A 72089-nucleotide genomic window follows, 5' to 3' on the forward strand; every position below is an offset into this window, starting at 1 on the left:
ATATATATATATATATATATATATATATATATATATATATCAATAGGATTGGCATCTTCTGGATCAACAAGCACTTGGAGTGCTCAAATTATTAATGGTGAAGGATGTGTATACACCTTGCTAGTGTGGAGACAACCCACAAATTGATACGGGCATTGTCCAAAATGTATGAAACATCCTCTAATGTAAACAGGGTCCACTTGATTTATTGGCTATGGAATGTGAATGTGAAAGGGTAGCTCTATGACGATTCATGTGAATAAAAACAACTCAATCACCTCAATGCTAGCCTCATTTGACATTGGGTTACAAGATGTAGTCCTGTTATTGCTACTATTATCATTTACCTGATAGTTTTCCCAGTAACAGGCTAATAGTTAGCAGCTCCATTAGTGTTCGATGGCTAATTTTTGAAAGTATTCATCACTGGATCAATGATAAGGACATGTATAGATAAAGTGACAAGGGAAATATCCAAGTTGGGGAGTAGATGTTAATTGAAGAATAGGAAAGACATCTCAGGGTGAAACTCCAAGGGTAACGAGTCCCAAAAGTGTACGAATAAGAGTAGGAAAGAGGTGAATGTTACAAAAGATTCTAATAATGATCCTAATTAAAAGGAAATGGGGTGTCGCTTTTTTCTAGACATTTCATAAGTTCCATAAAGAATCCAAAGAACTACAATGGAATAGTTTGAGTAGAACATAATATGAGCTGCAATATCGTTGTCGTTAGGGATGCAGTCCCCAAAGCAACCTTTGGTACAAATTTAGAACTTATGGAAAGTCAAGTTCTTTCTAGTCCTGAAGGGAATTTCGATATAAGTAGACCAACTTGATTGTAAGGTCCACCAAGCTATTCATGGTGGTTAGCTATGTAAAGCAACTTAATGAAACTTAGTGGCTTCTAGAGATCATAAAAAAAAATGCTCTATATGGAGGAAGTTTCTAGTTCTGAAGTACGTGTTCATGACAAAGTTGATCGTAATGGCTAGAGTATGAATACTTTACTATGTAGTGATAATGAATCGTAAAGGAATGATAAGGATGCAAGAACACCAATGGAAGTAAACACTCCCATTTTGACACGAGCGGTGCTAGAAATTTCATAAGGAAACTAATTAATTTGTTGTTAAAATCAAAAAGTGAGTATTTTGAAAATGATTTTTTCTTATCACAAAGAAAATTGCATTGAGGGAAAGAGATAATAGTCTTGGGTAAAGAAGTTAAGTGTACAATGTCCAAAAATCCATGCTCATTGTTTATAATTTAAAATTGACTTATAAAAATACTCAAAAAAAAAAAGGAGATAACATACACTTGACGTGTCAATTATAAATAGTTAAGAACATAATGGTAGTAATTTGATGGAAAATATTAAAGTTTTAAAATTTTCTAATATTGGAAACTTTCATGATTTATAATACCAAACGTGGCATAAAAGAGTAAAATAAGAGATGCTTTGAAATAAACGTCCTGGTAATGTAATATAAACATATTAGGACCAAAAGGTTTTGAAATGACATTCTCAAACTCGAAAATTCATATTTAGGAAAAGTGGAATATATAAATGAGAAAATTGTCAAAAATGTCAAATATGATTATTATTCCCTTATGAAGCATACATGAATAATGAAATGGGAATCCAATGCTAATGGAATGACCGGGAATGAAGCCAGGGATACAGTTTCGGATAGTAAATATGCATTAGCATTGCCTGAATTCTCAATCATATCCATAGGAAGAGTCTGCTGATTCACTCAAGTCTGCTGGCTTTTATTGAGGTATTCTTCCTTAACATGCTACTCATTGCCTCTGCATCATGTTGAAGACCTTTCTGATTGGTGACCATATTGCATCTAAATTTTAAGGGTGAAACCACCGCTTCTAAATCTAGGTTGTGAGTGGTATAGTTCTACTCATGTACTTATAATTTTCACGATGCATGTGGAATAACATGGCCCTTTAGCATCAATATGCAACCCAATCCTTGGTGTGATGTGTCATAGTACACTGTGGAATTTTCTATACCCTCCGATGGAGTTAGGACCGATACGTCACACACCTCACGTTTTAGCAGTCAGGGTGCATCTTCTTCTTGTATTTTTTCCCTCAAATGAACTTCCTATCTTTTTGGGTCAATACATTTACCGGTTGGGCGGTTTTAGGCAAGTATCAGGCATCTTGAGTCTATTCATATAATTTGTTAATTTAGGGAAGAGGGTATTTATTTTTGATCGTTAACTTGTTCAGTTCTTTAAAATCGATGTACATTCGATCAATCTATCTTTCCTCTTTACCAGATAGGGCCAGAGTGCCCCATCATGAAGAAATTGGACCAGTGCACCCCTTTTTTTTAGGTGTTCCCAGAGTTGACCAAATAACTCTTGTATATTAGAAGGGTGCTGAGTAGTACAATGCTTTAGCTACCTTTCCTTTCTTTTTTGGTTTTCTTTTGATCAGCTGGTTGATCAGACTTGAGAATCCAACATAGAGTTCCTCTCTTGTAATCGCACCCAAGACACAAATAAACACCAGATATGAAAGTACCACCGAGAACCAACAAGAAACTATCTCATATCCATGAATTTGATCATCACCACGACGTGGTATAAGAGGTGTCACGACATGGTATCGAGACTTCGGGTTTTTCTCAAGGGTTCCGAACTTTTGTAGTAGAAAGGTATTTTTCTCACACACCAAAACCGGATTTGGAGCCCTCTTTATATAGGGAGGTGATTTGAAACCCTAAATATAATTACCAAATTTAATTATGAATATCTACAAAATTCAAATCATTCTAGAATATTCCTAATTCCCTCATTTACTATTAATTAATTAAATTATTAATTAATCAACAAAATAAATCCCTCATGTAAATATATTTTCAGTTCTGCTATATTTTGTTCTTGCATGTAACCTAAAAACACTGTTATTTATAGTAATATTACCAGTTTGTTATGACCATGGACACTATTCTCCATTAGCCTTATTGTCGTCACAAAGCCCCGCTGTCGGCAAAGTTCTGGCGAGTTCTCCGACAGTCCCGACAGCTGTGAATAATATTTTTTTTACTTGTCTCGACTCGATCTACAACCCTCCAGTGTCGTTTTGCTCCAAAAGTGTGTAAGTTGAAAAGTTAGAAATCGTGAAACGGTTCCCGAACTCGACAACGGTAACTCTACACGCTTCAAAACTGACTTTTATATCCCTTTTTAATCTTTTAACGCTTTCGAGGGAGAATACATGTTTTGTCTATATTTGATTTTTATTTTATTTATAAATGTTAAATGTGATTTTTATAACAATAAATAATAGATAGTTATTATAGTTATAATGTTAGAAAAAAAAAAGTTGTTTTATAGTCATTGGTTAAATTAACATGATACATACATTTATTTTGAACTTGTACAAATATTAGAAATTGTTGGTTTCACATTTGGGTAAAACCTAGTTTTGGTCAATATACAGTCATTACGCTGCCCAATTTACATTAGAAATTTATTACAAATTTTATACAACGAATGAATAATAAGTCTAGAAACTTTATAACTTAAAGTTTAGGCTATACAATCACACTTTTAGAATTGTTTGAACTTAACGAATGAACGATAAGTCTAGTAACTTTATAACTTAAAGATTAAGACACGAAGTCACACACTTTTAGAACTATTTAAACTCGGGAATACTATAAGAGTTGATCCTTCATCAACTAAGAATAAAAGCTTAGTAAATCCCTCTATGCTATAATCGTTAATCCTGAGCGAACGAGAAAGTCGTGTATAGATCTATATGGGCTGACATGCCCGCTTGTGGTTTCTAGCTACAACATTTGCCTTACGGGTCAAAACGTGTAAATACTGTCCCTAGTCATTTTTTTCATGGCGTCGATGAAGTGTTGAGGTGATGTTGTTCGACACACCCCCTTACAGCGTCAACAGAGGCTTGATCCAGTCATATAGATCTATTATAGGCTCATCATAGACCTGAAGTACATTCTAAAAAGCACTCATATAAGTTGAAATAGGATTATATGCCGCATGAACATATACTTAGAACAATAGGTAAGTATCTATATATTATACAAGTAAACTAAATACTTATATATTTTTACGAATCTCGTGAACTTTTGTTGTTAATAAACTTATAATTTTTATAAGTAAATCAATATTACAACACACTTACTTGTATGGGATTACAAGTATAAGTTCACATAAGTCATCAAGAACTTATACACAGCACACACACTTGTACGGATTACAAGCACATATCCACATAAGTAAGGTAAGTATGTATACACCATGAACTTATACTTTTTTCATATAAGTTGATAAACAAGTCATAATTATATAAATCCACTTTTGGTTATAAAAAATATTTAGAGTCAAAACATGTGGAACTCGCCAACATTATTGTTGACGTATCTTTAAAACACATGTATTCTCGGGAACCTAAGACTTGGAAGTGCACAGACACCGAATAACATGGAATCTTTGTTATCAATTGTAACACCCGTGAACCAAGAAGGTTGGGAAATACTTAAGAAATCAGAATAAGGATTTGGAGGAAATGCTCAACCACGATGTGGGGCATGGTGCCCATGGCGTGGCATGGAATTTAATGAACGTATGTCTTGGGAGGTTCTACGACGTGGCATCAAAAGGCCACGCCGTGGCAGCCATTGCAGCTTAAATCTAGGATTTTAGGGTTTCCTTTTTATATAAACTCCTTAACTCCCTCTATAGGTTATCTCCTTCAGCCTCCACCTCCCCATCTCGAAACCTTATCCTCCATTACTCTTGAAAGTTCATTTTTGGTGTTGTGTTAGTCTTCTTTGAAGAAGAAGGAAGTCATTAGTGTGGCTTCTCACCTTGTAAGAAGCACATACATCTTCTAGCACATCTTTTGGACTTGGGTGAGTGTTCAAGACTTAATATTTTCCTTGCTAATTTGGATCTGAAGTAGAATTCAGTTTTGAGGCCATACATGGAATCTTGGCCCTTTTTGCCCTTGTTTTGACCTAATACGAGTTCAAGGCATGCATTAGACATGCATGCTTGAAAAAGCACGGATTTTTATGATGGAAATGGTGCTAGAAACCCTTTTGGATTTGTTGGTCAATAGATCTTCTAGGTTAATTGCTTATTGATTAAGCCATGTCATGTTTTTGCCCTATTTAGACCTTGGAGTGAGATCTCTATCTCTTGGAGGGTCTAAAGGGATCAAGTTGGAAACTTTATCCACTTGGACCTTAGAAAGGACCAGATCTGAGTTTTGGAACCCTTGAAGTTGGAAAGGAAAGTGACTTAATGGTCTAAGCTGCCAGACTAGTCCCTACGACGTGGCGATTGGGCAAGGCCCGTTTGTTTTGTCGTTTAGTGGCCATGACATGACGACCAGCTGTAGTTGACTTTGACTCTTGATCGATGACTTTGACCAAGTTTGACCTAAGGGTATTTTCGGGTATGTTGAGTTGTATTTGAGATGGTTCACTATTTGATGAATAGGTGACGACTAGAGTTGGGATTCATAGCAGAGACCTATTCAACTATATGTTTGGTCTGAGAGGTAATTTTTCCTCATTGTACTTGTGGGTCGAATGCACCAATTCTAACCACTAGGTTATGTATCTTAGTATACATGATGTTGCTTTGTTGTAATGATCTGTTAAATCTATGTCTTGGTATATAAGATGTTGCTATGTGGTAGTGATCTGTAGATCTACCTGTTTGTCTGACTGGATATATGATTATTTGTTTGTTGGATACATGTTATCTGTTATATATATATATATATATATATATATATATATATATATATATATATATATATATATATATATATGTCAACATGGTATGGTTGGGTTGAGGAAATCATGCTCTGTGCGGAAGCCAACAAACCTTGTAGCAAGCCAAAAATAAGTTGTGGGCCAGTAAGGCAATTCAAACGTATGATGCGGGCTCGGGAGCAATCCATACATAAGTTGTGGTCGAGTAAGGCAGGTCAGACTTAAGTTGTGGGCTCGGGAGCAAGCCAGACATGATTTGTGAGCCGGAAGACAAGCCAGACTAATGTTGTTGGCTCAGGGGTAATCCAATCTATTAGTTGTGTACCAGTATGCATGTTGTTATATGTTTGTGTGGTGGTACTTCGGGGGAACTCACTAAGCTTCGTGCTTACAAATTTAGTTTATTTTTTCTGGTACTTCAGATGATCGTGGCAAGGCTAAGGCGTGATCGTGCACATCCTTCGGATTTTATGTTATTGGATTCTAGGATACTATGCTTTATGAATTATACTTTTGAAACAATGTTTTTGTAAACAATTATTGTTTTGGTGTTGTTTTGGAAAAATGAAAATTTTACTCTGGTTTTTAGGATGTTACCTATCAATCACTATTCCTTGTTTTTGTTATGGCTTATTTTTCCAGACAGATAAGTTTTAATATTATGTTTTGACGAACTTGAAATGTTTTGATGTATCTTTTGAACACAACAATGTAATCTCCACTTTAAGTTGACAGAATCATGTAATTTGTATTATGCTTTTGTATTGTTTAATGTATGCTTTGACTGTGATCCGTCACTATGTCATGTACCCCAACGTTTCCGCCGCCGGTCGGGGGTGTGACATATACCAATGTTGTAAAAATTATGATTAGGCTCTAATTAATCCCTAGACGGTACCCGACTGACTAGAGGGCGCTTAGTGATTAATCAGTTCCTACACAATGAGTGGAGCAGTAGAAAACGATGAAATTTTAACCATTTGAATAAGTTCTATCACAATAAAAACTATTTGAGGAATGATTAGTGTTGTATTATACATATTAACCTATTTGTTATGATATTAGTGATATTTATGAATTTTGTTATGATATTATTCATATTTATTTTTTAAAAAACCAACGAATTAGCCATTTATGGTCCCTGATTAATCCCCGCCTAGCTGAATAATCCCTTAACCCCAGTCCACTGAATAGGTAACGTCGAACATTTTTTACAACATTGATATATATATATATATATATATATATATATATATATGTGTGTGTGTGTGTGTGTGTGTGATGATAATTGCTTAGATAAGAGTTTTATGATGATTTACATGCTTCGTGTAGTGATTTATAATGAAAATAGGATTTATATGCTAGTTGTTATTCTATGATGTGTGTATGATGTCATTATGGTGTGTTTATGATGGTTATGATGATTGTATTAAATGATGTAAGGAGTTATGTGTAGGGTTTAAAGGGTAAAAGACTTGTGTGGTATAGACACATTAAGAGTTTAAGGAGTTAAAGAGTAAAGAAGAGTTGGCAGTTCTATATAGTCTTCACAAAGATATAGTCTTTGAGTTAGCTATCCTTAGGCTAGTACATGTGACACGTTGGTAAAAAGGGTCGTGTAAGATAATATTGTATCGGGTGTCATGATGGTATCATGTTCACGAGGGGGATGAAAAGGCCCAGGGTTTATGCATGTACCATTATACGTATCTCCCCTTATATTTGAGTAACACATATAGTAGGAACCCATGAAACCATATTGTCACAAGGAGTAAAGGTGGTAAGTGACTAAGAGGACTTGGGGTGAGTTTTGCTTAAAAAATATTCTTCTTGATTTTATCCACCTATTTTATAAAGCCCAAAACCTCATCTTTAATAGCGTCAGTCTCATCTTTTATATTAGGTTTCACGATCACTGGTTGCGGACCAATTCATTCCAATAAAATCAGTTTTTATTTGGATTCTTCAGTATCAACAAAACAACACAAAAGAACTTAACAAGTTTTAGAAGTTTGACACCCAAAATCGAAAAATACCATTGAAGTAGAGCAGAATCTAAACCTTCTTCTGAGGTTTTTTTTTCTGTCTTAGACATGTGTATTCAAATTGGGAGGCGCCAATCACACATAATTTAAATTCCCATTTCTTATATGGAGAAGGTTAAAGCAGTCAACATCATTGTTCTTAGAGAAGCTTCAAGCAAGGGAAAGTTTGTATACCTCCAACGCTATGTGAAGGACATTGGTTTTAGTAGTAAATATGTCACATATAATTCATCTCACTAAACCCTACACTAACCGGTTATAAGGATGTTTTATGAATAATTTAAACAAGTTCAATGGTATATGTATAAAAAAATATAAGAGATTAAATGTGTATACAAACAAAAGTATGTTATATTTATAAATCACTAACCCGTTTAACAAATTACATCGAATAGAATTAGAGTTGGAGACCAAATCCACACAAGGACTCTTGGTGTATTTGACAAAACTAGTTGGTAGCTGGAAGCTAGAAGTAATGTTGGTAGCTAAAACCTGTAACTTTTATTTTTTATATAAATGTTTGGCAAAAATAATTTGAAGTTTTTGAAATATGTAAAATTACATAAAAGAACAATTATTTAAAAAGATAAATATATATAAATATTTTTAAAAGTAATTCTAGAAATTAATTAAAAAAACTCAATAGTTTTTCTTAAACACTATATAAATTAGTTTTAGATTTAGTTTTTTGTTTAAACTAAAAGTTTAAGATTTATATTTTCAAATTAAATTTATATTTAAATCAGATTTTATATAAAAAGTAGAAACTTCAAAATCATTCACTTCCAAACACATCCTTTATTTTTTCGAGACAAAATTGCAAAAATGGTCCCTATGGTTGGCAAATATATGTGGTTTTTGTCCAAAAAGCTTTGGTGGTGTACCAATGGTCCAAAATTGGATCTTTTTATTGGTTTTTGTCCCTATACATTTAAAAAGACGATTATGCCCTTATAATTTTATTTTTCATTTTCTTTAAAAGATCAAATACATAAATTAATTTAATCTTAAAATAATAATAATAATAATAATAATAATAATAATAATAATAATAATAATGGTCAATCCACCTCTACCACTTGTTCTTTCCTTACATTCATCATCCCCTCCACCGTCATCCCCAACTTCTTGATCTCCTTCATCAACATTAATCACCACTAGTCGAAATAAGCCTTCCGAAGACCGAAAATGATGAAGCTTCTCCAAAATCCCTCATAGTTAAAGACACCATCAACATCATCCACCATCATAGCTTCTTCTATGTAACATCCCAAAATTCAAACCCAAAAATTTCATTTTTGATTAATTAATTCATAAACATTCTTTAGAAAATATTGTATAAACACGTCATCTCAAAACCAAGTATCATATTTGAAACCCACAACCATGAACAAATGTCATATCAGAGTACAATCCCAGAAAACACAGTGCGGAAATCATATGTGAGTGTGTGTGATGCCATGCTACGCCGCCGGCTCCTTCCCCTTGGATGAAGAGGTACCTGAAACCAAAAACTGAAACCATAAGCACAAAGCTTAGTGAGTTCCTCCTTCATACCCCATACCATACGATACCATCGGTATCTTTCAATCGGTAATCATCATCGGTATCTTTCAAATGGTAATCGTCATCGGTATCTTTCAACCGGTAATCGTCATCGGTATCTTTCAACCGGTAACTAGGGACTATTCCACCCCCTACCACTAGCATACAATAGCAAGATATAAGCACACATTCAGACATATCCGGATACTGACCTACCCCTTGGTCCTACGGACCACTATCAAGGAAACTATCCCTATCATGAAACATATCATACAGATATAACTCATAACCAAATGCATACCAGGCCAAGATAAAATATCACAAAGACAATTATCTTCTAAATACTCCTCAATGGTGGGCCGGCATTGTGGCCTTAGACCCACCCCTACTGGAAGGTAACTCACCTCGTAGCTGCTGAACAGTGCGGGAATCCTCTGACTGCTGCCACCGCTGCTCCGGAAATCCTCCGACTAAAATTCCCACAAAACACTTAGTCAGAAACTGACATCTACCCTTAGGTTAAAATGACCATTTTACCCCTTGACCAAGTCAAAGTCAAAGTCAACTTCCAGTTGACCTGACTCGCCGAGTTGACTCGTCAACTCGCCGAGTCCCTATCCTTCCATCAGACCTCATACATGTCTCTACTCGTCGAGTTAGGCGATCACTCGACGAGTTTTCCTTCCAAATGAACACCGACTGAATCCTCATCCCACTCGCCGATTTATATGAACAACTCGTCGAGTTCATCATCAACTGATACTCATGTCCTGCCCTGACTCGCCGAGTTGTATGAACAACTCGTCGAGTTACTCTTCATCCTAAGAATACGTTCTGACCTCGACTCGCCGAGTTGATGAACAACTCGCCAAGTTCTTTGAAGATTGCCTTGGACTCGCCGAGTCCGTTCATGCACTCGCCGAGTACCATGAACTCCCAAAACACCTTGCTTAGTCCAGAACGTGGGGTCACTCCCCGGGACTCTCTAAAACCCTTCCACACTCAACTGGTCCTTATGACATTCACTGATATGGGACCAAAACCCTTGGACTCGCCGAGTCTATCACATTCCTTACTGAGAACTTCGATATCTGATGTACAACACTTAACCAAATGATAGATCCAGGCCCCTAAACTCTATCTAGCACGTAAAGTTACAAACTTTACATGCATGCATGGGACATTTGAGCTAAAAAGGCTCTAAAATGGTTCTTTTGTTGCATGGGGCCTTCCTTGGTGCAAAAAGCAACCTAGATCTGACTTGTGGCTCATAAAATGACATGATACAGAAGCCCAAACCCCCAACCATGTTTGCAAACATGGTTAGCCACCAAAAATGGCTTATAAAAGCCCTAAATCACCTCAAAGAGGGGTCTAACAAATGAATGAGCAAGGTTCAGACTTTATACCTTCCAAAGATTGCAAATGATGAACCAAACTCGAATCCTTCAGTCCCCTCTTGATCCTTCTATGCTTTTCCTTCTTCCTTGAGATCAAAACTCAAAAGAATCACTCAAAAGGCCTTAGATCCTCTAAAAAACGGCTAGAGTTTGCTATGAGGAGTGTTTGGGAGCATAAAGAGGGAAAGGAGGCTGCATAAGGTTGTTTAAATAGGGTGCAGATCCCTGGATTAGGGTTTTTGTCCAAACAGCGGCTACTCACCGAGTCCGCAACTTAAACCCCGCTCCTCATCCCCCTTCTACTCGGCGAGTCAGTCCTTCGACTCGCCGAGTCCAAGGCCAAAAATGCAAAAATAAAGGAAGATTTAATAACAGAATACATACCAAGAGCCAGGTGCTACAAATCTCCCCCACTTATTTTAGACTTCGTCCTCAAAGTCTGCCGCTCGATCCTGAAACAACTCGGGGTAGTGCTCCATCATCCCATCCACCGGCTCCCAAGTCCACTCTGACCCCTTTCGGTGCTGCCACTACACCTTCACGAGTTCTACTCTTTTGTTCCTCGGGTCCTTTGACTTCCGGTCAAGGATCGCCAAAGGCTGCTCGATGTAATTCAGGCTGCCATCAACCTGAATGTCCTCCAAGGGTACCACCGCCGTATCGTCCACTAGGCACTTCCGCAGCTGAGAGACATGAAAAGTGTTGTGGATCTGAATAAGATCCGCTGGTAGATCCAGTCGGTACGCCACCTTGCCCACCCGACCTACAACCCTGAACGGTCCGATATACCTTGGTCCCAACTTGCCCCGCTTCCTGAATCGGATGACGCCCTTCCATGGCGACACCTTCAGGAGAACCATATCCCCGACTTGGAATTCCAGGTCTGATCGGCGCTTGTCGGCATAACTTTTCTGCCGACTCTGAGCAGTCTGAAGCCTGCTCCGGACCTGCTGAATTTTCTCCGTCGTCTTGAGCACTACTTCGGTGCTCCCTATGACTCTCTGGCCAACCTCCCCCCAACATATCGGGGTTCTGCACCTCCTCCCATACAACATCTCGAAGAGAGGATGGTCGATGCTCACATGATAGCTTTTATTATACGAGAATTCCGCCAACGGGAGGTAGGTATCCCAACTATCCTCGAAATCTAAAACACATGCCCGCAGCATATCCTCCAGAGTCTGGATGGTCCGCTCGCTCTGGCCATCCGTCTGCGGGTGAAAGGCGGTGCTAAAATGTAGAAAAGTACCCAGCTCATCATGAAACCTCTTCCAAAACCTGGAAGTAAACGGCATGTCTCTGTCCAAAATTACCGAAACCGGCACCCCGTGGCGTGCCACCACCTCCCTGAGATAGATATCGGCCAATTTCTCGGCCGAGATGCTCTCCTGAGTCGGAATAAAGTGGGCGCTCTTGGTCAATCGATCCATGATGACCCATATCGATCCATTCCCCGCGCGGTCCTGGGAAGCTTCGTGATAAAATCCATCGTAATATCCTCCCATTTCCACAGCGGGATATCTAATGGCTGCATCTTGCCGTGAGGTCTCTGATGCTCGGCCTTGACCTTCCTGCAGGTCAAGCACCGCTCCACGTACCATGCCACATCCCGCTTCATGCAGGGACACCAATAGTCCAGAAGAAGATCCCTATACATCTTCGTCGCCCCGGGACGAATGGAGAATCGGGATTTGTGTGCCTCCTCCATCAGGACCTAGCGCACACCTCCATGATAAGGGACCCACACCCTACGGTGAAGAGTCAATAACCCTCGGCTGTCATAGTCGAAGGAGGAAACCTGCCCCACAATCCACTCACTCTTCTGATGTTCCTCCTTCATAGCCTCCTGCTAAGCCTCCCAGATCCGCTCCAGAAGCGGAGTCACCACTATCATCCTTAGACAGATATCCCTGATCAGTGCTGCCTTGCGGCTAAGCGCATCGGCCACGACATTGGCCTTCCCTGGATGGTAGAGGATCTCACAATCATAATCCTTCACCACGTCAAGCCACCAACATTGCCTCATATTCAGATTTGGCTGGTCCATGAGATACCTCAGACTCTTGTGGTCCGTGTAAATCGTACAATGAACCCCATAGAGGTAATGACGCCAAATCTTGAGGGCGAACACAACAGCCCCCAACTCCAAATCATGCGTCAGGTAGTTCGCCTCGTGAGGCTTCAGCTGCCTCGACGCGTAGGCGATGACATGCCCTCTCTACATCAATACCGCGCCCAATCCTGCGATGGATGCATCGCAGTACACAACAAAATCATCCATGCCCTCTGGCAGGGCTAAAATTGGCGCCTCGCACAATCTCTGTCTCAGCGTCTCAAATGCGGCCTGCTGCTCAGGCCCCCAGCGATACACCACCGACTTCTTAGTCAGTCTGGTGAGCAGAACTGCTATCTTGGAGAAGTCCTGAATGAATATTTGATAATAGCCTGGCAAACCTAGAAAGCTTCGAATCTTGTATGGAGATCTCGGAACCTCCCAACTCATCACGGCCTCCACTTTAGCCGGATCTACCGAAATCCCATTCTGGTTGACAAGGTGCCCAAGAAACTGCACCTCGCGCAACCAGAACTCACACTTGGAGAACTTAGAATACAAGTTCTCCCTCCTCAAAGTCTCAAGAACCTCCCGCAGATGCTCCTCATGCTGCTCTCGCGTCTTGGAGTAAACCAAGATGTCGTCAATAAATACTATCACAGACCGATACAACATCGGTCTACACACGCGGTTCATGAGATCCATGAATGCAGCAGGAGCATTGGTGAGCCTGAAAGGAGTCACCACAAACTCATAGTGGCCATAACGCATCCGAAACGCAGTCATCTGCACATCCTCCTCTCTGACCCTCATCTGATGATACCCTGAATGCAAATCAATCTTGGAGAACCAAGATGCTCCCTGAAGCTGGTCAAAGAGGTCATCAATCCTCGGAAGTGGGTAGCTGTTCTTCATCGTTACCTTGTTCAGCTCCTGATAATCTATACACATCCGATGCGACCCGTCCTTCTTCCTCACAAACAGAATCGGGGCTCCCCAGGGAGAACTGCTCGGTCTAATGAAACCCTTTTTCTAACAACTCCTGCAGCTGCGTAGACAACGCCTTCATCTCAGGAGGAGCCAACCGATACGGTGCCTTGGCTATCGGAGCCGCACCAGGAACTAGGTCGATCCTGAATTCCACCTGTCGCTCCTGAGGTATCCCAGGTAACTCCTCGGGGAATACGTCCGCAAACTCTCGTACCACAGGTACATCGTCCACCGTCACCCTACCCGTTTCCCGGGTATCCATAACATACGCGACATAACCTGCGCAACCCTGCTGAAGGTAACGCCTAGCTCTCGTTGCTGAACATAAAGTTGGTCCTCGCTGTGTCCTCTCGCCCTGAATCACCAGCTCTCCCCCACTTGGGGTCCTGACCCGCACCAATTGTTGCGCGCAGTCGATCACTACCCCATTAGGGTTAAGCCAATCCATGCCTAAAATCACCTTGTTCCCACGCAATGGAATGGGAACCAAGTCTACCAAGTAGCGCTCCTCAAATAACCTCAGCACACAATCTCGAAATACCGTCGATGCCCGCACCGAACGGTCGTCGGCAATCTCTACCTCTAGAGGGCAATCCAACATGCCCGAAGACTTGGAAAATCTCTTGCTAAGCGCAAGAGACACAAACGATCGGGTAGCGCACGAGTCAAACAAAACTAGAACCGGGATGTCGTTCACATGGAACGATCCTAAACAGAGCACATATCAATAACACAATCACAACAAGAAAAATATCGGAGGGAAAGAATCATACCCGTCACCACATCGGGTGCAGCGCGTGCCTCCTCGGCTGTCAGCTGAAATGCTCGGCTCCGCACCACTGGAACCACTGCCTTGACCTTCCGGCCATCTGTAACCCGCACCGTCGCTGAGACCGGTGCTGCTGCTGGCACTGCTGTTGACGCTGCTGTCAATCTCGGGCAATTGGCCCTTTTGTGGCCCCTCTGATTGCAATGGAAGCAAATCAGGTTTGTCATCTGTACCGCAGGGGCGGGGGCAGTACAATCCCTGCCAAAATTCCCCACCTTGCCACACTTATAGCAGCCCAAACCCGGCCCAGTGCGACAAGCTCCCTCGTGTCACCGACCGCATTTCCTACAGCGGTCTCGTCCTGCCTGGCCTTTCGGCCTACCATCAGATCCTTTGGGCTTCTTCCCCGAAGCCCCAGTCGTCAGTTCCTCCACTGCCTTCCTCTTCTAGACGTGCTCCAGATCGATCTCCCTCTCCCTAGCCTTGGCAATCATGTAATCCAAGGTAGGGCAAGCCGAAAAACTAACATGCTCCCGAATGTCAGCTCGTAGCATGTCGTGGTAGCGGGTCCTCCTTATATCCTAATCACCTGCGTACTAGGGCACCAGCAATGCCCTCTCCTGGAACTTGGCAGTGATCTCCACCACAGTCTCCGTAGTCTGCCTCATATCCAAAAACTCCATGGCCAGCCGCTGAAGCTCCATAGCTGGCGCAAACTCCGCCCTGAATCTGGTCACAAAATCCGACCAAGTCATAGCCTCCACAGCCGAGGCTCCCAATGAGTCGCCAACAGACTCCCACCAATCCCTAGCCCTGTCTTGCAAGCATCCTGCTGCATATCTCACCTTCGATCCCTCTGGGAAGAAGCTCGTCAGCTGCACAGACTCAATGTCTGCGATCCATCTCCTAGCAACAATGGGGTCTTTCGCCCCATGGAAATCCGGCGCACCACTCCCACGAAAGTCCTTAAAGGACAGTGTGCACGTACCTATCTGGATAGATGCCATATCACTCCTAAATGATCGAAGACGATCCTCCATCAGCTCAACAATCCCCTCCTTGATCGACTCGGAGATGATAGGGGTCGACTGAAGGATGCCTCTCGTGATCTTAGACGCGATGAACTCACGTAGCCTGTCATCAACCTGATCGGATCCCGATCCTGATCTTGATCCGGAACCTCCTGCTCCAAGTTGTGTGGTCACCATACTGAAAACACACGCATAAACGTCAGGATCATACATATACTCGAGAGATCTAACACACTCCCCAAGGTTCCCGATTTCATCTAGGCCTTCCTCGATTCGAGTACGGGCCCATACTACCTTCCACATCTACTCGTGATTTCCTTAAGGATTGCTTCGACTTCACCAGGTCCCTTACCGATACCCCTTTCCACTAACCTCATCCTAGGCTTCCCTAGGGCACTCTCTGACTTACTCTCCGCCATCAGCTGCACAGGAGCCCCTACCATTTCCCCCTAACTAACTTGCAGGTGCTGTTACATATACGCTCCTTAGTTAGTTGGAAATAGCTAGAACCCCTATAGCACAAAGCAAGCAGCATTCGTGAATCGAGTAACCAAATCAGGCATAACCTATACAGGTCATCCTACTGCTGACTAAACAGCCCTAGCATACAGCTCATACAATAGGCATATAAGGCATCCTCCTAGATCCTTAGCCCTAACTAGCATGCAATTATCAGAGTCATATATCAAGCACACAAGGCATCTTCCTAGATCCTTAGTCCTATTCTAGCATGCAATTCTGAATCAAGCCATATAGCATAACATAACATGTATGGGTATCTTGGGGAAAACTTGCTTGAGCCCGGCCGGTCGCATGCATCACACACCTTGTCTTTCGTAAAATCCTTTCGCTTAGATTTTTAGAAAACCATTTTATTGTAAAAATCCTTTAGCCCCTTAGTTTGAGTCCAGACACCCCCGAGGGCGTGTCTGAATCCCTCAAACCAGGGCTCTGATACCAACTTGTAACATCCCTAAATTCAAGCCTAAAAATTTCATTTTTGATTAATTAATTCATAAACATTCTTTAGAAAATATTGTATAAACACGTCATCTCAAAACCAAGTATCATATTTGAAACCCACAACCATGAACAAATGTCATATCAGAGTACAATCCCAGAAAACACCGTGCGGAAATCATATGTGAGTGTGTGTGATGCCATGCTATGCCGTCGGCTCCTTCCCCTTGGATGAAGAGGTATCTGAAACCAAAAACTGAAACCGTAAGCACAAAGCTTAATGAGTTCCTCCATCATACCCCATACCATACAATACCATCGGTATCTTTTAACCGGTAATCATCATCGGTATCTTTCAACCGGTAATCATCATCGGTATCTTTCAACCGATAATCGTCATCGGTATCTTTCAACCGGTAACTGGGGACTATTCCACCCCTACCACTAGCATACAATAGCAAGATATAAGCACACATTCAGACATATCCGGATACTGACCTACCCCTTGGTCCTACGAACCACTATCAGGGAAACTATCCCTATCATGCAACATATCATACAGATATAACTCATAACCAAACGCATACCAGGCCAAGATAAATTATCACAAAGACAATTATCTTCTAAATACTCCTCAATGGTGGGCCGACATTGTGGCCTTAGACCCACCCCTACTGGAAGGTAACTCACCTCGTAGCTGCTCAACTGTGTGGGAATCCTCTGACTGCTGCCACCGCTGCTCCGGAAATCCTCCGGCTAAAATTCCCACAAAACACTTAGTCAGAAACTAACATCTACCCTTAGGGTAAAATGACCATTTTACCCCTTGACCAAGTCAAAGTCAAAGTCAACTTCCAGTTGACTCGTCAACTCGCCGAGTCCCTATCCTTCCATCAGAGCTCATACCCGTCTCTACTCGTCAAATTAGGCGATGACTCGACGAGTTTTCCTTCCAAATGAACACCGACTGAATCCTCATCCGTCTCGCCGAGTTATATGAACAACTCATCGAGTTCATCATCAACTGATACTCATGTCCTGCCCTGACTCGCCGAGTTGTATGAACAACTCGTCGATTACTCTTCATCCTAATAACACGTTCTGACCTCGACTCGCCGAGTTGATGAACTCCCAAAACACCTTGCTTAGTCCAGAATGTGGGGTCACTCCCCGGGACTCTCTAAAACCCTTCCACACTCAACTGGTCCTTATGACATTCACTGATATGGGACCAAAACCCTTGGACTCGCCGAGTCTATCACATTCCTTACTAAGAACTTCGATTTCTGATGTACAACACTTAACCAAATGATAGATCCAGACCCCTAAACTCTATCTAGCACGTAAAGTTACAAACTTTACGTGCATGCATGGGACATTTGAGCTAAAAAGGCTCTAAAATGGTTCTTTTGTTGCATGGGGCCTTCCTTGGTACAAAAAGCAACCTAGATCTGACTTGTGGCTCATAAAATGACATGATACAGAAGCCCAATCCCCCAACCATGTTTGCAAACATGCTTGGCCACCAAAAATGGCTTATAAAAGCCCTAAATCACCTCAAAGAGGGGTCTAACAAATGAATGAGCAAGGTTCAGACTTTATACCTTCCAAAGACTGCAGATGATGAACCAAACTTGAATCCTTCAGTCCCCTCTTGATCCTTCTATGCTCTTCCTGCTTCCTTGAGATCAAAACTCACAAGAATCACTCAAAAGGCCTTAGATCCTCTCAAAAATGGCTAGGGTTTTCTATGAGGAGTGTTTGGGAGCATAAAGGGGGAAAGGAGGTTGCATAAGCTTATTTAATGTTACAACCCGAAATTTCCATTCTGTACAAACAATATCACTTCATTAGAAGTTATAGTAGTTACAGTCAATTTTCAGACTTTTTCGTATAAGTTTGAGTAATTCAGGGTTTACACTTTAGGAGATATCAGGAGAGTGGATGCACTAGGGTTTTGTGCAACTCTGTTATTCCAACACTCTATGGTAATAGAGATCATTTCGGGAATAAAATATTTTCTGCCAAAAATCTCAGGACTATAAATAGAATTTTGAACCAATTTCATTCATTATTCACATTTACAACTAGAGAAAAGCCATTTTCTCTCTCACGGATCTTCGGATTTTCATCCCAAATCGTGAGTACCTCTCTCTAGAAGTGTTATATAGCTTATAATGTGTTAATAACATAGATTGCATAACTAAACAACGAGATTTAGGAGTTTACTCCCCAAGGTGTTCTTGGGCGGTAAACTCCCGAAACGATGCCTAGCCTTTCCCCTGTGATGTGTTACTACCTTAGGCTTGTATATAGGTGTAATTAATCCAAGAAAACATCAAAGAAACACCAAAGTTTAGGTGTTCACGCCCCAAGAAGTTCTTGGACCGTGAACTCCAAAAACATGGAGCAAAGAGTGTTTTTAACACTCCTAAAGCTTTGGACAATTACCTAGATTTACTCCTAGCTATTTGAGGGACTTTAAAACATCAAAAACCCCTCTCAAAGAGAGATTACGGCCCTAATATGGTTCTTGGGCCGTAAACATGAATGAAGGGCATCAATGTGTGCCTAAGGCCTTCATTAGCCTTAGATGAATTAATCCACCAAGTCGGAATGCTTCTAAGGATCTTTTAGAACCTCAAAACAACAAAGGACTTTAAGCCTAAGAGTTCACGGCCGTAAACTCAAGAGTTTACGACCGTAAGCTCCTTGTGTGGGGTTATATGGAGAGTAAACTCAAGTATGAGGTCCCTTGGAACCCTGCACTCACTAGCCTTGTCCCACAACAACTTAGATGCAATCCTTAGGGCTTATAACACTTATATAAAGTGTTTATTATGTTCTAGGATGTCTTAACATTATCAATTAGTAGTTTAAGACTAATTGGATACGTATATGTGGTATTATATGTTAACTAGGGTTATAAAGTGTGTTCAAGACTTCACTTGTCACCTAGCAATCCTACATCTTCAGTTCATCCGTACCACTCACTACAGGTGAGTTCATACCCCTTAATCAATGTTTTAAATGATTTTAAATGCTTTAATGGGGGAATACAAGTAGAAAACAATATGTTATTAAATCACTCTTATGTATTTTATAACTGTGTTTTCACCCAGTAGATTTCACATACTTCAAAATGTGATACATGAAATGGTTTTCTATCTTAAAATACCTTGATAACAAAAGTATTAGTTTTGAAATGTTTATTAAAATGACATCAAGTCACTCTTAATTATTGTTCAAAACTCTTAGATATCTTACAAAACCATTATTTTTACCTTCTTGAAACAAAACTATACTTATACACTTATGTTTATATAAATGTTTTGAGATTATAGTTTTCATCCTTCATTCAGTTTCCCACACTCTTGTGTAGTAAGGGTGTATAAACTACCTGAACAACCAATTATCTTTCAGTTAATTATCATAGCGATAGTTAGAAGATACAACCATTATTTCTATTACAAGGAATCACACAAGAGTCAGTTCATTCATGAGTCTATACCATTACATTACCTGATACATGAGTACATTTACATATACTTACATGATACATGAGTCCGTTTACATATGCTTACTTGATACATGAACACGCTTACATGAATACATTACATGAGTACCATTACATAGATACATTATCCTGTATTCACTTACCTGGATACTTGTACCTAGAGTTACGAGGAAGATTTATTCGTACCTTCTGTGTAAATTTTCCAGCTTATCCCAGTTCGACGGGATGTCTAGACGGGACTAACCATTCTGGAACCCAACTGTTAGCACCAGTGGGTGATGAACATCTACGGATGCCTACGGTTACTACTTATATTAGGAGTCAATTACGGGACTAACCCTTCCTCCTCCCTGTTGCTGCTATAGAGGACAATTGGACAATCTTCGTATGTTCATTAGGTTATTCATTTTGCTTACCACGATGTCGTGTTAGCCCTACTACCTCCGGATAACACTTACATTAGTACTTTTCCTATTTACTTTATTTTGTGATATAATCACATAAACGAGGAGTTAGACTAAGTACTTTTAGTACTAGTCAATAGAAAGGAAAAACTATCATTTTACTTACAAAACATTCGGGTCTTGGTAGAAGACTACAGCTCGTACTAATAGGAAATAAGGGATTTTCTAGGGTTTTTCATACTTACATCAACTTCTTCATTTAAATATTTACATGGCATTCATAACAGCTTTTCAAAACCAGACAATGACACTTAAATACTTATGAATTCACCAGCTTAAGCTGATACTCTCTTTCAAAATAACTTGTATTCTCAAGTCACCAGTAGACATGTACGATGGCCAGGTTTTTGAGAAGACGGAGCACAGACAAGTCTCGTCTTTTATTTTGATTGTATATTTTTGGTGTCTTATTACAATGAAAGAACACACATGTATTAAAACTTTACTTATAATGCAATGGATGATGTTGTTGCTTATTTACTACTTTACACTGTTGTGATACTGTACATGACGTCCTCCACCCCGGAACGTTTCCGCCGTTCTTGGTTTTGGGGTGTGACACATTGGTATCAGAGCATTGTTTATAGTGAATATAGTATATCAACCCATAAAAGATATACTAACTATAAATACATTGGGATTAAAACACTCTGTCTAAGAGTTATACTTTTAAATAATAAAATATTTAAGTAAGTATATGTGCCTGCATTCATACTAAAACCAGTGTCACAATGACAAGAACAAAAGTATTCCGATTGTTGAATATCACAAGTAAGCCTGGGGATATATGGTCAGTCTTGGGAATGGCATAGCCTGATCAACTATGCTGGTCCAAGGAGTGATTAGCATATGCCCAAGAATGGTTGTGATGTGGCAACAACTCTAAAAACTTACCAACACAACCATAAAGAAATACCATAGGGGTATTTGGTCTTATTGTAATTATCTTAGTTAGTTCGTTTATTTAGCTATATCTTATATCCCTTTTCTCGCGTAGATTAAAATGGCTAGATTTCACCATGGCGATCCGTACTTCCCAAACCCAGGCAATGCTGGTTGGCTAGAGGCAGAACCAGAAGATGATCACCAAATCCATTTGGATGATCATCATGCTGAGGGTTTTTCCGATAGTTATGACTCGGAGCCTGAAGTCAACAACCTACCTCCAGCTGCTCAAGACCCAAACCTAAACCCCCGTCCCGCATTTCAGGGACCCACACCTCTGTGGGCCACAAACTTGAATACATGGAGCCAGGAACAAGGTCAACCCATTCCCTACAATGGAGACCGAAGTTTCTACAACCTCACTGAAGGAGGTTCTACTGACAGAGTCCTGCCAATCAGGGTGCGTAGGATTTCTCGGAACACGATAATGGCTCAAGCAACTATCAATCAAGTCTTGGAGGTTGACGCCAACTCTAGCGTTAACACAGTCCACATTCGCCAACTAGAGTCTGCTCATGAAAGGACTCTGTTCCGCAATGCAAATCTGCAGAGGGAACTTGCTGAAACTCAAGCCGAAGTTAGAGAACTTCGAGCTCAGCAAGCGCGAGCTGACAGGCGTATAAGGGACATAGAACGTCTACTGTCGGGATCAAGAACTCATGCTAGCAGTTCTCGTCGCCGATAGAATCTCGACGACTCGTCTTTTGGATATAACCTAGTTTATGTAAAAACTTTGGTCTAATTTCCTATCTTTATAAATCTTAGACCTGTTAGGTCTTGATCTGGTCATACATCTGTCAAAAATTTTCCTATCTTGGTTGATGTAAGGCCTACTTCTAGGCCATTTTTCTCGAACTTGTTACATCTGTAATCCCAGTTTTATTGACAGATACCTAATCATATGGAAATTATTATCCAAATATTGTCATCTTCATTTAGTCATACTATTCATTTGTTGTTGGACTATGGGGAGTTAGTCCATGAGACACATTCATTATTCATTTATTCTTATCCATGTCGTCATCTTTTAAACGTATAGTTAAAGATGCCGCCACGCAGAAATCCCAGGCGTAACTCAAACAACGAAGCACCGATACCACCACCTCAACCTCCTCAACCACCTTCTCCTTTTGATGCCACTATGTTCCAGGCATCCTTCACAGCAGCAGTTGCAGCTGCTGTGTCAGCCATCAACACTCATGTCCCTAGTGGATCTGGAACAGGTTCACCTCCCTCGAACCACGGCGAAAGCCATGGACACCCTCAGGAATGCACCTATAAGGACTTCATGAACGCCAAACCCCGCATCTTAGATGGTACTGGAGGGGTTATGGTGTTAAGGCAATGGATTGAAAAGATGGAATCTGTCTTTGAAATCTGTGCTTGCCAAGAGGGCAACAAGGTCAAGTTTGCAGCTTGTACCTTCTCTGACAGAGCACTAACATGGTGGAACGGCCATGTTAAGTATCTGACTTTAGTGGTGGCTTATACCATCAGCTGGGAACACTTGAAGGTCATGCTAATAAAAGAATACTGTCCTCGAGGTGAAGTACAAAAACTCGAGCAAGAATTTTGGGGTCTACAAATGGTTGGATCCGACATCACAACCTACACAAATAGGTTTTGTGATCTGGCAATCCTATACCCTGATATGGTTGCTCTCGAGAGCAAGAAGATCGAGAGATATATCTAGGGACTGTCGCCCCAGATCCAGGCAAGTGTGTTAGCTTCCAGGCCTATCACTTTCGATAGCGCCAAGGAACTGGCACAATCTCTCATAGATCACAGGAAACGTCAGAACCCAACAATCCCTGCACCAGTGCCACAAAAGGTCAACAACAACAAGAAGGGGTGGAAAAAAAGGAAAAGAGTGGATTTGCAAGAATCCTCCAAGAGACAACAACTTGTGGCAATCAATGCTGCCACGGTAACTCCCAGTTTCCCTGCGAACCCCTTACCAACAAAAACATATGTTGGAACTCTCCCGAAGTGCACCAAGTGCAATTTCCACCACCACGGACCTTGCAAGGAGATGCAGTGCTCTAACTGCAACAGGAAGGGGCACACAGTCCGTTTCTGCAAGACTCCAACAGCTCAGGCCGCCCGGGTCCCTAACGCCGGTATGGGCCAAGCTTGTTATGGTTGTGGCGAAGTGGGCCACTACAAGAGGAACTGCCCTAAAGCAGGGATGGCTGGAGGAGTAGGAAGAGTTATGGCTCTAGGCCATGAGGAAGCGGTAGCTGATCCCATGATAGTTACTGGTACGTTTCTCCTCGATAACTCATATGCTTGCATACTTTTCGACAGTGGAGCAGAGAAAAGTTTCGTAAGTCACAAATTTGCACACCTGCTTAAACAAAAACCTTGTGCATTAGATAATTCATTCACGATAGAAATGGCTAACGGGAAAACGGAGAGTACTAACTGCATATACGTAGGTTGTACTTTAACTTTAGATGGCCATACTTTCAAGATTGACCTCATGCCGGTCCCAATTAAATGTTTCGACGTTATCATCGGCATGGATTGGTTGTGTCTTCTTCGCGCCGACATCTTATGCTTTGAAAAAGAAGTTCGTCTTAACCTTCCTAACAACGAAACTTTAGTTATCTATGGCGACAAACCTAGTACGAGCCTTCGCATCATTTCGTGCATTCAAGCCCAGAAGTGCTTGTGAAAAGAATATCATGCATTTCTCGCACACGTCGTTGATACGAGTCAAGAAATGAAAGACATTCAGAACATCCCAGAAGTATGCGACTTTCCCGACATCTTCCCAGAAGAACTTCCCGGTTTACCACCACAACGCCAAGTCGAGTTCAGAATCGACTTAGTGCCAGGAGCTACCCCCGTAGCCAAATCTCCTTATCGTCTGGCACCGGGCGAGATGCAGGAACTTTCCAGCCAGCTTAACGAACTTCTCAAGAAGGGATTCGTTAGACCAAGCTTCTCACCATGGGGAGCACCGGTCTTGTTCGTCAAGAAGAAGGATGGATCGTTTCGCATGTGCATCGACTATAGAGTACTCAACAAGCTTACCATTAAAAATCGTTATCCTTTGCCCCGCATTGACGATTTATTTGATCAACCTCAAGGAGCCAACTACTTCTCAAAGATAGATCTACGATCCGGATATCACCAACTACGAGTGTTAGAGGAGGATGTTCCCAAGACAGCCTTCCGAACTCGTTATGGACACTACGAGTTTGTAGTGGTGCCGTTCGGATTAACTAACGCGCCCGCAGTATTCATGGATCTGATGAATAGGGTGTGTCGTCCTTACTTGGATCAGTTTGTCATCGTCTTCATTGATCACATACTCATCTACTCTCGAAGTAAGGAGGAACATAGTCAACATCTCTGTAGAGTCTTAGAAACATTACGATCGGAGAAGCTCTATGCGAAGTTCTCCAAGTGCGAATTTTGGATCCGACGAGTCAAATTTTTGGGCCATGTTGTTAGCGAAGAGGGAATACACGTGGACCCTTCCAAAATCAAGGCCATTGAGAACTGGTCAGCACCGAAGACACCTACATAAATTCGTCAATTTCTAGGTCTGGCTGGCTACTATCGTAGGTTCATTCAGAACTTCTCCCGCATAGCGAAACCTCTTACAACACTGACCCAGAAGGGCGTAGCCTTTGACTGGGAAGAGAAACAAGAAAGAGCGTTTTAAACGCTCAAGCGAGCCTTGTGCATCGCACCAATACTATCCCTCCCCGAAGGGATAGAAGACTTCGTTGTCTATTGCGATGCATCAAATCAAGGACTCGGATGTGTTCTGATGCAGCGAGGTAAAGTCATAGCCTATGCCTCGAGACAGCTGAAGACACATGAGGTTAACTATACCACCCACGATCTTGAACTAGGAGCAGTTGTGTTTGCTCTGAAGATCTGGAGACACTACCTATATGGTACAAAAAGCACGATCTTTACATACCACAAGAGTCTACAACACATTTTCGACCAGAAGGAGCTCAACATGAGACAACGACGGTGGGTCGAGCTACTCAGTGATTGCGAGTGTGATATTCGTTATCATCCAGGTAAAGCCAATGTAGTAGCCGACGCCCTAAGTCGGAAAGAATATGCTGGTCGTAGAGTCAAATCTTTGACTCTAACTATCCATTCACACTTGTCCACACAAATTAAGGAGGCTCAGCTCGACGCTTTGAAACCTGAAAACGTGGCTGGTGAATCCCTTAGAGGGATGGATAAGAACTTGGAAGTCAAGGGTGGCGGAGCCTTATACCTCATGGATCCGATCTGGACACCGAAGCACGGTGACTTCAAAGACTTGGTCATGACGGAAGATCACAACACTCGTTATTCCGTCCACCCGGGTTGAGATAAGATGTATCTAGATCTTAAAAAGTTATACTGGTGGCCTAACATGAAAGCAGATATTGCTACCTTCGTAAGTAAGTGCCTTACTTGCGCGAAGGTGAAGGTCGAATACCAGAAACCCTCCGGTCTTCTACAACAACCGGAGATACCAAAATGGAAGTGGGAGCGGATCACTATGGACTTCATAACCAAGTTGCCCAAGATGACGGGTGGACTTGATTCCATATGGGTCATCGTCGATAGACTGACCAAGTCTGCACACTTCTTGCCAATCAAGGAAACAGACAAGATGGAGAAACTTACAAGAACTTACATTAGGGAGATTGTAAGACTGCACGGTGTTCCATTATCTATTGTCTCGGACAGAGATAGTAGATTCACTTCGAGGTTCTGGCAGTCATTACAAAGTTCCCTAAGAACTAGGCTGGACATGAGTATAGCCTACCATCCACAGACAGACCCAAACCTTAGAAGATATGTTGCGCGCCTGTGTGATTGACTTCGAGAAAACTTGGGATACCCATTTACCCCTTGTCGAATTTTCCTACAACAACAGTTATCACACGAGCATAAAGGCAGCTCCATTCGAGGCCCTCTATGGCCGAAAGTGCAGATCCCCTCTGTGTTGGGCTGAGGTGGGTTATACCCAGTTAGCTAAGGGACGAGTTCCTGAAAGCACTCTCACGGGTCCGGAGATCATTCGGGAAACGACAGAGAAAATCGTTCAAATTCGTGAACGATTGAAAGCCTCTGGAGACCGACAGAAAAGCTACGCTGACAAGCGAAGGAAACCATTGGAATTCCAGGTGGGTGACCGAGTCCTACTGAAGGTCTCACCCTGGAAGGGGGCTTGATACGCTTCGGAAAGCGTGGGAAGCTCAATCCAAGATACATAGGGCCTTTCGAGATCCTTGCCCGAATCGTCCCCGTAGCTTACAAACTCAATCTACCACACGAACTCAGTAACGTACATCCTACCTTCCACGTCTCGAACTTGAAAAAGTGTCTGTCCGACGAGACTCTTGTTATTCCACTCGACGAGATCGAGATCAACGAGAGCCTCAACTTCGTGGAGGAACCAGTAGAGATCATGGACCGAGAGGTCAAGCAAACAAATCAGAGCCGTATCCCGATAGTGAAGGTTCGCTGGAATGCAAAGCGTGGACCTGAGTTCACTTGGGAACGAGAGGATCAGATGAAACTGAAATAGCCTCATCTTTTCGCTTGGTTATTTGTAACTTCTTATTTGCTTAAATTCTAATTTCGGGACGAAATTCCTTCTAATGGGGGGATGATGTTACAACCCGAGATCTCCATTTTGTACAAACAATATCACTTCATTAGAAGTTATAGCAGTCACAGTGAATTTTAAGACTTTTTCGTATAAGTTTGAGTAATTCAAGGTTTACACTTCATGAGATATCAGGAGAGTGGATGCACTAGGGTTTTGTGCAACTCTGTTATTCCAACACTCTATGGTATTAGAGATCATTTCGGGAATAAAATATTTTCTGCCAAAAATCTCAGGACTATAAATAGAATTATGAACCAATTTCATTCATTATTCACATTTACAACTAGAGAAAAGCCATTTTCTCTCTCACGGATCTTCGGATTTTCATCCCAAATCGTGAGTACCTCTCTCTAGAAGTGTTATATAGCTTATAATGTGTTAATAACATAGATTGCATAACTAAACAACTAGATTTAGGAGTTTACTCCCCAAGGTGTTCTTGGGCGGTAAACTCCCGAAACGATGCCTAGCCTTTCCCCTGTGATGTGTTACTACCTTAGGCTTGTATATAGGTGTAATTAATCCAAGAAAACATCAAAGAAACACCAAAGTTTAGGTGTTCACGCCCCAAGAAGTTCTTGGACCGTGAACTCCAAAAACATGGAGCAAAGAGTGTTTTTAACACTCCTAAAGCTTTGGACAATTACCTAGATTTACTCCTAGCTATTTGAGGGACTTTAAAACATCAAAAACCCCTCTCAAAGAGAGATTACGGCCCTAATATGGTTCTTGGGCCGTAAACATGAATGAAGGGCATCAATGTGTGCCTAAGGCCTTCATTAGCCTTAGATGAATGTTTAGAACCTATCCTACATGAGTTTGGGACTTGAAAGCACAAAAATATCCACTTCCATATGAGTTTACGGCAGTAAACTAAAAAGGAAATGGCCTTTGGGCCGTAAACTCCTCAAAGGAGTGTATTAGTGCCCTAAACCCTTCCATGAATTAATCCACCAAGTCGGAATGCTTCTAGGGATCTTTTAGAACCTCAAAACAACAAAGGACTTTAAGCCTAGGAGTTCAAGGCCGTAAACTCAAGAGTTTACGACCGTAAGCTCCTTGTGTGGGGTTATATGGAGAGTAAACTCAAGTATGAGGTCCCTTGGAACCCTGCATTCACTAGCCTTGTCCCACAACAACTTAGATGTAATCCTTAGGGCTTATAACACTTATATAAAGTGTTTATTATGTTCTAGGATGTCTTAACATTATCAATTAGTAGTTTAAGACTAATTGGATACGTATATGTGGTATTATATGTTAACTAGGGTTATAAAGTGTGTTCAAGACTTCACTTGTCACCTAGCAATCCTACATCTTCAGTTCATCCGTACCACTCACTACAGGTGAGTTCATACCCCTTAATCAATGTTTTAAATGATTTTAAATGCTTTAATGGGGGGAATACAAGTAGAAAACAATATGTTATTAAATCACTCTTATGTATTTTATAACTGTGTTTTCACCCAGTAGATTTCACATACTTCAAAATGTGATACATGAAATGGTTTTCTATCTTAAAATACCTTGATAACAAAAGTATTAGTTTTGAAATGTTTATTAAAATGACATCAAGTCACTCTTAATTATTGTTCAAAACTCTTAGATATCTTACAAAACCATTATTTTTACCTTCTTGAAACAAAACTATACTTATACACTTATGTTTATATAAATGTTTTGAGATTATAGTTTTCATCCTTCATTCAGTTTCCCACACTCTTGTGTAGTAAGGGTGTATAAACTACCTGAACAACCAATTATCTTTCAGTTAATTATCATAGCGATAGTTAGAAGATACAACCATTATTTCTATTACAAGGAATCACACAAGAGTCAGTTCATTTATGAGTCTATACCATTACATTACCTGATACATGAGTACATTTACATATACTTACATGATACATGAGTCCGTTTACATATGCTTACTTGATACATGAACACGCTTACATGAATACATTACATGAGTACCATTACATAGATACATTATCATGTATTCACTTACCTGGATACTTGTACCTAGAGTTACGAGGAAGATTTATTCGTACCTTCTGTGTAAATTTTCCTGCTTATCCTAGTTCGACGGGATGTCTAGACGGGACTAACCATTCTGGAACCCATCTGTTAGCACCAGTGGGTGATGAACATCTACGGATGCCTACGGTTACTACTTATATTAGGAGTCAATTACGGGACTAACCCTTCCTCCTCCCTGCTGCTGCTATAGAGGACAATTGGACAATCTTCGTATGTTCATTAGGTTATTCATTTTGCTTACCACGATGTCGTGTTAGCCCTACTACCTCCGGATAACACTTACATTAGTACTTTTCCTATTTACTTTATTTTGTGATACAATCACATAAACGAGGAGTTAGACTAAGTACTTTTAGTACTAGTCAATAGAAAGGAAAAACTATCATTTTACTTACAAAACATTCGGGTCTTGGTAGAAGACTACAGCTCGTACTAATAGGAAATAAGGGATTTTCTAGGGTTTTTCATACTTACATCAACTTCTTCATTTAAATATTTACATGGCATTCATAACAGCTTTTCAAAACCAGACAATGACACTTAAATACTTATGAATTCACCAGCTTAAGCTGATACTCTCTTTCAAAATAACTTGTATTCTCAAGTCACCAGTAGACATGTACGATGGCCAGGTTTTTGAGAAGACGGAGCACAGACAAGTCTCGTCTTTTATTTTGATTGTATATTTTTGGTGTCTTATTACAATGAAAGAACACACATGTATTAAAACTTTACTTATAATGCAATGGATGATGTTGTTGCTTATTTACTACTTTACACTGTTGTGATACTGTACATGACGTCCTCCACCCCGGAACGTTTCCGCCGTTCTTGGTTTTGGGGTGTGACATTTAAATAGGGTGCAAACCCCTGGATTAGGGTTTTTGTCCAAACAACGGCTACTCGCCGAGTCCGGGACTCGACTTGCCAAGTCCGCAACTTAAACCCCGCACCTCATCCCGCTTCTACTTGGCGAGTCAGTCCTTCGACTCGCCGAGTCCAAGGCCAAAAATACAAAAATAAAGGAAGATTTAATAACATAATACATACCAAGAACCATGTGCTACATTCTAAGTCCACCTGAGCTTTGTTTTTAAAAACTTGGGCTTGTGTATGATCAAACTTCTCTTCTATCATGGGTGGCTCCGTCTCCTCTACAATCTCTGGTATTCGATGGTGTTTGATTGAACTTTTGTGTCGTTGTTATGCTCACATACACCAGACGACTTTAAAATTGTTACCAGATTCCAAGTCCTCATGAACTCCATTTTTGAAAATTAGGGATTGCATCTACTCATACTTCTCTTCCTCTAAAGGTGGTTTCGTATTCACAATTTCTGTTAGAGCCTTAAGCTAGGAACCTTCATGCCAAATGTGAAGTTGGGTTTACATCGAAAGTGAGGCTAGGTTTACACTGGATTCGAAAGCGATGGTGGTGATACAGGTCGTTTTGGCAAGTGGGGTTTCGAAATTGGTTTTTAGAAAAACCATCGTGTGCTTTGTTTTCAGGGAACTAATGGCCTCCGTTTAAATTTTGATCATTAAAACTTTGGATGGCTTAACTTGTAGATTAATTAGGTTTTGGTTTCATGAATTTGGGTGTAAGTTCTTTTTATCTTCATTGGTTTGAATTGATCTTCTTTGGGATTTATAATGAATCTAAAATTTGTTTCCTTAAAGGATGTGAAGGAGATGATAATGATAAACAAGCAACAACAACCTTGATGAACAAGCATGATCGGGGTGGTAATGAACAAATAGGGACGGCGGTGGCAAGATGCTCTCATGGCGATGACTGGGGAAATACAAGGGTAGGGGCATGTAGAGGAAGAGCTCGATTAAGAAGAGAAGTAGAAGAAGAGCGATAAATAACCATCACATACTTGCTCCTCTTTCTCTTGAATACCTGTAACTCGAGGAAAAAAAATGGAAGAAGAGGAGACTGTTTTTTTGATATTGACTTGTAACTATTCCTCGTCTTTATTTCTTTTAATTGGCATTTGCATCTAGTGAAGGAGAAGAAGGAACATAACTAGGGGCGTGAATGATTTGAGTTTGATTGTGTGTTTTGAGTGCATGTTTGGACATCTGCGTGTTTTCTTAGTCTTGGAATAGAAAGAGATTGATGATGTGGAAGTAGGAGGTGGGGTAGGATATGATTTGGGAGGGGTTAGGTGGATGAGATTTCTTTTTTGGTATTTTTAAAATTAAAATTAAAATATTATAATTAAAAGAAATTTAAAAAAAGAATCAAAATCACATATTTATCATTTTAGTAGGATTTAGACTAAAACTACAAAAAATGACAACCATAAGGACTAAAATCACACCACCTTTTCAAAATTAGACCACCCATGTATTACCCATGTATTATCAAATGTTTTTAAACCAAAAGCATATAATTTTGACTAACACAACGACCATTTTTGTAATCTTGTCTTTTTTCGGAAGAAAACAACAAACCAATAATACTATTTTTTTTTAACAGTTTTTACTTTAAAAAGTTTATGAAATAGGTAAAAAGTAAAATATAACATTTTTAACGAAATGGATTGGATATAAATTTTTTCTACAATTACCGAAGCAACATTCCCTTCGTCACGACTCATTCACGCAAACTCCACTAGTCTTGGTCATCGTATCTCCTATTTCCCATCTTTCAAAGCATATAGGGTATAGGCGGAGACTTTGAGAGTAACAGAAAATCAAGATCGCAAAAATGTTTGAATTCACAAGGATAAACACCAAAGACGATCACGAAGGGGACATCGAACAGGGAACTCTCTACCCTGGAATCAGCCATGGAGAAAACCAACTTCGTTGGGGCTTCATCCGTAAGGTTTACGGAATCCTTGCCGCCCAGATGGTTCTGACCACCGCCGTCTCTTGCCTCACTGTCCTCTATGCTCCTATCAACGATCTCCTCCGTGGAAATTCCGGCCTCTTGCTATTTCTCGTTTTCTTGCCATTCATCCGTACGCATCCCTCGATCTCAAAGTTATCTATCATGTTCTTCGTTCATGATTTATGTTTCACTTATTTGATTTCACTTAATTCGTTTTGTTTTTCTATATCTTATAAGAATTCACTAGATATTATTTTCAAAACCCTATTGCTCCAGATCTAAAAAAATCGCCTACTACTTTTTCCTTATTATTGATTTTTGTGTGTGGATCTCATTTCTATATCCATTATGATACTGAATTTGTTTTTTTCGTTGTTTTGAGGAGTGGTTTCAGATCTGTGCTCAAAATTGACCTATGTATAAATCGAATTCCCATTTCTTCTCTATCTTCCCTAACCAAAGATATTGCATTTTGGTTCGTCTAATCTGGGGTTCCCAGTGTCAACGAATTGATGATCATAATTTGCCCATTTGGACCATAAGGTTTTGATCCTTTTGAGAGCCTCTATTCATAGATGCTCATAAATTAGGTCTCCTTGAGAATTGAAATACATATCACATTCATGGTTTTGGCCAAGAACTTTGGTTAATCATTCTTTTCTTAATGGCTATAAACTTTAACCAAAGATATTGAGGGTTTTATATAATTATGTAATCTTGATTTCTGTCTCCTTGAGAATTGAAATGCCTGCAATCTTTTTGCAGTTTTGTGGCCTTTGCATGTGTATCAACAAAAGCATCCACTCAACTTGGTGTTCCTTGGACTCTTTACAGTTTCCCTAAGTCTCACTGTAGGTGTGAGCTGTGCCAACACAGATGGTTCGTATTCTTTACCTTATACAAGATCTTCATCTATAATTTTCGATATTCATTTTTTAAATTTTAGGTAAGTTTGACCTGTAAATGAAATTTATCTGAAATTAATGATACAGGAAAGATTGTGCTGGAAGCTCTAGTTTTGACCTCTGCAGTGGTTTCATCTCTAACTGCCTACACTTTCTGGGCATCAAAGAAGGGCAAAGACTTCAGCTTTTTGGGTCCAATTTTGTTCACTAGTCTTGTTATTCTCCTTGTCACTAGTTTCATGCAGGTCCTCTATCTCTCTCTCTCTCTCTCTCTCTCTCACACACACACACACACACACACAGACATGCACATGATGCCTTTTTTTTAGTGTAAAAAGTCATAAATGCCCTTTTCATCCTTATCATCCTAATGCCCTACATAGATGGCTTGTATTGGACTAGGACTTAGACTCAGATGGATGTCATTGAGACAAAATTGCAATTATTCGCTTTTGATCTCTCATTTGTGAAAAAGACGTAAATGGCCTTTTCATCCTCATCATAGATAATAGCCCTAGAAAGCTTGTCGTGTGTAAGAAATATGCACAGCCTTAAAGGCTGCAATTGTTTCACTTGACTGTATTTATTTAACTAGTGTAGATTTTGCCTGATTTATTTATGGATTTGTGATGATGCCATGCCAGGTGTTCTTTCCACTGGGGCCCACAACAAACGCGATATTTGGAGGATTTGGTGCGGTTTTGTTTTCTGGATACATAATCTATGACACTGAGAACTTAATCAAGCGATTTACATATGATGAGTACATTTGGGCATCAGTGACTCTTTATCTGGACATACTAAATCTCTTCCTGTCAATTCTACGCATGCTGAGGCAAGGAGACAATTGAATTAGATATGTGAGTCCCACAAGTGGTTTGCAGGAGCACTTGGCCATCTATCTTTTTTTTTTTGAAACTATAAAAGACAGTATAGTATATTCTGGTATACACTCTATCTACTACTCTGATACACTTCATATTTTCCCAGCAATTTGTAAGTAATGTGATGTCAAGATGTATACATTTTTAATCGGATTATTGTGTGTTACTTCCATTTTGGTTTTTGTGTAAATGAGGCAAAAAATGGATGTGATTTATGTTAATGGGACGAAAATTGCATTTAGGTGGAACAAGCCAAGGTGAAAGCATATCATATCGTATTTTCTTTGAATCTATTGGAAGAGAAGAAATGAAACGTAAGAAGGAAATGAAAGTGAAAAACCGATTCAACGATTGCTAATTAAATAGAGATTGAATCAACATGTACATGACTATTAAAGAAATTGTGATTTGACATAAAACCTGGTGGGAATCCATAGAGACGTGACGGTGACATTTGTCTTGAGAGTGGTCATTCTGTTTGCAATGAATACAGAATGATGACCGATTCTTAATGAAATTCTTGTAATTTGGATTATGTGATGTATGAGTTTTGTTATTATGTGTAGTGCTATTACTTTGCAAATTAAAAGCCAATCCACTGGCAAATTTGCAGCTTGCTTTACACCGATATCTCTTTGTTGTTCTTGTATGACTAGAGAACATATGTGATTAACTAGTGGAATTACGTCCATAAGTAAGGCTGAACCGTGTACTCCCACTACATAGTGCAATGAAGCTTATATGACATTGATGGATGTGCGGTAACACCACTATGAGGTGTATTTATCTGACTTTCATAGTTTCATTATTTCAAAATAAAAATTACATAATTAAATTAAATAAGAAACTAAAACGTAACAATAATTAAAATACTAAATCACACGGAATCATCATCCATATTGTTGTCTGAGTGTTCGAATCCTCAGCAAGATGCATGTCTCAATCTTCATCTTTATTCTTATAGAAATCCATAGACAAATTTTCGTCGACGAGATCGATGTTAGCTAAATATGTTCCACTAAATCAACGTGTATGTTGTGATGTGTATTGTGGTCATGTACTTCTCTTATGTTTGCATTTTGCAATGTATTGTTGCGTACCAATATGTACTCCTTCGAAGGATGACAAAATTTTGTTTTCATCGTAGTGGCATATCGTTTCTCCTTCATCTTTTAAAATCATATTATGTAATATGATGAATGCGTAAATTATGTTTTGTAATCTTTTGAGGTCACATGCCAGTGTCTGGAGTTTGAATATTTGTCAACGAGTCTTAAGGATACCAAATGTTCGTTCCATATCCATCCTAAATGCTTTATTGGTTCATCTTAAACTTTAATCGTTTTATCGTCGTTTGGACATGTCAACGATTTGAAAAATATAGATAACTCATGATATATCTCATCAATAAGATAGTACACACACTTGTATGACATTTCATTCATTTGTAACGACACGTCATAGGCCTTTCCAAGATCAAGTTATTTTTTGTTGTATATTGTCTGTAAGATATGGAAAAGGTTTGGTATTTTGAAAAAAGTTTTTCAAATGTTTTTGGGAATCTAAACTTAAAGATCTCCAACCCACCCCAAATACTATTTTTTTCCTCTATTTTCTCCCATATTCTTCCGTAACCCTACCATCTTTCTTCCCCCATTTTTGAAGATGCGAATAGTATTACCCCATATATGGAGTATTACTATTCATTTATCAAAATATGGAGATGAAGCTTTAGCTGTCGGTTTTAGTTTCTCGTTTTATATATTTATATATTTCTAGTTTATTTTATGTATTAGTTTTAATTTAAATATAATATTTATTTATAATATTTTGTTATATAATAAGTTATATTAATTAATCATAAAAATAAATTTTATTTTTATTTATCGAATTCATATAAATATTTAAATACATATTAAAATAACGATCACAATAACGTATTTACGAAAGCTTATAATTAAAATGTATCTTACGAACATGATATCATATGCATGTATACTATTTATTTAAAAGTGTGTATGTCTAATATATATATAAATGTATGTATAATATTTATTTAAAAGTATGTATTTGTAATATTATAAAGATAATCTTATTTGTTTAATATTATTGTAATGAAAAAAATATAGATTATATATTTGTTAAAACCAAATTAATAGAAGGAGTGCATTTAACAATCTATGTAAGTTGGAAGAATTGAATAAACTAGGAATATACTTTTTGGGATAAAAAAATAAAGTAAAAATATAATAGGATTTGAATGAAATATTATTTATATATTTATTTTTGGGGGAAAAATAGAGATAGATTGGAGATGGTCTTAAGAGTTAGGTTATTACCGTTATCCAATTCTATTTTATAGTTGAATTCCCATATTACTAACTAGGTTTTCCAAGTGTAAGGTACTATTTTGATATGTACTCGTTGATGAAGTCGAAGATTAGGAATTAGCAACTTGGATATTTAAGAATGACATAACTTTTATAGTTTATTTAAACTTATATTTGAATCGGACACCATCATACTTAAAACCACGTATTTAAAATTACTTAACTCTTAGATTTTGTATTTATCAAATGAATGTTTGAGACAAAATTCTGCGACTTATTTTAAAAATATTTTAAATGTTCTAAATAAATTAATATTTCTATTAGCATGTAAAGTAGGTGTTTCGCTATGACCTTTGTATTATTAATATTTGATACTGGTTTAGATATTGAGTTGGTTCAATGAAGTATACAATAAATGTATCAAACATAATGTTTCAAGTAAACAACGAATCGCTACGACATGGAAATAAAATAAAAATAAAAAATCAAGATAACTTTCATGGTTGAGTCGACAAATATTTTAAATATATATAATGTTAGTATATATCATATAGGTGCAACACAATCATATATCTCAATATATTTTGGAGTAAAACAACAAGCTCTACAATGTTTCAATGAGCTTATTGATTTTTTTTTGTTTAATTCTCTTAAATATAAGATTTTTTAATTATAAGAAAACTCAAATTTTCATATGCCTAAGTTATTTTATAACTTATAATTTAGCTTTTCGGCTAATTCCCAAACATAGCCTAATTAGACAATCGGTACAAAAAATAAATTGGCTTGACCAACATTTGTGTAGTTGAATGATAGATACATGTGTTCGTTCTAAAAAAAAAATTATAGATACATGTAAGCATCACGATTGAAGGCATCAACAACACTATTACGTGGACTTCTAAATTCCGCGTATGTAAGCGACAAATACATGTACAGCATCACGGCATCAACAACACCGCCGCAAATAGAAAATAATGGGTCAGGCATTTCGTCGAGCATCTGGAAGGATCCGTACGCCTGCACCTCCATCTTCATCGTCTCAGCTGAATAAGCCACTTGATCGTAGCCAACCGGTGGCTCCTGTAAACAATAATCTTCCCAGCGGTGGTAATGTTGACCCTATATCTGGTAAGTGAATTTTTAAGTTAAATTCTTACTTGATCTCAATTGGAGTCAACATTCGCTTGGACATTGAGTGATTCTGAAAGTTTGTGCCTCAAATTTTACCAACGAATATTCAACATCGCCGATACTATATAAAGCATTGTGAATGCGCCTGTTATACATTTACAATATTCATTATAGAGAAGTAGCAAATCGTGTTAGGGTAGCGCAGGGTTGAGATTTTTATCACTTTGGTTAGGGTTCTTCGTTCGTAAACTTGAACTAGAAGGTTCTTAATGATTAAGCTTTTGGGGAAGATATAGTACTTAAAAGGGGATTGTTAAGCAGATAAATCACGGCAAATAAACTTAATTTCGGGTATCATAGTGTCATAATTTTTTCCCTTCTGTCTTTTTTCTGGGTTTTCGTAGGTGTGGTTTTCTTAGCTTCATAATTATCATTCTTTGTTTGTAAGGCTGTAATTTTAGATACAAGTTGACTAATGGCAGTGAAATACCTTGTCAAATCCAGAGTTGATGTGATTTTGTTTTTTAATTTGCATCTTTAGAACTTTGTTATGGATGATTAAGCATACAAATTTCAGGAAGTTAACATATTACATGAGAATTCTATTATGTTTGAAGCTTATAGACATTGTTTATGTAATTGATACTGTTTCCTGATGTGTATTATGTCATTAGATGTTCCACCAAGAAACAGTGCTGATGATGTAATTGAAGAACGTGACTCTCAATATGATGCCATGCTTAACAAGATGGTTGGCCGAATTCAAACAAAACCTGGAGGGAAACTGGAGACAGGTGAGGTGAGTTGACAAAACTTGTTGGATATATTGCTGTAGATCACTAGATCTCCTCTCAACTCATGCTTTTTCTTGGAATGTATTGTACATCATCATAATATTGCTTTTAGGATTGAAAAATGAAAACTTTCATTGCCTTCAACTTACACTACTAAGAGAAACTTAAAACACATCTAATGATGCATAAGATTCACATGAAATAGTTGATGGAGGAATAAGATCTGTTTGCCTTATGCCAAAATATCATCCATACTTGATGCAAAAAGTCAAGGAAATAAGACTTTCCCATTAAGTCCAGTTTCCTCATTTATCTTAAAGAAAAAAAAAACCTTGAAAATACTATGTATGCAGGCATATGTGGTGGACAAGTACAATAGACCAATGCCAAAGCTAAGAAACACAACTCCAGAATCGGGCAGATATGAACACAAACCAGCTGCCCCGGGCACCCTAAATGTAGGCCAGCTTCGCCACATCATCCTTTTATATCAAGGAAAAGCCGAAGACCATAATGGGCCTATGGATGTCAACCAAATAGCAAAAAGATACCGTTTAGATGTTTCTCAAGTTCAACGGGCTGTTCAGTTTCTTTCACTTCCACCAGAATTTCTGAATAAACCAAAACGGGATCCAAGGTAACCTTCTTTTTTTTTTTCTAGAAGATTGACGGATTATTATAGCATTGTACTTTCATGGGCGGATACATATATTAAATAAAAACTCAGAGAAACTTGGATTTTTGTTGTGGTTCTAATCGTTATGTAATGTTTTTGTTTGTTTTTTATTGGGATTTATGGTTCCATATACAAAATACAAAAACCTGTTTGGTTGATAATTTATTGTTTTATTATATTTTAAAGGCAAATTGTGGGAAATAGCAATGTATTTTACTTTTGCTATTAATATGGGTAATGTACTTGTTTTCAAAGGCAAAGTGTGTTTCCATTATGGGTAAAGAAATGTAACTACATTGATACTATATGGGGAAAAAAATGTATTTTAACAACGTAGGCAAAAGGAGTAACTTGTGTCGCTTTTTTTTTTTACTATAAACTGCCCTGGTTTGAAAGTGGGTCGGATTGTAACCTTTTGAAATGGAATATGACTTGTTTTAAGTAGTTTTGGATTGGTTTTAGTGTGGACATTAAATGATCTATACGCCTTTAACCCAATACCCAATACCCTTTTTAATAGAAGTTAATGACCATTTTGATATTTTTAACTTTTTAAATAATATTATTTTGGGGAGTGTCAGGACAACCATCCGTTCGATTCGGATATAATCAAGTTGAATACCTAACTTACTATAAAGAAGTCTATTAAAAGATGTCCACAGTGATAAGTGATATATAAAAGGAATAATGATTTAAAAGAGTAATATTTTTTTCAATTTGTATATATTTGGTTACTAATGTTTTTTTCATCTATATTTACCCCTTCAAGTTGTTAAACTGCACATATTCAATCCTTACGATCGGCTAATCAATCTTTATGATCGACTACTACAGGTAAACCAGAAAAAATTGACTTAACAATATAATATATTTTTCACTTTGTATACATTTAGTCTTTAATATCTTTGTTGTTTTTGTACACATTCAGTATTTATGACCAATTTCTTTAAGTTTTTCTCACGGCATCCTACATGGGACAATAATTAATAAGGTGTTCGGGGTTGTTGATGTTTATGGCCACCGCAACCTCGGTTGCTTAGGTCTTATGGTTTGACTTAGGTATTGTGTTCTAAACATCATAGGTTCTTCATATGATCTCAGATTTTAACGATCTTTATATCCGCACATTTGTATTTGAGCCTACTACAACTTTCTTTAGATTACTCCCGTTAAAAAAATAATTTATTTTTACTTACCATCTTTATATCAATGTGTTCTTTATAAATGTATGTATGAACATTTTTTTTATAAAATCGTAAGTAAAAATGTATTACTTTTTAACGAGATTAATCTATAAGTGAAAATTGTAGTAGACTCAAATACGATGGCGTAAATATAAAGATCGTTAATGTAACACCCATCTAACATGGTATTTCCATTATTATCTAAAGTATAAAAAATTGTTACAAAAGTGGTCCTTACGTCGTGCGTACTTTGGGCCTACACATGGTGTAATTCATTAAAAGGAACGTAGGTCTTCATGAGTATGTTCGGCGTACTCAATGGGTACACAAGGCGTACTCGTCAGTTGTGCAAACCCTAAATCTGGGGTTTTGAGCCCTATTTAAGCAACTTAACCCTCATCAATCCCTTCCACCTTCAGCCTCCATCCTCTTAAACGAGCCTTTGCAAACCCTAATCTCCATTTGAGAGTTTTTGAGTTTTTTTAGTGTTTGTGTTCATCCTTGAAGAAAAGAGTCCATTGGAGAGTATTTGAGGAGCATTAGGCTTTGTGACTTTGGAACTTTGATCTCATTAGCAACCTTCAAAAGGTAGAAAGTTATGAACTTGATGAATACTTCATCGGATCTTGCTAGTTCTTGAGTTTTGTGCATTTTGGTCCCATAATCTTGTTGTATATGAGTATGGCCTACACTAGACCAAATGGGTTGTCCTTTCAAATGTTTTGGAGCGTTTGTGGTCATAAAAATGTGATCTTGATCCTTTCCTTTCACCCATGCATGAGTTATGGGGTTTAAGAGCTTGTAATAAGTTAGGGTTTTGGTTTTAAGCTCCTTCTAGCCATGCAAGATCATAAAGTTTGAAACTTTATGATTTAGGAAGGCATTTGGGATTAGATTTGAGTCCTAGTTGTAAGGTCTTAAGGAGATAAGTGCTTAATAGGAAGGTTTGCTTCTGGCCTGAGTACGTTGGACGTACCTAGTGGTATGGATAAGCCGGTTTCCTAAGATAAGTCATAATCCCTTAACTTCCTCCCAAAGGCATCCAAGACATTAAGGAAATCCTAGAGCCTTTCTAGAATCCCCCCCCCCCCCCCCCCTTTAGGGAGGTTCTAGAATTGCTCGTGTTCAACTTTTGAACATTTTCACCTTTTGTTCTTCCACTTTTAATTATTTCAATTAGTCCCAAAATTAGTTATAATTAATTTCTGATTAATTTATAATTAAACAATGCTATTTCTAATCAATAATATATGAATAAATAATTTTGATTTCTAAGTATTTTATTAATCATATAATAAATTAATAAATTAGTTTCTCTCTCTAAAAGTCATTTTATTCAATTATTAGGTTGAGGTCAACCCAAAAGGACTTTGCTAATAATTCAAGTATATACTAATTCAGCTATTGGCTTAGACACCTAATCTAACAGTCTCCCAATTGGATAAGTCTATAACTATAATTTCCAATATATTTTCTAAATTATACAGCAAAAAGTGCTTCCATAGCAACCACCGAACTCTGAACTGACCAGATGTTAGCCCTAAGATAAGTGATCAAATATTCTTCCGTTCTTCAAGATAATGTATAAACATGATACATGGATTAGAATCAATCTCATTGTCCAAGTTTTGTTTCCCGATTTATGATTTCTGATGATGACATACGACTTCAGATTGAACACACCAATTGAGTACTGGCTAGTCCCATCACCATACGTCAATGTCAAATCACCAAGGGGCCCAAAGATATCGCTTTTCGCGTTAAGGCAAAAGAAACGAATAAACTTTGACTTATATGCTTGTATCTTTTACTCATCAAATCATACATGATATTGCGTTTTATAACATCATGTTACTGATGCGTTTTCACAATACCAATGCACAACCGACTTGTAAATTACAACTCATATATCTTCATTTTAAGAATATAAGATATTATCGTCTCAGAATTACTCGTGATATAATCCATGAAGTAATTCTCTAAGTATGAGTTTATCCAATACTTAAATCTCCATTTCTAAGTACTCATGAATGTTGTAGCAATACAATTACTATGTCTAATTCCCTTAGACAATCTACAATCCAATTCATGATAGTCTTAATTCACTACTTACTTCCCAAAGCATGAGTGACTGTGGAATTTGAATAATTATATTATTCGGGAAGTAAAACATACAAAACGAAACACAAGAATAAATAACTAACAAAGGTAGTAATCAAACTCATAAATAATCTATATTATTTAATCACCAAAATCAATTACATTTATTTTGTTACAAGTTTCAAACTAATCATCTAAGTACTAAAACTAATGTTATCTCTCAAACTAGTCATTCTAGCATGTTGACTATGCTTAATCTTACTTAGAGCCTTTGTGAGAGGATCTGCAGGATTATCTTCTGACGAAACTCTCTTCACTATGAGATGACCTTCTTCAACTCTATGTATGATATAATGGTACTTTTTGTCGATATGACTTGATTTTCCATGGTCTCTCAGTTCTTTAGTCAAAGAAACCGCACCTCCATTATCGCAGAAAAGTTCCATTGACTCCTGAATGGTCGGAACTACTCCGAGATCGTCGATAAAGTTATTCAGCAAAGCTGCTTCCTTTGATGCTTCACTTGCCGCTATGTACTCTGATTCACAAGTAGAATCAGCCACCGTATCTTGCTTGGAACTTTTCTAAGTAACTGCTCCACCATTTAATGTGAACACTCAACCAGATTGAGAACGAAAGTTGTCTCTATCTGTTTGAAAGGTGGCGTCACTATACCCTGTCACTCTCAACGTATCACTGCCACAAAGAACTAGAATCATGTCCTTTGTCCTTCTTAAATACTTGATGATGTTCTTAACTGCTGTCCAATGAGATATGCCAGGATTTCCCGGATAGCGATTGACCATGCTCAAACCAAAGGATACATCATTGTGAGTACATATCATAACATACATGATCAATCCTAGAGCTGAAGCATAAGGGACTCAATTCATATCATCTCTCTCTTCATCCGTACTTGGGCTTTGAGTCTTACTTAATTTGGCATTGCTCTGAATAGGTAGCTCTCCTTTCTTGGAGTTTTCCATACTAAACCGTTTTAGTACTTTGTCCAAGTATGTATTTTGACTAAGTCCAATTATTCTTTCTTTCTATCTCTCAAAATTCTTATCCCAAGAATATAGGTTTCCTCTCTTAGATCTTTCATAATGAAACACTTTCCAAGCTAAGATTTTACTTCTTGCAAGGTTGGAATGTCGTTTCCTATAAGTAGTATGTCATAAACATACAATGCTAGAGAAGTTATTATACTCCCATTAGCTTTGACATGTACACAAGACTCATCTTCACTCCTAGAGAAACCAAATTCTTTGACTTTCTCATGGAAGCAAAAATTCCAGGTGTGAGATGCTTGTTTCAAACCATAAATGGATTTTTCAAGCTTACACACTCTATTGGGAAACTTTGCATCATCAAAACCCTCTTGATGACTCATGTAAACATTTTTAGCCAACTTCTCATTAAGGAAAGCGATTTTAACATCCATCTGTCATATTTCACAGTCATGAAAGGCAGCTATGGAGAACATTATCCTAATAGATTTTATCTTAGCCACTAGTGAGAAGGTCTCATCATAGTCAGTCCCTAGGGTTTGAGTAAAGCCCTTTGCAACCAATCATGCCTTGAATGTATGCACATTTCCATCCATGTCGGTCTTCTTCTTAAAGATCCATTTACAACCAACTATCGTTTGACCATGTTCTTGATCAACCAAATTCCATAATTGGTTTTCATACATGTACTTGATCTCGTTGTCCATTGCCTCTTTCCACTTGGCAGCCTCAGGGCCTGCCATCGCTTCCTTGTAGTTAGGTGGCTCATCCAAATTTACCAGTGTTTTATCACTGATAAACATATCACCATCTGATGTTATATGGAAATCATATAACGTTGGTGGCATGCTAACTCTACTAGAACATTTAAGAGGTAACGAACTATCAATAGGTTCAACAGAAGTTTCATCCTCTAGTTGACCGCTAGTATCATCTAAGGTTCCTTCATTGATTGGCTCTTAAATCTCTTCAAGATCAATTATACTCCCACTGTCCTCTTTGCATATGAGATCTCTCTCTTTTGAAAGACTCATCTTCATGCAACAAAGACCACATTCAAACATTCTCACTAGGCCTGTAGAACAAATATCCAAAAGACTTTTGTGGATAGCCAATGAAAATACACCTATCACTTCTAGCTTCTATCTTTTCGTGAGTCTCTTGTCTAACCGAAGCTTCACAACCCTAGACTTTGATATGTGCTAACGAGGGAACTTTCTCTTTCCATATCTCGTGAGGTGTTTTGTCAACCTTCTTAGTAGCGACAAGATTGAGGATATGGGTGGTTGTCTCTAAAGCATACCCCCAGAAAGATATGGGAAGAGTGGATCGAATCATCATGGAACGAACCATGTCCAACAAGGTCTGATTGTGCCTCTCAGCCACACCATTAAGTTGTGGTGTCCTACGAAGATTCAGTTGTGAAACTATTCCACATTCATTGAGGTAGTCGTGGAATTGGATACTAAGATACTCTCCTCTTCTATCAGATCAGAGCATTTTTATCTTCCTGCCTAACAGATTCTCGAATTCATGTTTAAACTCTTTGAACTTTTCAAAGGTTTCTGATTTATGTTTGATCAACTAGATGTAACCATATCTACTATAATCATCCGTAAATGTTACATAAAATCAATTAGCACCCTTGTGGTGGATCTGAAGGGTCCACACATATTTGTGTGTATGAGGTCCAATAAACTTTCACCTCTTTCACAAGATACAGTAAAAGGTGATTTTGTCATCTTGCCCAAAAGACAAGATTCACATTTATCATTTGGCCTTAGGTCAAATAAGTCCAAGACTTCATCCTTTTGGAGTTGGGAGACATATTTCTTGTTAATGTGCCCAAGACGACAATGCCACAAGTATGCCTTATCTAAACCATTAGACAAATCAATGTGAAATACACTATTGCCTAAGTTATCAACACAAATCACAGTTTCGTACACACCATTACAAGGTAAAGCTTCAAATATAAAAACACCATTTTTATAAACTAAAATTGAACCATTCAAATCATTAAACGAGTAAAGAAAACCTTGTCTGAACAATATGAAATGAAGTAATGTTTCTCGTATTTTTGACGAATAGCAACAATCTATCAAATCTAAACTAACATCACTACTACGCATAAGATGATAAGTCCCAATCTTGGTAAAAAAAAGATCGCCTATTTCCCATGATCAGATTCATCCTCCCATGATCCACCTCTTCACTTTCTTTTAGTCCCTACAAATCAGAACAAAATGTGAAAACCACATCCTGTATCAAGGACCCAATAACGAGAGATTATGAGTTATTAGTTTGAATAGTGTATATACCTGCTAACGATGGCTTCACCTTGCCATCTTTGATGTCTTGCAAGTACTTGGGGCAGCCCCTCTTCCAGTGACCCTTATCATTGAAATAGTAACAAGTGGCCTCTTTGGGGTCACTAACAGCTGGAATGTCTGATTTGGGTCTCGCATTTGGGCCATTTCTAGATGACCTAACAGGAGCCTTGTTCTTCCAGGTAGTTTTAGGAGCAGCCTTCCTCTTCTTCCCATTTGCTTTGCGCAATGGCGAGAACGAGAGCATTAGTGGAAGGGGTTGGATTCTTTCCCTTCATTCCCGACTCAGTAGTCTGTAGCAAGTTATGGAGTTGGGCCGATGTGGTTCCTGTGTTGTTCAAATAATAGGCCAATATAAACTGATCATAACAACTAGGCAAGAAGTTCAAGACCATGTCAATGGCCAACTCTTTGTCAAACTGCACATTGAGCCTAACAAGGCGTTCCAAGTACCTTTGCATTCTCTGCACGTGGTTTCACACAGACTCTCCCTCTTTCATTTTGCAAGCCATGAGAGCTTTGACCACTTTATATTTCTCTTGACGAGCTCTCTTGTGGTACTTTTCCACAAGGTTATTGTATATCTCAAATGGCCAATAATCCTCATACAACCTTTGCAATTCAGGAGTCATGGTAGCGACCATGATGCAAGCAACTTTTGTTGCATCATCATAGTGTTTCTTGTAAGAGGCTAGTTGTTCAGGAGTAGCAGTGGCTTTGTTGATCCCAACAAGTTCATTTTCAAGGACATACTCCTTGACCTCGAATCGTAAAGTCATCTTAATGTTGCGCATCCAATCGTTGTAGTGGGTGCTATCAAATGTCACCTTGGACACGATAGAGAGTAGTGAGAAACCCAAGTTTTGGGTAAATGATGAAGGAATATAAGCATCACTAGGAGTAGACATCTACAAAGAAAAAGAATAGTTTTAGTTAAATGATACTAACCCTTAATATTTTAACCTATAATAAAAGGCTAGAATCCAAAATAATAATTCATAACTGAGAAGGGGATGTCGTAATCTTATCGCAAGTTTATAAAGGTAGCTAAAGCAATTTACCAATTTCGAACTATGAAATTCCTAGATCCTTTGAGATTAATCGAATCTATCAATGACATGTTTAATCTCAAATCTTTGAGATCCAAAATAACAATTCATACAAATATGTTTGGCACTCTCGATGTCATTTATCATCTCATATTAATATGTCAGCTAACCATGCGTGCTCCATTATTAATCAATGATAATATTTTGAGATGCCTATTATTACACTTTATAGTCACTATTAGTGTGCCGGTTAACCACACGCGCTCCACTAACTACTATAAAGTATAATGTGCTATTTAATCGATTAACATACTTTTCACATTTTTTCCTAAAGTAACTCAAAGTGGGATTTTTATGAAAATAGTTTTTATTAATGAGATTATGTCCTATCTAACTTGTTCGTCTAATGACCCTCCACCATACAAGAGAGCGGTGGGTAAGAATGGATACCTAATGGCAATCATTTTATAGGCCGCTTTCTTAAACTTCCCTTATAGTATGGCTTCGTGAATGAGGCCTACTATTGATTTGACTGACTTTGTCTTATACATATAGTATATATTAAACTTTTTAATTATATATATAGTATAAGGTGTATTTTAAAACTTTTCTAAAATACTAGGTTTAATTTAAATTTCCGAAATTAAAATAATTTAAAATAAACCAATTATGTTTTTAATCTTTATCTTTTAATTAATCAAATAATTAAATGTAATTAAAACATAAGGATAATTCACAAATTCAAGATAAGGATATCTAATTACAAAGATAACTATTCAGTTTTATAAAGTTAAAACACATTATATAAAGTAATTATCCTAATCAATTTATGAATTAAGCAAACACAATTTTCGTTGATCAGAGGGTTCACCGCGTCGTGGCGGAAGAATACCACGATTTGGTTTTGCAACAGAATGACGATTTTGTCTTTCCCCCGATTTGGGTTTTGTTCAAGTTCAAGCAATGTACATTCAATTGTTAGAAAACCATACACTCTGACACCACTGATGAGTTTTTCATGCAATAACATGGATAAATCCTTATACACTTAAGGGTACATGCAACCTATTAGATATAGTCATAACTCTATTGAAGTAATATTCTATTGAACAACAAAAACTCTATAACCCTAGGTAATTTTGAAATTCATAAAAGAAAACATACATCTCGGTTGTTGTAGTAAACAATCAAACAAAATCCTTTATGTAGTCACTTGGAAGTAGCACCATAAATCTCGTGCCTCTGATGGTTCACGCCCAACCCTAGCAACAAAGAGGCTTAAGAGAGAGGAAAGAGGAGATGGAAATTTCGGCTATGCCTAGGAAAAAGATATATGACTAAAATTTAGAACCCCGTGGAGGGTTTATATAGGTGATCAAAGGAGCTATGGATAAGGTAGTTTCCTAAGATAAGCCTTAATCCCTTAACTTCCTCCCTACGACATCCAAGGCTCCCTTAATGCCCAAGGAAACCCTAGAGCCCTTCTAGAATTCGTCCCCCCTCCTAGGGAGATTCTAGAATTACTCAATGTTGAACTTTTGAATATTGTACTCCAATTAATCCCAAAATTAATTCTAATTAATTTTTGATTAATTTATAATTAAACAATACTATTTCTAACCAATATATTATTCACATAATATATTAATAAATTATTTATTTTGATTTCTAATTAATTTATTAATCACATAATAAGTTAATAAATAAATTTCTCTTTCTAAAAGTCATCATATTCAATTACTAGGTTTGAGGGCAACTCAAAAGAACTTTGCTAATAATTCATGTATATACTAATTCAGTTATTGGCTTGGACACCTAATCCAATAGCTGGCTCATCCAAATTTGCCACTGTACCATCACTGATAAACGTGTCACCATCTGATGTTATATGGAGACCATAGAACTTTGGTGGCATGCTAATTCTACTAGATCGTCAAAGAGGTAACGAATTGTCTTTGGGTTCAACAGGAGTCTCATCTTCTAGTTGAGTCTTGAATCTCTTCAAGGTCAATGGTACTCCCACTGTCCTCTTTGCATATGAGCTCTCTCTCGCGAAAGACTCCCCTTCTTGCTACAAAGACCACGTTCTCACTAGGTCTATAAAACAAATATCCAAAAGACTTATGTAGGTATCCAATGAAAATACATCTCTCACTTATAGGTTCTAGCTTGTCATGAGTCCATCTTCTAACAAAAGCTTCACAACCCCATACCTTGGTATGTGCTAACGGGGGAACTTTCCATGTCCACATCTTGTGAGGTGTTTTGGCAACCTTCTTGGTAGGGACAAGATTGAGGATATGCGTAGTTGTCTCTAACGCATACCTCTAAAAAGAAATGGGAAGAGAATCTTGACTCATCATGGAACGAACCATGTCTATCAAGGTCTGAATACTACCCTCAACGACACCATTAAGTTGTGACGTCCTAGGAGGATTCAATTGTGAAACAACTCCACATTCCTTGAGATAGTCGTGGAACTCGATACTAAGATACTCTCTACCTTTGTCAGATTGGTGCATCTTTATCTTTCTGTTTAATTGATTCTCGACTTCATGTTTAAACTCTTTAAAGTTTTCAAAGGTTTCTGATTTATGCTTGATTAAGTAGATATAAACATGTCTGCTATAATCATCTATAAATGTTACATAAAATTTATTGGCATCCTATCTAGTAGCTCTGAAGGGTCCACACACATCTGTATGTATGAGATCCAACAAAACCTCACCTCTTTCACAAGATCCAGTGAAAGGTGATTTTTTCATCATCCCCAAAAGACAAGTTTCACATTCATCATATGGCCTTAAGTCAAATGATTCCAACACTCCAGTCTTTTGGATTTGGTCGATGCGTTTCTTGTTAATGGGCCTACTCTATGATAAAGCCTCTATAAATAGAGGATGAATTCTTCATATTTCCTTACTCAAATACTCTAAACTCTCTCTAAATTATTCTTTCTTTCTTTTTCGATTTCTCCTAGTTTTAGGGTGCGATAGAGAAACTATGAATCGTCAAAAAGCCGACGAAAAGAAGCTTTTAGAGTCGGAGTTCTGTCCACGCAATTTCCCGGTTTTCGTTAAAAGTCCTATAAGTTAAGCTACATTATTCTGTTTTCAGTGTAGCTTATATTTATAGTCATAAGTCGTTATTATGAACTTATAAACAATATTTATTAGTGATTCCAAGTCGTTATACTGATTGATCTATTTACAGGGATGATGTCTAGGTCGGATTTAGTGAGGTGTTTAAAGTAGGATTTCAAAACAGTATACTTCGTATACCAAACGAAACCTACCTCCGATATGATCTTACCTGGTTGTTCCTTAGTTGATAGAGCATGAAGTAGACTTTGAGATAATGATGAATCTAGACTAATAATTAGTCGCAATAAATACTATACTAATACATAGTAATAATAATACTAGGTTACGTCAATGGAAAAGACAATTACTAGAAGCGAAGCGCTGTCCAAATTTCGAATTGTCAATTTAACAGGTGAGTGCATAGTCCCTTTCATGAACATGATTTTAATACAAGTATTAATAAATGTATTAAATATACATTGGAAGTTTATATGTGAGTTATATGCTTATTATCTGGAAATATGTGTTATATGTATATTTGATGATATACGCTATGTGAAACATACATGGTTCTATATGTGTTAAGATGTATTTACATGATAATAATAATAGAAGTATTATAAATGAGGAGATAAATGTATGTTAATACTTAATACTCTGTATAAAATATTACACTAAATTAGGATAGTGTTGCCGAAACAGAGTTGGTATTGAAAGTTGATTATAAGCATTGTAGGATTGCCTAGTGATGAAACAAGACTTAAAAGAGATGACTAGTTCAACTAAGTTTTGGATATTGGGGAGCATATTATTAAGGGTACGTGTGTGATCGGAATAGAGAATAGAAACTATATTCGAGGAGATTGATGATCAATGGAGTATGTCCTACGTACAAAGGTACTTTCTATGTACCAAGTCTTTTTCAAAGCTCTGTATATCAGGTGCTACTTGTGTCGGGGTAATATTATGTTCTGGGGTACGATTTCTACTCATACCAGGGTACTATAATGTGCCAGGAGTACTATCATGTACAAACTCCTTTTTGTGTGACAGCGTTTCCTTTCACGAAGTAATTGAGGGAACTTCATAGACTGCCTTATAGAGTGTCAGTAATAAACAAGTACTAGGTATTTTCTGATGTTATATTGTCGAATAGGGTGAGTCTGGGGGTAAAATACCTTACTATGTCAGACCACTGCTAGGCACAGTTATCTAGATAACCACCCATGACTTAATTGTCTTGTTGTTTTTATAGACGAAGGTTCGTGGTGAAACTTATTCAATTCCTCTCATTTGATGTATTTATTGATCCTCATTTGCTTCCAGGGAATTTCCGAAGCAGCGTCGTCAGTTTGTTGTTCATATTGATCCTTAAGGCTAGATCTTGTAAGATCGTTGTATAGGATCAGTACGTTGGAATCGACAGGATAGGATAAATTGTTTTAGAGATATGATATATTTATGTTAAGGATAATAGTTGGTTTTACAGGTTTAAGATATACATTATTATCACATTGTGGGATTGAAATCCCTATGTACTCACCAAGTTTCCCAACATGACCCACTCAGTTTATTATATCACATGTAGCGATATTAAAGATACAATATGCTGAGAGATTCAAAGAGTATTAGGTCACTAGTTTAATTACTGTAGGGCTTGTAATATTTCGTTATGATTATGTTCCTATATTGACGATGACATCCCAATGTTTTAAAGTAATTAAAATACATTTCTTCGGAAATGCTTTGATAATATCATTATCATGTTTTCTGGGAACAAATTCCGCAATATTGTTCTTCAAAAAGGATACTCTGATTTTTAAATAAGCATAAACTAATCGGTCTTTTCTAGCCGTGAAATTGGGGATGTCACAGTTGGTATCAGAGCTTTAGTGTAAGTGAACTAGGAATTTAGAAAATTTCTAGACTTAAACTTAGAATGCTAAGCGATGATTGTGAGAAGAGTGTCTGTTATATTTAGGAAATATGCATGAATAAACACGAGCACTAGCTTATTTTAGGAAAGATGCCTAAATCGCTTTTATGTGCTAAATGATTTATGATACCTTATATGCATGATGATGTTATTACTTGATCAGATCTATGGTCTATTGCCGACCGGATCTGGAAACTTTATGTGTTCGGATTTCTAAACGTTTAACTACGATATTAGAACTAACATGTAACTTTTTGGAGTAATAAGGAGGATTACACGTCAAAAACTTCTTTATCCATATTCTCGTCCCGATACACTGATTGCATGCTTCCGTGAACATAATTTCATGTTGAAGACTCGTAGCAAATTGAGTAAATGAAGGAAATGAGAAGGCTTACAATAATGAATGAAACCTATCGGAAGATATCGTAAAAGCGGTATCTTGCCTTTAGAATGCCTTTGATAAAGTAACAGTACATATAAAGGAGTATGGTACATTCAAATGTACACATTTGATTGGCATGATGATAGAATGAATGGTGTAATTCTTGAAGTTGTCCTATCGTCTGACGTTTCCACCACCAATCGAGTTAAATCAGAATTGTTGTCGAAGATACGTTGTAACATCAATAAAATTCGAGCCAATTTAAAACTTTTTAAATCATTTAAAACCATTCCATTATTACAATTTGTTTTCAAAATAGTTTAAACATCAGAGTTCCTATAAATCATAATCATCAATCGAGGAAGTGTATGGTCACACCTTCGCCTTTCCGCGACCATCCGTTGAACCTGAAACAATAAACTGAAACTGTAAGCCCGAAAGCTTAGTGAGTTACCCCCAAAATACCAACCTCATATAACCATAATCATATCATATCAACAAATACAGAACAACATGCATAATTAGCCTTTAGCCTGAATGGACCGCCTCACATGGCCTATAGCCTATCTGGACCGCTCCCGAGCCTTCGGCATGACTGGACCGCCCTCTCGGGGCATGCAACTTATCCAGACCGGTTGTCGGGACTTCGGCTTGACTAGGTGCCCCCCTGGGTCCACAGTCTATCCGGTCCGCCCTGGGTATATTGGCCTACAGCACGAAGCAAGACCCGCCTCAACCCAACCCCCATACTAATCAAACAATCATGTGCACATCAATATCATACGCTATCATGTATATAACAGATAATCATACCGATCTAACAGATCACTAACACATCAACCATCCTATAACCAGGATATCGACCTAACCGGTCACTAACATATCATCATCCTATATACCAGGATACTAACCTAAACCATGTCACTAACATAATACCATCCTATATACCAGGATACCGACCTAAACCGGGTCACTAACATCATACCATCCTAACTACCAGGATGCATATCTAGCAGATCAATAAACATAGAAAGCAAATACCCGGATACAAATCTGATAAAGGGCCTTGATGCCTTAGACCCTATTGATATAGTGAGGATAACTCACCTCACAACTGATGCGCTAAAGAGATAAGCTCATCTCTCGGATCACCGTCACAAACTCCATCACCTATATTCGTCATAGAACCATATCTATAAATTTCCAATTTCCCAAAATGCCCCCAGAAGTCAATCACTCAACCCTTGGTCAAATTCAAAGTCAAAGTCAACGGTCAAGGTCAACAAACCATGCTGACCTCAACTCGTCGAGTACAACTAGCTACTCGCCGAGTTCCTTGCATAACTCGTTAACTCGCCGAGTCACTTGAGTGACTCGTCGAGTTCCTAATGTTTGCGGACATAAACTCCTTGGCCAACTCGTCGAGTTCATGCATGTCGAAAGGTCGGGAAAACCCTAGCTGACTCGCCGAGTCTCTCTACTGACTCACCGAGCCCAAGACAATCTTCATCGAACTCGCCGAGTTGACAAGGCAACTCGCTGAGTCCCTTCAGTTCTTCATCTAATCAGATGTTTTTAATACATGATAAGGTTCCATATTGCACATCTAATTCCCCAAGGCATGTTTATCATGTAAAGTTGCAAACTTTACATGCATGCAAGGCTCTAAAGACTCTAAATGACAAATCCAAGCTTGCAATGGAGTCTTACACCTAAGGAGAGTCTCATACTTGCAAAAGCTGGAAGCTTTATGGACTTAGAGACCCAAGAGAGCTCAAATCTGAAGTTGCAACTTCATATCTTAGCTCATACACAAGAAAAGCTTCCTAATATGCTAGAAAAGCCCTTAAATTCACCCAAATGAGATCTACAAGGAAATGAGGTCAAGATAACGACTTGATACCTTCAATTGGTGCTAACTGAGGTAGATCTCTGATTCCCACACGTTCCTTTCTTCTAGTCACTTGCTCTCCAAGCTCTTCTCACCAAAAATCCTCTTCCAAAGATTAAAACACACAAATAGAGCACACTCACATGTATTAGGGTTTTTTGAGCTCTCAAGGGACTATAAGGAGGCCAGATGAGGCAAATGATCCCTTAAATAAGGTGCAAAACCCCAAAATTTAGGGTTTCATCCCCCAATTCCTACTCGTCGAGTCCCTTCTTGGACTCGGCGAGTAGGTCACTTAAACACGTGGACCAACCTGCTGTTACTCGACGAGTCAGGGAAACCAACTCGTCGAGTAGACCTTGAATCATGAAAATCCATAACCAAAAATCAATACCAGAGAATCAGGGTGTTACATACGCATGGAAGATGTCTTAGTAGATTCTTGGGAAAATTTTAAGATTATTTGGACACATTTGTACGTGTTAAATCGTTTTGTGATTTTATGAAATAAGAACTTGGGAACTACGAGGCAATTCTTGGGATGAATATGAGTAGGTGTGAAAGGTAGTAGAGGCCAATACTACCGGAAGCACAAGACTCGCACTTGGATCAGGGAAAGTCATAAGGTTACCAATTCATGGGATGATTTGGAATTTCAGGTCGACGATGTGGTATTACTGAAGGTCTCACCTTGGAAGGGTATGATACGCTTCAGGAGGTGGGGGAAATTGGGTCCCCGGTATATTGTACCTTTGTATTTGATCACCAAGGTGAGTAGGGAAGGCTATCAGTTGGATTTGTTGGGTGAGCTCAATCAGATCCACAACTCTCTCTATGTATCTTAGTTGCGAAAATGTGTAATGGACGTTGAGGTTGCGGTTCCTTTGGATGATATTCAGGTCAATGATCACCTAAATTATAATGAGAGGTCAGTAGGTATATTGGAGAGGAAGATGAAGGTCATGAGCAACAAACAGATACCTTTGGTAAAGGTTCAGTGGCAACATCGGAGAGGCTCCGAGTGGACCTGGGAGCGGGAGGTTGAGATGGGGAGCATTATCCTAAGTTGGTCGTGATGGACGACTTCAAGGACGAAGTCTAGTTCAAGTGGGGGAGAACTATAACATCCCTATGTCAAGGTAATTTCAATTTCAACCTTGTGTTTGTATATGATTGCAATTTTGACCCTTGAGTTGAGGAAGGTTACTAGACTGGCCCATTGTGGCAATTTTGTAATTTCACCCCAAGTGGAGTATGTTGAGCGTACGTTGTGTACGCTAAGCGTACTAGGGTTCTCCCTAGTACGCTGGGTGTACACCTCATACGCAGGCCATACGTGAAGGAATGGTAAACCTAATTTTAGGGTTTGGTTTATATTTAAACCTCATTATAGTTTCATATCTCATTCTTCTTCAGCCCCCCTCTATGAAAAACATCTTCAAGAAAACCTAAGAGAGTAGAGTCCATTTTTGTGCCGATAAGAGTGATTTGGAGGTGTGTTTAAAGAATAATAAGGTGGTGAGAAGAGCTTGAAGCTTGAAAGCATTTTGGATCTGAGATTCCCTCCTTGTTTGCAACCTCCAGGAGGTACAAATCTTGTAACTTTATCACTCCATATTGTAGATCTAGACATTTCATTCCATTAAATTACTTTTTGTCCCAAAATGGTGATTCTTGACCATGACTTGTTCTTGACCCAATAAGTCGTCCTTTCAGACCTTAGGAAGGGTCTTAAGTCATAAAAATGTGGTCTCGATGATTAGTTTTGCTCCATGCACTCTTTAGAAGGTCTTAATGCATTAAGATGTTTTACTTTGGGTCTGGGGCACTTAATGGACATGCAAAGTCATAAAGTTAGAAACTTTATGACTCTTAGTAGTATTTTGGCCTTGGATCTGAAAGATGGACATGAGAGCTTAAGTCATTAAGCTCTTAATGTAGATTTGGGAAGTCTGGGTGTCGCCCTGCGTAACCTTAAGTATGTAGCGCGTATGTGGTCAACCATTCCGATTGCAGTCAAGATTTGAGTATGCTCAATGTACCTTCGGAGTACGCCCTATGTACTCGGTTGAGTTGACTCGACAATGTTGACTCAATTGACTTGTTGACTTTGACCAAGTTGACTTAGGGGTATTTTTGGTGTTTGAGCAATAGTTGAATCTTTGTCTTTATCTATTGAACAAGAGACTTGTAGAGCCGGTATTTGGAGTAGTTATCGTTCAACTTTTCGTCAGACCGTGAGGTGAGTCTTCCTCATTGTACTTACGGGTTAAAGGTACCAAGGTCGGCCTATTGGATTGGATATCTTGTTATATGATAGAATGTTATTATGCTGTAGAGATATGTTATATCGGTATCCTGGTCTATAGGATGTTAGCATGAAATAGTGATCTATAAACCTATGTGTTTGTCTGATGCATGATTATATATTTATTTGTTATGTGTATGTAGACATGTTATGGTTGGTTGGGTTGAGGCGGTCCTGCTTTATGCTAAAGGCCAAGATACCTAGGGCAGTCTAGATAGACTATAGACCTTGTAAGGCGGTCCAGTCAGGCCGAAGGCTCGACGAGCGGTCTGGATAGGTTGTAGGCCCTGCAAGACGGTCCAGTCATGTCGAAGGCTTGGGAGCGGTCCAGATAGATTGTAGGACATGTGAGGCGGTCCAGTCAAGCTGAAGGCTCAGTTATGCATGCTTGTATGTGGTGGTACCTTGGGGGAACTCACTAAGCTTTGGATTACGATTTTAGTTTATTGTTTTAGGTACTTCTGATGATCGTGGGAAGGCGAAGGCGTGACTATACACATCCTCTATTTTATGGATTTATGATCTTGGGATACTATGATGTTGATAAACAATTTGGAAACAATGATTTTGTAAACATTTTATGACTATGGGTTGTTTTTAAAAGTTTAAATTTGTTGTGATTTTTGAGTCGTTACACCAAGATTTTTGTTACTCACATCCGTCTGACTAATAAGGATGTGGATTTTGTTTGGGGGTCTGAGCAGCAGACAACATTTGAGACTTTACGGCAAAGACTGTGTAAGGCTCCAGTGTTGACCCTTCCAGAGGGCGTTAAGGATATGGTAGTATATTGTGATGCTTCGATCACCAGGATGGGCACGTTACTTATGTAGCGAGGGTATACTGATTGCTTATGCATCACGACAGTTGAAGCCTCATGAGGCTAACTACCCTAATCATGATTTGGAGTTAGGGGTTGTGGTTTTCGCCCTCAAGATTTAAAGACATTACATGTATGGAGTCCGTTGCACCATATACCTCATGGATTTTGATGGGTGAGTCTCACAAGTCTCGACTTTCTATACATCCTGGTGCAACCAAGATGTACCAGGACTTGTGACTTATCTATTGGTGGCCATGCATGAGGAGGGAGATTGCAGGATATGTAGAGAGGTGCTTGACTTGTAGGAAAGTCAAGGTCGAGCACCAAATGCCTCACGACAAGCTATAGCCCTTGGAGGTTCGCGTTTGGAAATAGGAGCAGATTTCTATGGATTTCATCAAAAGGTACCCCGGACTCCCCACAGTTTTGATGCTATTTGGGTGATTGTTGATAAGTTGACCAAAAGTACACATTTTCTTGCGATTCGAGAGAGTTCATCGGCCGAGAAATTGGCAGATATTTAAGTCTAGGAGGTAGTCTCTCGTCATGGGGTGTCGGTTTCCATCGTATCAGACAAGGATGTTAATTTTACTTCCAGGTTCTGGAAAAAGTTTCATGAGGAGTTGGGCACGAGATTACATTTCAGCACTGCTTATCACCTCAGACCGATGGTTAAAGTGAACATACGATTCAGACACTAGAGTATCTGCTGAGGTATTGCATTATTGATTTTGGTGGGAGTTGGGATACCTACCTTACTTTTTTAGAATTCTCATATAACAATAGTTATCACTTCAGTATTGGTGTACCTCCCTTCGAGCTTCTCTACGGGAGGAAGTGTCACAGCCGGATATGTTGGGGTGAGGTCGGATAGAGGATCATTGGGAGCACTAAGGTAGAGCTCCAAACTACAGAGATGATTCATCAGGTTAGACAGATATTGCAGACAGCTCAGAGCCGACAAAAAAGTTATGCGGAATGTTGATGTTCTAAGCTGGAGTTCTAGGTTGGGGACATGGTTTTACTGAAGGTGTAACGATGGAAAGACGTGATACGCTTCAGGAAGCGGGGCAAGTTGGGACCCTGATTCATTGGTCCATTTCGTGTGATTGTAGGGTGGGCAAGGTGGCTCACTGGTTGGATCTACTGGAGGAGCTCAGTCAGATCCATAGCACTTTCCATGTTTCTCAGTTACAGAAATGCTTGGTTGATGATACGGTGGTAGTACCGCTAGATGATATCCAGGTCGACGAATGTTGATGTTCTACCGGACAAAAAAGTTATGCGGAATGTTGATGTTCTAAGCTGGAGTTCTAGGTTGGGGACATGGTTTTACTAAAGGTGTAACCATGGAAAGACGTGATACGCTTCAGGAAGCGGGGCAAGTTGGGACCCTGATTCATTGATCCATTTCGTGTGATTGCAGGGTGGGCAAGGTGGCTCACTAGTTGGATCTACCGCAGGAGCTCAGTCAGATCCATAGCACTTTCCATGTTTCTTAGTTACAGAAATGCTTGGTTGATGATACGGTGGTAGTACCGCTAGATGATATCCAAGTCGACGAGCGTCTGAACTATGTGGAGAGACCGATAACGATTCTTGATCGGAAAATGAAGGCCTTGTGCAACAAGGTAGTACCCTTGGTCAAGGTTTAGTGGCATCATCGGAAGGGTTCCGAGTGGACTTAGGAACCCAAGTCCGAGATGAGGGAGCATTATCCATAGTTTTTTTACTTCGGCAAACTTCGAGGGTGAAGTCTGATTCAAGTAGGAGAGAATTGTTACACCCGAGTCCTGGTAGTTTCCTTTCCTACCCCATATTTTATCATTATTGAAAATTCGATCCTTACGCAGGGCGTACCTGGATGGTACGTTGGACATAAGGATCACTTAAGGAGACGGCGTCGTTTTGGAGTATGATGGGCGTACACTAGTGTACGTTGGGTGTACTCAGTCTGGACGAAAACCCTAAATATTGGGGTTTATGACCATATATATTGATCCTTAAGCCCCAACTCCATACTCCATTCCAACCTCCATCACTTGAGATATTTTCTTGCAAATCCTAGCCCCCATTGTTGCATTTTGAGACCTTTGAGAGTGTTTTTGTGTGTCTTAGAGGATGAAGAAGGTGGTGGTGAAGCTTGGAAGCTAGAATCTGGAAGTACTGCATCATTTTACATCTAAAAAAGGTATAAAGTTCCCACCTTGACGATTAAATTCTTAGATCTGGCTTTCATGGTGGTATTATGAGCTTTTCCCCCAAATTATGACTTTCCTGTGCATGGTATGCTATAGAACATTTGGGTTATCCTCTTGGATGTTTTCCATGCCTAGAGTCATAAGAATATGATCTTGGCCCTTGAGATCCTTTCATGCAAGGCATTAATAGATTGAGTGGTTAAGAAGAGGTAAGGTTTTGTTTTTGGGACTGTTCTAGGCATGTATAACCATAAAGATGGAAAATTTATTGTTTGGGATATGTTTTAAGACTAGATCTGAGACTTGGACGAAATGACTTAAAGGATTAAGTCCTTAAAAGTTGGAATGTTAAGTCCCCACGTACGTTCCACGTAATTGGACGTATGATGAGTGTATGTTGTTAGATGCCCGATCAGGATCAAGAGTACACGGGGCATACTATTTGAGTACACAGGGCGTACTCCGTATGTATTAACTTTGGACTGTTGATTTTTTGACCATTAACTGTTGTACGTTGACTTTTGACCAAGTTTGACTCTTGGATTTTTGGGAGTATTGCAGTCTAATATTTCGAATTGGGTCTCGGTTTATTGTTTAGGTGGATAGTAGAGTCGGCGTGTGTGCTTTAGAATTATGTGTAGTTACTTCTTGATCGTGAGGTGAGTTCTCTCACTATGTCAATGGGTCGAAGGCACCAAGGCCGACCCATTTATTGAGTTTATGTATCCTAAGGTGTAGGATTGTTATGATAGTTTTATGTGTTATATATATATATATATATATGTGTGTGTGTGTGTGTGTGTGTGTTGACATATGTGTGGTTGGGTTGAGGTCATGGGCCAACAAACCCGGTATGGTTGGGTTGAGACAGGAGGCTAACAAACCCGATATGATAAGGTTGAGGTCACGTGCCAACAAACCTGGATTGCTGGGTTGAGGCCACATGCCAACAAACTTTGGATGGTTAGGGTTGATGTGTTATTGCTCCATGTTGTAAACCAACAAACTCAGTATGGTTGGGTTGAGGTTAAGGACCAACAAACCCTGTTTGCATGCTTGTCTTGTATATTTATTTGTTTTGGTGTGAGGTATTTTGGGAAGCTCACTAAGCTTTGGCTTACAATTTGGATTTCAATGTTTTAGGTACTTCTGATGAGCGGGGAAAGGCGAAGACGTGATTGTACACATCATCTCGCAGTTTATGTCGATCGACACTTGTTTTTGATGTTTGAATTATTATGACTTGTAAACAATGTTTTGGTAACTTTTGGGTTTGTGGATTATGCTTTTAAAATGAAAAAACTTACTCTGGTTTTTGGGACGTTACAATATATCAAATGTATAAGTTAAACAACATATATTCAATGCATAAGTTTTGAAATAAACAATAGTTCATAATCATTTTGACATGTAATCTATCACCCCCCCCCCCCACACACACACACGGAAGTTGAAAACATAAGAAAAGGAGTCGTGAAACTCACCTTGATATCCGTGTATCTTTATAGAAATACTAAGGAGAGAAGCTTTGAACAGTGTTGGAACGGTCATTGGAAAATATCGCCGAAATAGTGTTTCACCTAAAATGAAACAGTGTTTCGCCGGGAAATTGGATAGCGAATAGTGCTTGTCGGATTAGTGGTCACCGAATTTTTACCGAAGAATCTTGTTGGTGCCGAAAATGGGGCAGAGACGGTCACCAGAGGTGGCTGAAGATAGTGGGAGGCGGTGGTTGGTGGCGGAAGAAGGTTGTCGGTCGGCGACTTTTGATTGGAACCGATAGAGAGGGAGAGAGAAAGAGAGAGAGAGAGAGAGAGAGAGAGAGAGAGTCACACCCCCGAACCAGACGGCGGAAACGTCCGGGGGATTGAGTGACTTCATTCTTATAGTATCATCACAATGTGTATAATTGAAACAAAACATCATCATCATCACACATGCAATATTACAACTGTCATTGTTTACATCAAGTATTGTATTTCAATATTACATGCCAAAATATCCAAAGTACGGTGATAACAAAACACAACAAAATATCCAAATATTCTTGCTGACCAACCTGCTCAACGATTTCATGAGAATACAAGTTAATTTGAAAAGGTCAACATATATAGTGTTGGTGAGTTCATAAGCATGTTTGAGTAAAATGTTTTGCATTACTTTGTAAACACCAGAAAATCCGATATTTTCTAAAAAATGGTTTGAAATGTTTGTGTCGGGTCTCGTATTAATGCATGCATGTTAATGTTTGTAAGTGTATGAAGTGAATGATCCCAGACAACCCGATGTTGTCTGTTTATAAAACGTTATGATCTCAACACCCTATGGTTGAGTACCAGTGCGTGTATATTACCGTGTTATCAACAAAAATTGTATTTTGTAAATTTTTATAATGGAGTTAATACCTCTAAGTGAGTTGTTATAACCATACTTGGTAATGACTAATCCGACTGTCATAACGTTTTTCGGATGTCGACTTGTTTAAGGTAAGGTTTGTCACCCTAGATTGGCCTAGTCTAACTGTGGCGAACAGCTCAGGTGTGGGGTGTCACCCCCGTATAAATCTATACACAAACTCCCGCTCTCCCTCCAGGAGACTCTGGTTATAACTACAGGCTACGGTTGTACACTTGATAGGTGCCAAACGAAGTGTCTCATAAGATCCTTAACTAAATTTATGCGAATATGAAATTGCAAAGTGATGCGACCTTGCTTCGTTTCCTCTGCGAGCGCTTCTGAGGGATTCCGAATAAGCTCTGCAAGATCACAAGAAAGAAAGGCCATTAGCCGTTTCCCGGGAGGAGGCTCCTGGAAACACACTCTGACGGTCAAGTTAAGTAGGATTTAGGGTTTGTGTAAAGAGCACTGGAAGAAGATTGGTTACCCTCCGGGATTGTGTTCATGCCTTTTTATACCTAGCGATCCTGCTCGTCCGTACGAGACAGGATCGCTTTTTGGGGGCAGAAGGTCAGAGGTGCTGATTGGAGGTTTGTGCGCCTCTTTTTGTCAGAGCACTGCCATTGGCTCCGACGGTAATGCTCTGACCCTTTGCTTTGTCGCCTGACCGTATCTTTTGTCTTGGCGCTAGAGCGTCTCTGGCGGGTGCGAGCTTTTCACTCGGGCGCCACGCTCTTAGGGGTGCTGGCGGGCGCTGAGCCCGCTAAGCTTGGCTCGGCCAGTGCGCCGGGTTCCTTGGTCGGGAGCGACTCTTCTGTGCTAGCTTAGGCACGTCATCAAGTCCCCCAGTCCGGTAGTCGTAACGTTGTAGTACTAGCTATGGCGTTCTGGGCTTGATTGCTCTACACGTGTCGAGTTCCTGTTGGCCCGCCATTTCGCTTTTAATGGCGACGTGACCGCTTATGATGGCCATCAGTTACGTCATCGTGTCAGATATTTTGAATATCCCGCCCTTTCTGTCTTCTTATAAGAGCGTTTATTATGTTTCTTCATTTACGCTTTCTTTCCTTTGCTATTCTTCTTCTCCAAGTCTGCTTTCTTCCCTCCTCTCTTTTCTCTTATGGTGAGTCCTCCAGGGATTGTCCCTTCTGTTACTGAATATCAGCAGCTTGAGGTCACCTATGGCCTTTTGTTCTTTGGACGGTGTGGAGTTCCCGTCGCCTGGCTCTTCTATCATGCCCCCCATCCCGGAAAGGTTGGGGTTTATCAGAAAACCCTAGATGCTGGTCTTCGTCTTCCGCTAACCGACTTCCGGGAGGAAGTTCTTCAAAAGGATGGTTGTAGTATTCAAATGCTGACTCCGAAGGTTGTGAACAAAGTTGTGGCATTCGAGATGGTCTGTCGGGCCAACGGTTACCTCCTCGATTATTTTGTGTTCAAATACTTCTTCGGATTTTTCTATATTGGGGATAAGTACACATTTTCTGTCTGGCAAGGAGGGCACACCTTAGTTCCTGACGGGCGAACACCCAAAAATTGGCACGACAAATGGCTATGGGTGAACTAGGATTTGGTCGGTAGTGGCCGTTATCGTGCTAATACCTTCACCGATACTACTCCTAAGCTCTTTCCCCATAATTAGGGTGTGGATGACTTCTTGAAGAATGTCCAGGTGTCTCCCGAGGATTATTCTGAAGCTCTGCTGTCCGGCATGGGGATGAGCCCTTCCTGGAGGTGCCGTGGCAAGATGGTCGTTTTCTTTGTCATCGTCGACGGTACGTACCTGTGTTTTCCTTCCCGTTGTTTGTTTGGGTGTGCTTGTTAGGATTAGGGTTCTAATTTTATAGGGCCTTCGTGTGCTGGTACATTTCCTTATGATTTCATATTTTTAGGTGTTGAGTCCCCCTTATCCATGGATGAGGTCTTGCGAAAACGCTATCGGGGTAAGCTGGAGTGTTGGGAAGTGGAGTTGGTCGAGTGCCTTCCTCCACCTCGTTGGCTGGATCTACTTGCTTTGACCGCCGTAATGCCTGTTCCCTCGACCAGGGGGAGGATTCGTCATCTGTCACGGTGGATCCTCTGGCCGCTCATCCTATTTCCGCCTTCGTGTCGTTGGGTGGTGCTCATCACACTTCTGTTGAGAGTGACAAGGACAGCAAGGACGGTATCATCTCAGATGTTCGGCACATGCAAGCTAAGAGGAAAGTTGTACTGGCCATGGGTGAAGCAGTCTCCGGTGTTCCTAACGTTGCCAAGCGGGTTCAGACCAGGCGCAGCTTCTCCCGCCTTCTGAGCTCTATTTCTTTAACGCCGAAAACCATGGTAGTGATCCCTAATGACAACGCTTAACAGTCCGAAGGGGTCCATGGGGCGTCTAAACAACCCGTTGTTCCTGTTCAGGTTGCTTCTTCTGTTCCTATCAACTCCTCACCTCCAAGGGATCCTATTAACCCTAGAAAGCCTCCCACTTCTCCAAGTGGAGGTGTTGGTGAAGGCTCTTCTGGGCCCCTTCCTTTTGTTCCTGCTTGGCATCTTCATAACAAGTCCCACCTTTCAGTTCGTTCTAATGCTATGGAGTTCACCCGGCATGCCTTCCTTCCGGTTGCTGTTGCAGATATGGAGGCCATGGGCACCCCACCCTTTCTCATAACATGACTTATGTTGCGGCCCAGGCCATGTTTTACCTCATTGCAGGTGCACGATGCATCCGGTCGCTTGCTAAGATGGAGGTTGCACATGTGCTGGGTGTGGATCTCGTGTGGCTGAGTTGGAGCACACTGTTTCTGAGCTTAGTGGTAATCTTCAACGTTCAGAACAGAAATATCAGCTTCTTGTTTCTAAAAAAGTTGTTGTAAAGGAAGTCAAGTCTGGTCTGGAAACGAAGGTTGATTCTCTTTCTCAGGTTAATGAAGGTTTGATGATCCAAGTTGAGAGTCTTGAACGTGACGCTGTTGATTGTGACCATGTGATCACCGCTCTACAGGCGAGTGCAGATGTCGTGCAACGTGATCTGGATTGGTTGCTACAGGTGGGCGTTGTGCGGTTTGTTGATAGACCATTTGTACATCCGAAATTTACGAGCACCGTGAGTCTTATTCGACACTCTACCTTTGTAGCCGGAGTGGAGTCTGTTCATGCTGGGTCTCATGGTTTTGCAATTAGCACCCCTCTTCTGGTCCTGTCGTGAGTGTAAATGAGGCTCTTCTAGCCTTCGCCATCATGGACCACGCTTTGTTGTTGGGGTTAGCAAATTTGGACATCCACGGGATTCGTGCACTTTATGCTTTCTCTGGTTCTGAATGCACTCCTGAAGGTATGGTATATGATGATGATATTGTTCCTGTTGCTAGTGAGAATACCCCTTGTTCTGTCATTGGTGGTGATGGTCTTGTTGCTGAAGGTGCTGGTGGTGGCGTGGGTGGCAAAGGTATTGGTGATGATGCGACTGTTATTACCGGAGAGAAAGTTGTTGTTGAGAGTGGTGAGGTAGTTGGTGTCAAGAGTGGTGGTCTTGAGAAAGTTGGTGTGGAAGGTGGTGGTGAGAGTGATGGCGAAGATGGTGGTGGGGAGGTTGGTGTTGATGGTGACGAGGCTTCGTGTGATACCCTCCCGGGGTGTGAAAACGTTACTTTTGTTGTTTGTTTGTACGTTTTGGATGTTTGGACTCTGGACCCTGATGTAGTATTGATTGTTTTTTGGTTTCAATGTTTTGTTGGTGTTTTCTCTATGTAATGTTGGGCCTTTTTGCCAACCCGTTTGATTACATGGGTTGATTTATAAGGTGGAATACACTAAGTATTAGAATTTGATGCGCTAAGCATCTGTGTTGAGCATGAAAATTAATACCCTTTAGAAGCTGATGCACTAAGCATTGTATTTAATACACTGAGTATTAGCAGCTGATGCACTAAGCATTGTATTTAATACACTGAGTATTAGAGGCTAACGCACTGAACATTGTATTTAATACACTAAGTATTAGGTCGATGTGCTAAGCATTGCATTGGACATAAAATTTAATAAACTAAGTATTAGGTACGCTGAGTACGAGATTCAATACACTAAGTATCACGACTTGGAACACTGAGTACAAGCTTTTTAATGCGTCTGATGGCAAAACCTTCCCTCGTTAACATGATGTGTATTCGAACGTTATCAGTGCCGAGTTCGTTGGGCGTTGACCATTTGGAATGTTGCCCTAGACACTAAGCGGGGCTTGTCTGGTGGGATGACTCAGTCTTCTGGCTTCATTCCTCTGGCCTGGGAGTTCTTGTTTTATAAAAAAAATTCTCAAGTTTCTTGCATTCCAAGTTCTTGGTATTCGCCTCCCCTCCATTGTCTCTAGGGCGTATGCCTCGTTTTGGTTTGCTTCAACAACCTTATATGGGCCCTCCCACACGGGACCCAAGTTGCCCTGCGGCTGAGCCCGACTTGCCTCGTTTCTTCTTAACACATACTCTCCCACCTTGAATGCTTTCTCTTTAACCCTCTGATTGTAATATCTTTCCACCACGCGTTTGTAAGTGGCCTGGCGTATGTACGACTTCTCACGCTGTTTGTCACACCCCCAAACCAAATTGGCAGAAACATTCAGGGGCGTAGGAAGTCATGTCAAGTATCACAACACATGCAATATAGTAAGCAAAGTACAACAACCATTGCATTAATAATGTATAAGTTTTTACATAAGTTCAAACATTAAGTATTCAAAATCAACAGTAGATAAAGAAAGAGACAAAGGATGCAGCTCGATACTAGGTTGTCTTCGTAAAAGCTCCCGGAGTGTACCTGTCTACTAGATTCTTGAGAATACAAGTTATTTTGATAGAGAGGATCAACATTTTAATGCTAGCGAGCTCATAAATATTTAGTTATGGTTGTTTAGTTTTAACAAAATGACTGAGTTTACTCCAGAAAGTCCTATACTTCCTGCTTTTACAACTGAGAAGTAGTTTTACTCCATAAAATCGTTTTAATTAAGCGTTATTGTACTTATAACCTATTTAAACATAATTTTAATATTTCATAAAATTATAGGGTTTAAAATCACCGTTTAGTTTTAAAAGTAGTTTTAAATCCCCATAAAACCGTTCCTTTGTTTGTAGTTTTAAATCCCCATAAACCGTTCCTTTGTTTGTTGTTTTAAATCCCTATAAAACCGATCCTTTGATTGTAGTTTTAAATCCCATTAAAACTGCTCCTTTGATTGTGGAAAATGATTGATGCAGTAGTATTTATTAAGCATGCACTAGCATGCACTACCGATGCCGAAACACCCTAAATAATAAGATTATTATTAATTTGGGTTACCGCATGATAAGTTTATAAACCCTAAATCTACACTATTGGTGTAATAACAACCATGTAAATTAAGTTTATTAATTAGGGTTAAAATGTGATAAGGTTGTAAACATGCTAATAGACTAGAATGAACACGACGAACTTTTGGCGTCGAAAAATAGTGAGGTGACATTTTGTCACCCCTGGCCTTACTGGATGGGACTGTAGCTAGCAGTTGGGGTGTGGGATTGTTAGTCCCGTATAGATCTATACACACGATGCCCACTCTCCCTCTAAAGTAGGATTTCACGTTTTTGGTTTATTTGTTTTAAGTAAGGATTGAATGTTATTCCTTTTTCTTAATAAGGTGGCTTTAAATCGGGTGAACTTATCTAGTAAAATAGGTATTTCGTTTGTGTCATAAATTATAAATACAATAATTTATATGTTTTATCTTATTAGAATGATAATTCATGAAAGTACCCCTATGCTTAACATGGAGCAAAGGTGACTATATCAGATAAAGGTAACTTTTTCGTTCCTATATATACACTAAATATAATTAAGAAGTAAACGACCTTCAGACGAATAACTTCGCCATAAATCCACATCCAAACAAGGAAAAGGAGGTAAGGCAACCCATCAGTCTTAAGTTCTTTAAGTCTTATATATATATATATATATATATATATATATATATATATATATATATATATATATATATATATATATATATATATATATATATATATAAACATGATTTCTGACCGTTATGTGGTTAACATTCATATATTTATCTCACATGTATAACTAAGTTTTAACTGACACTCGGATGATTGATCCAACCGTAAGCCCACAACCAAACAAGGAACAGGAGTTAAGGCGATAACAATGATCCTAAGTCTGTTAAAGCTTATTTATACATAAATAACTATATAAACATGATTTAATCAACTAACGTTTTGAGAAATTTAAAAGAGAGCTCAACGATGTATCTAATCTTTTAAAAGGATTTAACGTGACTCTAAAAGATTTTGCATGACTGAAGGTCATTTGGAGACGTTTGGAAATCTACTGTTATTATCATAATCTTTAAAACATAAATAAAGTTTTTTCGGTGTGATTTGAATCACAAATAGATTGTTTAACACAATTTGATTGTGGTCAACTTGTATTCCCCCCCTCCTAAAAGCATTTCAAATCATTTAAAAGGTATATTATAGGGGTATGAACTCACCTTTGGTGGATGATTTGTTTGAAGACTTGAATTAGAGTGCTATACACACAAATGAAGTCTCAAAGCATAAACGAATCCTAATCATCATATAATGATACATATAAGCATGATATTAGTGTATAAAACAACTAATATGTTAGGATAGACAACCCTTGGACTAGGAAACACTTGAAACTAGGTGCTACAATCACATGTGGGTGCATCAAATATGTGTACGGCCAAAGGGAAGGGTGTTCACGGCCACACCAAGTGTGTACGGCCGTACACACTCCACTATGGTGCATTTTTGGGTCTTGATTCATAGGGACTCAAGGATTTATGAGTTCTAATGGACAGCAAGTATATAAAAGTCTTAAGGCTCAAGATTAAGAAGCAAACAAGGGTGTACGGTCGTAGATAGAGTGTACAGTCGTACACTCATGATGTTCATGAGTTTGATGATGTTTATGAATCAAGTGTTTAACATGTCTAACTAGAAGATAGAGTAAATACTCACACTTTGGAAGCTGGAGGAGGGTTCACGGCCACCAAGAACAAGTGTGTGTTCTTGGTGAAAGATGAAGATCTAACCAAAGATGAAATTTATGGAATGAAAACATGGATTCATCACTAGTTAAAGCAATGTAACAGCTAATCAAGGTAGGAACACTTACATCTTTGAAGATCTAGGTGGGAAACTTGATGATAGTTGAGAGAGAATCCGAATTCTTGGCTTGGAAATGGAAGAGATGAAGGAAAATGAAGGGTATCATCTATATATATGGGAGGTTCACGGCCATGATGGGTGTACGGTCATATACCCATGTTTATGGTCGTACACTCCTCTTGAAGGAGTGTTTGACTCGAATGCAATGCTATGAACTTAAATACTCATCCCTAAACCCTAACCTTGATTGTACTAGGCTTATAACACTCAAACAGACCCTAAAAAACGCAAAAAGATAGCAGAAACGAGTCTGACTCTGATTGAATTAAATGTTGTACAAGATAGAAATTTCTGGTTGTCACATCATCCCTCCGTTAAAGGGAATTTCGTCCCAAAATTAGAGTTTAAACAATATACATGGATGAGGTGGAAGGTACGGATACTCATGTTCCATTTGATTCACCCGATCTCTAGGGGAATCAATCCTCACTATACGTGATAGAAGACTTTCGCCACGAGGTACGGTTTCATTTTCGTTCGCTAGACTCCATTGGCTAGGGTTTCCAAGGGTTTCCTTCACTGAACTAGATTTCTACAGATTTCTATACCAAGACGAGGCTTTTGCTTACATTGATCTAATCGATTGGAATAATAAGAGTCCTGACGGATAACCGCTTTTTCAAATCTTTATAGACGTGGAAGGATAGGGTGAAATGTATTGAATTCCCTAAATAGTCGGGACCTATAAGCTGCCAGGCCCATTCTATCAAGAATCTTAGATGGCCCTAAGCACCTTGGATTTAGCATTACATGCATCTAAAACACATGATGCACTTCCAGAGTGAGATCCCCATTTGACGTGATCATCATCCTGCAGTTCCAAAGGTTTTATCTTACTGAAGGCGTAGCCTTTCTGATTGGCTCTAGAAGCTCTAGGTCGTTTTCGGATTCACACTATTACTTGGTAGTTTTCTCGAAGGGTTTCTGGATCAACGAATATGTTGTCTGACATTTGGCATCTAACTAGTTGCATGGCATCTATCTTAGTCCAGTGCAGAGAGGTTCTGCGCTTGCGACCATTGAAGATTTTCGAACGGAGCAACTCCAAATGCCAATATGGTAAAGGACTTGACTAGTTGGCAATTGGGTATCCCAAGCTTTACCAAGGCCAATCAAATGCATTCTCCATATAATCCTTAATGGTTGGATCGTCCTATTATTCTGTCTGTCGTTTCATGGATGGTAGGCTATGCTCATGACTAGCCTAGCCATCAGAGATTTTCTGAAGTGAGTGCCAAATTCGGGAGGTGATTCTATTATCTCGAATAGAGATAACAGACATATGAACACCAAGCAGTCTAACTAATCTCTAGACACGCGTTCCATTAGCTTCTCTATTGTGTCCGTTTTCTTCAATTTGCAAGGAGCGTGCGGATTTAATCCATCGACGGTCACTCAAAATGATATTGTGGCTGCCTCTTGCTTTGGGAAGCTTGACTATGAAGCCCAACGCAATCTGCTGCCTCTTCTACTTAAGTACCTCCGTCGACGGTCACTCAAAATGATATTGTGGCTGCCTCTTGCTTTGGGAAGCTTGGCTATGAAGCCCAACGCAATCTGCTGCCTCTTCTACTTAAGTACCGCCGACTGTGGTGGTAACCTTATGGCTTTCTGATAGGTGCATTTTATGCACCTATTTTGCATGTTTATTTTCGTCCTTTCATAACATTCTACTTCATAATTCTTGCATTTAGTTAATTATTAGGTCAATTGCATATTTCATTAACAATGTCTGATACTTCAGTATTTTTGATTTATTTTGCAGGCATTATGGAGCATGGAGCTTTGGAGCATGAAGAGAAGATGAACCGATCATTCCATGGCAGAAAACATGAAGACATAACCCGAGTCATTGTTGCATTGTTTTCATAGTAAAGGACTACATTTGAAGCACGGTTCATGTCACACCGATACGGGTCGTGTGAGATCCCCAAAATCTCGGCCAGAAAAGACCAGTTTCATTAATGTTTTTTAAACATTTTCAGAGTAAATCCTTTTGATTTTAAAAGAGATGCGGAATTTGTTCCCAAAAACAAAACATGATAAAATAGATTTTTATCAAAACATTTCATAAAGAAATATAATTTCATTTCATAATAAAAAATCAGGATGTCATGTTCCGATACAGACCATAAAGCATAAACGATAACATTACAAGTCATTCAACAAATATATACATATACAGACATGTAAACAAAAAAACTTGATGATTTATCCATATTATGCCCTTGCGCCACTTCCTGTAATACAAATAAACTGAGTGGGTCAGACTTGGGGGCCTAGTGAGCATATAGGGTTTTCAACCCACAATAAATAATTATATTTAATTCAACAATCAACAATAACCCGATTACCCATTCCCGTTATCCTCACTTTATGTCCCTAAAATAACATCTATCTCAAGGGACCTAATCTAGGATTTTCATCGGGACGGACATTACTGCAGAGGGGCTTCCTCAACAATAAGTGTACTAAAGGCAACCATGTGGGGGATTAGAGTACACCGGTGGACATCAAGCCCACAACACCTACAAGTTATGATCCTGCCAGTGTTCCACTGGACAGTCTAGATTAGTCTGTGGTCGTCATCCATACTCTGCTGAATGACTAGAATAACACCAACAACGAGGCCTCTCATCAATGTATTTCATTGCACACCAACTGTCTACCCATGTTCTACCCAATACATTAGTATAAAAACATACATGTTTTATACATAATTTGAAAAAAACTGTATAGCATGCTCCTTCAATACTCCATCCAAATAGCAAGTAATACGTAAACACATAACAAGAAATTTCAAGGAGAGTCATATAAGTCTATGTGTTAGAAGGTAATAATAATACTCTTACACAACCCGTATTCTTAAATACTTTCAATAATTACTTGTATAAAATCGTGTATTTGAAAGGGACTATATACTCACTTTATCAGAAGATGATTGGGCAGCACTACAGCTTGCAGAAGTAGTGTTTCTTCGTAACTCAGGAAGATCTTCACATAAACCAGGCTTCTTGCAGGCAGAGCTTCGGCTCGGAAATAATGCTTCTCGGGATCTTCGGGACTTCAGAACTTGCTTCGGGACTCAGGAATGATATCGGGGCTTCGGGATATAATTGGAATGAAACCAAGGCGAAAACTAGAGAGAAAGAAAGAAAAATGGCAAGGAAAATGGTTGATCTCGGTTTCTATTTATAGGGTGTTGGGTCTTGGATTACGTTGGGCGTAACTCCAAGTACGCTGGGCGTACCAAGCCTTATGTTGGGCGTACTCAATGTCACTGCCTGCGTCACTTAGTGGCACTCGAGTATTGGTCAGGCAACTTGCACTCATCCAAGTACGTTGGGCGTACTCAAATTACGCTCGGCGTAATTTAACTCGTCAAACTTCTAAATTGCGTAACTTTCGCATACG

The 72089-nt window shown here is 39.1% G+C and overlaps 2 protein-coding genes across 3 annotated transcripts; both read left to right on the forward strand.

Annotated features, from left to right (window-relative positions):
* The first annotated feature begins 31781 nt into the window (after window positions 1-31781).
* Window positions 31782-33993, forward strand: LOC145052908 (Bax inhibitor-1 family protein). Its single transcript, XM_079000826.1, has 4 exons — window positions 31782-32162; window positions 32798-32911; window positions 33025-33182; window positions 33582-33993. Exons 1-4 carry the CDS (start codon window positions 31907-31909, stop codon window positions 33786-33788), a joined length of 735 nt encoding a protein of 244 aa, XP_078856952.1. The 5' UTR covers window positions 31782-31906; the 3' UTR covers window positions 33789-33993.
* Window positions 33994-37019: 3026 nt separating this feature from the next.
* Window positions 37020-38863, forward strand: LOC145052909 (dynein beta chain, ciliary protein). 2 transcript variants are annotated; one of them, XM_079000828.1, is made up of 3 exons: window positions 37020-37282; window positions 37960-38079; window positions 38433-38567. In XM_079000828.1, the coding sequence occupies exons 1-3, from the start codon at window positions 37129-37131 to the stop codon at window positions 38456-38458; spliced, it is 300 nt and encodes a 99-aa protein (XP_078856954.1). In that variant the 5' UTR covers window positions 37020-37128; the 3' UTR covers window positions 38459-38567. The 2 variants fall into 2 exon arrangements, with proteins under 2 accessions (XP_078856954.1, XP_078856953.1); XM_079000827.1 differs by having other exon boundaries at window positions 37025-37282; window positions 37960-38084; window positions 38433-38863.
* Window positions 38864-72089: the final 33226 nt, after the last annotated feature.

This window comes from Lactuca serriola, chromosome 5 (assembly GCF_051521515.1).
Source record: "Lactuca serriola cultivar US96UC23 chromosome 5, Lser_US96UC23_V15, whole genome shotgun sequence".
Taxonomy (NCBI): Eukaryota; Viridiplantae; Streptophyta; class Magnoliopsida; order Asterales; family Asteraceae; genus Lactuca; species Lactuca serriola.

Coding starts and splice junctions, on each gene's coding strand:
- LOC145052909 (XM_079000827.1), top strand. CDS start 37,129: ATGGGTCAGGCATTTCGTCGAGCATCTGGAAGGATCCGTACGCCTGCA. Junction 37,283..37,959: donor TAATGTTGACCCTATATCTG/GTAAGTGAATTT, acceptor TTATGTCATTAG/ATGTTCCACCAAGAAACAGT. Junction 38,085..38,432: donor GGAAACTGGAGACAGGTGAG/GTGAGTTGACAA, acceptor CTATGTATGCAG/GCATATGTGGTGGACAAGTA.
- LOC145052908 (XM_079000826.1), top strand. CDS start 31,907: ATGTTTGAATTCACAAGGATAAACACCAAAGACGATCACGAAGGGGAC. Junction 32,163..32,797: donor CGTTTTCTTGCCATTCATCC/GTACGCATCCCT, acceptor ATCTTTTTGCAG/TTTTGTGGCCTTTGCATGTG. Junction 33,183..33,581: donor TTGTCACTAGTTTCATGCAG/GTCCTCTATCTC, acceptor ATGCCATGCCAG/GTGTTCTTTCCACTGGGGCC.